This window comes from Gouania willdenowi, chromosome 10 (genome assembly GCF_900634775.1).
Source record: "Gouania willdenowi chromosome 10, fGouWil2.1, whole genome shotgun sequence".
Classification (NCBI taxonomy): domain Eukaryota; kingdom Metazoa; phylum Chordata; class Actinopteri; order Blenniiformes; family Gobiesocidae; genus Gouania; species Gouania willdenowi.
The window spans coordinates 36,032,313-36,104,401 of NC_041053.1; the positions used below are offsets into that span (position 1 = coordinate 36,032,313).

The 72,089-nt window shown below is 36.2% G+C and overlaps 2 protein-coding genes across 4 annotated transcripts; one reads left to right on the forward strand and one right to left on the reverse strand.

Annotated features, from left to right (window-relative positions):
• The first annotated feature begins 10,691 nt into the window (after window positions 1-10,691).
• aga (aspartylglucosaminidase) lies at window positions 10,692-38,102 on the forward strand. 2 transcript variants are annotated; one of them, XM_028460410.1, is made up of 9 exons: window positions 10,692-10,959; window positions 17,573-17,726; window positions 21,720-21,832; window positions 23,625-23,737; window positions 28,802-28,910; window positions 30,837-30,912; window positions 31,033-31,140; window positions 34,318-34,451; window positions 36,969-38,102. In XM_028460410.1, the coding sequence occupies exons 1-9, from the start codon at window positions 10,827-10,829 to the stop codon at window positions 36,989-36,991; spliced, it is 963 nt and encodes a 320-aa protein (XP_028316211.1). In that variant the 5' UTR covers window positions 10,692-10,826; the 3' UTR covers window positions 36,992-38,102. The 2 variants fall into 2 exon arrangements, with proteins under 2 accessions (XP_028316211.1, XP_028316210.1); XM_028460409.1 differs by lacking the exon at window positions 36,969-38,102 and adding an exon at window positions 36,526-36,732.
• Window positions 38,103-38,574: 472 nt separating this feature from the next.
• On the reverse strand, window positions 38,575-54,622 carry neil3 (nei-like DNA glycosylase 3). Of its 2 annotated transcripts, none has more exons than XM_028460025.1 (10): window positions 54,432-54,622; window positions 54,228-54,337; window positions 52,505-52,639; window positions 49,750-49,963; window positions 49,349-49,423; window positions 47,445-47,611; window positions 43,969-44,132; window positions 41,074-41,479; window positions 38,951-39,131; window positions 38,575-38,820 (listed from the first exon to the last, which is right to left on the reverse strand). In XM_028460025.1, exons 1-10 carry the CDS (start codon window positions 54,525-54,527, stop codon window positions 38,638-38,640), a joined length of 1,731 nt encoding a protein of 576 aa, XP_028315826.1. In that variant the 5' UTR covers window positions 54,528-54,622; the 3' UTR covers window positions 38,575-38,637. The 2 variants fall into 2 exon arrangements, with proteins under 2 accessions (XP_028315826.1, XP_028315827.1); XM_028460026.1 differs by having other exon boundaries at window positions 52,505-53,811; window positions 54,432-54,455.
• Window positions 54,623-72,089: the final 17,467 nt, after the last annotated feature.

A 72,089-nucleotide genomic window follows, 5' to 3' on the forward strand; every position in this document is an offset into this window, starting at 1 on the left:
TTGTGGTGAAGGAGAAGCCAAGGCTGAAGGTGAACTCTCAATTTACCAGTCCATGTTCCAACCCTAGCCTATTGTATGTCAGGAGCTCTGAGGAATAAACACAACAGAACAAGATCCCGACGCGCCACAGTTCCTCTGCATAGCGGCTGGACTCAGATTTAGGGAAATGTGAAGGTGCAGATGTGTAGGACAGATCCGAGTATAGACACGGTGACAGAAATACACAGTAGCTGGTTCATGCATCTGATATAGTTACCATAGTGATTTACCGCAGTATGGAGGACCAAACCTGCCATAATTAAAATACATTAATAAAAGAATATATCTATATATATAATTTTTATATTATTATTATTATTATTATTATTATTATTATTATTATTATTGTTATTATTATTATTATTATTATTATTATTATTATTATTATTATTATTATTTGCATTTATTTATTCAATGGTGTATTTTTTGTTATATTTGTATTTATATTTGAACTTTTGTGTTTTTCCCCCACTTATATTTATTTGTTTGTGTTTAATTTTCCATTTTGTTTATTTATTATTATTATTATTATTATTATTATTATTATTATTATTATTATTATTATCGACTTTTTTTTATATATTCCACTTTTTAATCATTTAAAATGTTTCCATGTGTACACATTGTTATTTATTTTTAATATCAAGACAAAACAATGCAATTCTGCAACAACAAACCATTAAAAAAAACATACCACCTATTTTAAAACGTAGAATAATGCATTATAATACAATACAACACCTACAGGTGTATTGAAAACAAATGTGTTGAGGGAACAATAACAAAAATGGTGCAAAATCCAAAATGAATGCAAAGCAGTGCAATCAAAAGTTAAAATAAGATATAAAAGTTTTAGTATAAGGACATTTCTACTTTCCTGTTTGGTTTTACTAGTCAGAAACAGAAATCTTAAAACCAAAGAACACAATGTGCAAACAACACAATAGAATTCTATAGAATAGAACAAGAATTAAAATAAAATATGAGCAGATTAGCAGGTATAGTTACAGATTTTTAATATACGTATTTAATTAAGAGAAAACATGTACAGTGATTGTAAAGGGTGTGTTTCACATTTATTGTACCTTTTTAAATTATTATTTAAAAAAAAAAAAAAAATTGGGGTTGGAATTTGGCAACTCTCCAGCAGATGGCGCCCTAGGCGGCCGCCTGGGTTGCCTGTCGGGAAGGCCGGCCCTGCAGCAGTCTGCTCTGAATGCCAAAGACCTCTTACTTTATTGGACTCCCTTGTTTTTCTGGTGCTTCTCTATTCACTAAATCCAATCTTCTCACCACAGATTGCAGAGCACACAGGTGCAAGTTATTATAAAAGGGGCGGGGTTAACAGTGCTTGATTGTGATGCAACATGGTCCCAAAACATCACATGATCTTGTTCTCAGCTGCCAATAGCAAAAATCAATTGCAATAGTTGGGTTTTAACCCATAGAGGGCAGTCACTGACATTTTACAACTAAATATGACAAATTGAAACTAATAAATTTTGAGAGTTGGACCAGGATCAATCAACAGCACTACTTTATACCCAAATACATTTGTATTCAGCATAAAAAAGTGGTTTTAAGGTTTAGTTACTCTTTAAGTTTGTGAAATTACCAGTAGGCTATTGTCTACTGTGTGAAAGATTGGAGTCGAGGTGGTCATTAAACTCCACAGAAACTGTATGTAAAATAGAAAAGCCATCAGCGGTGTAATTGAGTTTCCTTGGCATTGTTTGAGAGGAATATGTTTTGGACAAACCCCAGTATGTTAATGAGGTTGGAAAAACTAAACTCTTCAGGTGTAAGCACTTCATAAAGTGATGTCGGGATGTTGGCAAAGATTCTGCTTTCTCTGCAGATAACTGTGTTCAGAAGAATAGGTTTTTCTTTTTTTTCCTTTGCCAGACTTTCTTCTGTCTGGAATCTGGCACTGTGGCTTTCTTCATTGGCATTTTACCCCATTGGCTTCTTTAAAGATGGAAACCCAAAGCTGTTGGACGTGCACTGCCATATGAACTCATAGCACTGATGGAGGAGTTACAGGGACAGGTCAGCTGAGAACATCTGTGCAAAATGTTATAAAGGAGGAGAAAACCAAGTGCATAGCAGAAAATCAACCAACATTTTATTGTTTTAACTTAATGTTCATAATAACTCAGAAATGAGGAAAAGGACAACAAAAAGCTAATGTAATCTAAATTTGATCTAAATTCAAAACGAAAACCACACCTGATAAACATGTCAGTGGAGTAAAAAAAAAAGACTAAACCAGTGTTTATGTTCAATTATTTATGAGCTTATATCCAGAGTTCTTGTTGAAAAAGGCTAAATGTGGAAGTTAGCGCTTAGCTTTTTTCCCATGACCAGTAAGCTGCAAAACCTAGAATGAGGTTGATAATGAATCCTGGAGTATTGAATTGATACATATGTAATATTATTACACTAATATATACAAAAGAGGTGCTGCTGTGCAGGGCCGTCCTTCCCGCCAGGCAACCCAGGTGGCTGCCTAGGCTGCCATCTGATGGAGGGGTGCCAAATTGCACCCCCCCTCCCCCCAATAATAATAATAATAATAATGATAACAATGTTTAAAAAGGTATTATAAACATGAAACACACCCTTTACAATCACTGTACATGTTTTTTTATCTTGATTAAATATTAATATTAAAAATCTGTAACAAAACCTGCTGATCTTCTTCCCATTTATGCATATTCAGTTTTGTTACAGACGAGTAAATCCAAACGGGAAAGTAGACATTTATTTTAACTTTTTATTGCATCGCTTTTGGATTTTGCACCGTTGTTGTTGTTGTTTTTCCCTCAGGACATTTGCACTATACCTGTGGGTGTTATATTGTATTGTAGTGTATTATTCTAATTTTCAAAATAGGTAGTTCTTTTTTTTTCAATGGTTTGTTGTGTCACGGAATTTCATTGTTTTGTCTTGATATTTTAAACAAATAATAATGTGTACACACTGTGTATAGTCTTTTTTTCATAGTCCACTCTTGCCTAGGGCACCAAATGACCTAAAGCCAGCCCTGTTGCTATGTCACATATGTTATACTTGATATTTGTGTTGGCTGTTGCCTATAGGTTTGTGTGCATGTGCATGTGCATCATACATGTATGCAGTTTTCCTGATTTATATACATTTTTCCTCACATAAGATGCTTAGCATTAGAAAACACTGGTTATGCATGAACCAATTTTAGACAATAGATTACATTTCCTGATTTAATTAGAATCGATGATGTAGGTGAAATGAATGATCCTCTCCTCCTCTCTCATCTAATTTTTCCTCCATCCGATACCTGCCAATACACACACTATGGCCTCCCATTGTTTAAGGGAAACCAATGAATAAAATATAAGTGAAAATTGTATTTTTCGTATGAATAATGTAAAAGAGGGCATATTGTCGGTGTCCACGTCTCAAGGTTACACTATGTTCTGGGTTTCTCTGCCTGGCCAGGCTTTGTTCTCGCTTGGTGCAGAATGAGAGAATCCAGATCTATCAAGCTGTCTGTTGTGAGCGATACTTTTCTTTCCTCCTCTGCCGGAGCTTTGCTATTCCAAGAACTTGAAAGAAAATCCCAGCATGAGATATGTAGTGTCAAGACGGCGCCATATGGTGTGACTTGGAAGAGGATGCCAAAACTTTTCACCACAGCCGGTTTCCTTTCTTGTCACAATCGAGTGTTTCCAACCAGGAGGTAAATCGAAGAAGATAACAGATGAAACATTAGGATGAATTTATCTGCTTAAATGAATAAAGGTGACACTTTACTGATGACTTCATGCCAAAAGTGCTCTCCAAAGGGAATTTTACTTTGATGAGTGACTTGTAATCAAAACCCAGAATGTAATATCCAAGGGCTTACATTCATCATTTTTTCCTTCTTTTGATGGGCCAATAATCTCTCCACTGGGCAGGAAGTGTGAACGAACGGGGTGACAGTCATGTGATTTATTCCACTCAACGAAATCCAACAGGGGGACGAGAACACCGCACACATGTGTCCTTAATTTATCTACAAATAAAAAATGTTGCTCAGTGCAACACTCAGCACTGTCAAAGAAGTCGATGTGATGATAAGACACAAGACGATGCAAATCAATATCAAGTATCATTGAAGAAGAATGACATAAATGGGCTTTTGCACTTAAAACAATTATAAATGTGATTCTAACATTTCATATACTGTATTCTAAATATGGGCAACTAGCGGCTTGGGGCCACATGAGGCCTTGAGCCTAATTTTATGCTGCCCTCAAAGTAAACACAAAAAATACAAATACAAAACACATAAAACAACAGCAAAAATACTTGAAAAACACAAAATACACAAAAGGACGGAGAAACACACCAAATTGACTCCAAAACATTAAACAACAACAAGCACGTTACAAAATGAGAGAAAAATATACAAAAATAGAAACAAAAACACACCTTATTTTATTATCGTGTTAATGCTCTGAATGGTCCTTACTGTATTTCAAATGCTGACATGAATGTTGATAATGTTGAATCACAAGTATTTCATGTTTTTCACTTAATAATAAACGCCTGCTGCATTAAACTCATTATTGGGTGAAATAATAAAATTCCTGTTGATATTTTTTACAAAAATACATTTCCATTTTTACAATTAATTAAATACTAAACTGCAAATTAAAGAGGATTGAAGTGGTAAACTGAATTTACTGTGCAAAACATCACAAAATATTATCAAATGTTTAAATTAAACAACTTATAATTAAATATTCATTAAAGAAAAAAAAAAAAAAAAAAAAAAAAAAAGAATATTATTATTTAAAGGAGCATAGGACAGGATCTAGAAATCAGACTCCATAGTGACACCACGGTGATTGGTGTAACTGCAGTCATCAGCAAAGCCATTGTTGGATTGCGCGTCAACTGTTTGTTTATCACCGGAGCACAGCTGATATTGTGGATAGTTGATGGAAACCTGATGGGACCCGATGGCACCGAACGGGTCGAGTATTTAGAACTGGTGTTCGGGTTCGGTCACATTGTGTCATTTAGAGGGAGTGGTGGCCTATAGAGGGAGTGGTGGCCTAGTGGTTAAGGACGCTGGGCTTGTAATCGGAGGGTTGCCGGTTCAAGCCTCACCTGGGCCGTCACTGTGGGATGTTGAGCAAGTCCCTTAACCCCGAACTGCTCCCCAAGTGCCTCAAAAAAATGGCTGCCCACTGCTCCTCAGGGATGGGTTAAATGCAGAGGATGAATTCCATTAATGTTCTAACATTACATGGCCAATTAAAGGCGAAAGCCCTGATTTAATCTTAATCTTTAATCTTGCTTGCAGCGTTCTTCCTTTCCTGCTGCAGCAGCCACGCACTGATCCGTGGTAGAGTTAGAATGGAGCAGAGGACAATTTTAAAGGAATACACCGTTGAAACATTCCTTTTACTGCACAATAACATGGATTATCTTTATCTTTGATACATGGATTATGTAGATAGATCCGATGGGTCTCTTGCGTGTCTCTTGTTTGTGTTTCACTTTCGCTTGTTACCCGTGCGCTGATCTGACGTTGACATAAACAGTTGTTTGTTAAAAAAATTGGTGCTTACCACTAAAACAAACATACATATGTAATTTTATTGAGAAAAAAAATTAGGTTCTCACTGTTGAGCCAGACTCGGACAAGAAAATGCAGCCCGATCCGCCCACTATAATCGTGATACGACTATTTATTGACTTGCCGTTCATTGACTTTTAACTGCAAGACGTGCACATGCTTCTGCGTACATCTGTGGAACCAAACAGTAGTTTAGTCCACTATGCTTGTCTTCTTCTCCTTCTTTTTTTTTCCGGGTTATTGGGACGCCTCTCCAAGCCGTTGTCACCACCAGCATCATTTGACATCACCGTCAGCAGAACTGTGCTGCTGCTCGTACCCGTAAAAAAAGTACACAATGTATCACACAATCTTTTCAAGGCAATGGCTAGAAATATGTGTGGACTCGTTCTCTTTGGTTTCGAGCGCTTCAACACCCATTGGCATTAAAAAAAACCTTAAAATTGATGTTTATTTTTTCTCAAATCCAGCCCGATGCCCCTTTAACAACATATTATATCAACGGTAAAATACAAGTTTGAAGGAAATCTTGGCAACATTTGTGTGTGTGAGCATTTTATTGCTTTGGTTGAGGTCTACATAGCGCTTCATCAAACAGGCACGATGGGAAAATGTCTCAACCGCTGTCCTGATTTATATCTAAATAATATTCTGGGATGTCAACACAGCAGTACATGTGTAAAAAAGACAGCCTTGAAGCTCTTCCAGTTCTCCCTTGGCTGTGTTATTCCCTTCGTCTTTCACTCTAAACTCTCTACTTTATAGCAGCAATGATGTGCTCAGCTTCAAGGTACGTCTCCAAACTGCTGCCGCCATGTTTCACTAATGACATTATAGTCAAGTGATGAGCGTTGCCTGCAGTTCACCAGACAGTGTTTGGACTTCTGCCAGAAACCAAATTCTTTTTTTAACCAAAGACTCTTTCCGCTCATGCTGTCAGTTCTTTAAACACAGTTTGGCATATATCAAGCCCCCGTGTGCCATATGGCCATTGAGTGAATACCATGTTGCCAATCAACTGTTAAAAACCTACTTGATGGAGTGGGGCTCGGATCAGCAACCTTCTGGAAAAATCCTTGTGCCTTAATCATTCAAAAATCTTTTCATCGCTCAACGAAGAATGCAAAACATGTGTGAAAGTAGGGATGGGACCATGAAACACAGCTTTTTGGTAGTGTCATTGTCCTCAAATACATTTTAGCTGGAAGTTGATTACTATTTATTTATTTATTTATTTATTTATTTATTTATTTATTTATTTATTTATTTTAATAATTAAGGAACTTTACAGAATCAGAATCTGTTGTAGAAGCAAAAGTTAAACTTTTTTGAAAATTGTAATCTGAAAGTTTGATAAACATACCACTTGTCTTTGATATTGGTGCATGAATTACAGTTAATTACCATTTACTTGTTCTCGCAAGTTTAAAAAATACAAGTTTTTTAAGATACGGCTTTATTCTCATAAAATCCGACACTATTCTCAAAATATCACGACTTTAATCTAACACAATTACAACTTTACTCTCATAAAATTCCAACTTTATTCTTGAAATATTACAACTTTAATCCTGTAGTGCTCAGATTTATTTTTATTTCAATGTGGCCCTAATAAGCTGTCATAATGTCAGTAAAATGCTAAAAAAATACATCAAGCAGCTGGTTCAGAACCCAGAGCCCACTCTGATTTTTTGTCTTTGAGAAGTAATCCCTTTTATGCAGTTAGGTGATATTTCCAGTTATTAAAGAAACCTGGCTGCAACAACAGACATGATTTTTTTACTTGATCATGGGAACAGTAAAAAAAAAAAAAAAAGCACGTGCAGGTTTGTAGGCATGCCAGAGGTCAGGAGTTCTTTATGTCTTTCATGCACCACATGTAAAATCTACCTGCTATTTTCACTTGAAATGACACAAGAAACATCTACACAGAGCCGTCACAGCCATGATGTTTGCAATAATTACGTCCATCCAAGTACCAAAGTCAAGAATGGAAAAAAGTTGTAAAACTTGATGCATCAAAGCACATGAAAAACATTTTAAAAAGCAGATTGTTATGTAAAAAATGCCAAGAAAGATGGAATTCTCTCCTATTGCATACAGCAGAGGTAGGCAACTTTTATCACAGGAGGAGCCACAAAAACGTGTTTGTTTGATGGAAGGGCCACATTTGTACATTCATGTCCGCATTTAGAATAAATACCGATCATAGCATTAATACAGGAAACAACAAAGTGTTTTAGGGTAACTTTGTGTGTTTTTTCTGTCATTCTGTGTGTGTGTGTTTGTTGTTTTGTTTGTCATGTGTCATTCTTTGCATTTCTATTGTTTTTTTGAGTGGTGTTGTGTATTTTTATTGTTGTTATGTGTTAATTGGAGTCATTTTGGGCCATTTTTTTTTTACAAATCTAGATTGGATTAATCTCCGTTAGCTGGCTTGAACTAACCACACATTCCCTGTCAGACAGGAGCTGTCTTATGAACGTTGATCGTATGATCACAACACACTGCTACATATACACACGAAGCTGCTGACACTGTTAATGTGTAAAAGTGCAAAATTATTTATTATATTAATCATTTGGATGATAAACGGACAGCGCTCTGCAGTTAAACTTTATTACAGCACACACGTGTTTCTATTCAAATAGACCTCTATCACACACACTGGGATGAGAGCACATTGTGCATGTTGCTGCTGATAATGTCAGCCCCAGCGTATGAATAAATGAATGAATGAATTAATTAATTAATGACTTCAGCCGTCCTCACGAAGGCTTCATCAGCTGACTGTAAATCAGTTTATTAGATATAAATCTATATCTTTCCTAAAGTATGTCATTGGTAAATGAAATGATTGCATTTATCATTAATAATCTTCTTTTTAAACCTAGCTGTCGGATTTGGACCAACCATGATCATCTAACAATGGGCAGGTTGTTTTCTAAGAGATCTGATTGGTCAGGAGGTGGGGCCAGAGCTTATCCTGGTCGTGACCACGCTAGCTGTTCAGCATTAATTGCCATATGATTAAGCTCCAGCGAGCTTTGTAGTCCAGCACACACTGATTAAAATTAGTGCAATTAGAGTTAATCTAGATTTGTGGCATACCCCCTTTGTGTATTACTGTTCTTGTTTTGTCCATTGTTGAAGTCGTTTTGTTTTTTACTGTGTTTTTCTGTAATATTGTTTTTTTTTTGGTATACTTTAGTGCAGTGATTCTCAACTGGTGGGTCGGGACCCAAAAGTGGGTCGCGTACCAGTACTGGGTTGGTCGCAGACAACTGGTCAAAAATAAATAAACACTTAATGTCTCTCATGTTGGACTTGTCTTTTATTTTGAAAGAAACTTTTTTTGACAGACATGCTGTGAAATGCATGTTGCACACGAAAATATATAGATTTATGTTTTAAAAAAGATTGTATGTGTGTTTTCAACAGCTATTTTGAAAAACTAAACTTGGTCTGAAGAATTGTAAAAAAAAAAAAATGACGAATTAATGACGGTGGCAAAATGTGGGTCCCAGGGTGAAACCAGTTGAGAATCCCTGCTTTAGTGTATTATTGTTTTTGTTTTGTGTATTTTCTGTCATTTTGTTTGTTTACTTTGTTGGCAACACAAAATTACACAGAGGGCCTTATGTGGTCCCCGGGCCGCCAGTTGCCCAAATCTGGCATACAGTATGGATGGTTGACAATCTGTACACAGATTTGGTCCCGAGAGGTTGCCTGTAAGTCAATTATGCTTAAAACTACTAATTATATGAAAACACTAACAGCACCTGTGACCTAAAAACAAATGACTTATTCATTATTTGAGTTCATGAATAAACTAACATTATTAAGGCAAGGCAAGGCAAAATTATTTATTAAGGAGTCAGGCTTGCCAACAAACAAAGCCTCTTCTAGGCAGGCGACAAAAAGTCCTTTGGGAGTGTACTTTCTCCTCATCTCGTGTTTCAATTGTCTGTCGTGACAATATTTTTTTGAGTTTGTTAAATATAATTTACAGTTTTGTTTTGTATTGTAGTTCTCGCAGTGGTGACATTAACCATTGTCACCATTTACTACTTATGAAAAAGTGTTTTTCTTTTTCTCTAAGGTTGAGCACAATGACTCCTGCAGATCATAGAAATAACACTTGTACAGTTACAAAACTGTATATTATTAACCCTAAAACACAACCAGTGGGTGATTTTCACCCAAGCAAACATACGTATTTACATTATTTTCATGAAGTTGTGTTTGCTTCAGCAAATGCAGTATTTTTCTGTAATATTGGTTCATATTGAGTTAGTTCGCCCGTGGTATTTTTTTTTTTATTATTTTTTTTATTTTTATTTTCATTTTGTTAGCATGACATAGTTGAAAATAAAAGAACACCACTGTAATTTGTCATGTATTGTCATATTTTGATATATTTTCATTATAATAGCTTTTTATTGGGTATAATATATTGGGTAAAAATCATAGTGATGGTGTTAATAATTTTGCTCTAGAATTTTAAAATTGGTATTTTAATTTTGACCCTAGAACTTCTTGGGTTAAAAAGAAAAATACCAATGTTTCCTAAAATAAAGTAATATATATATATATATATATATATATATATATATATATATATATATATATATATATATATATATATATATATATATATATATATATATTGAAATCTGAGCTAACTTGTTTCTTTTTCTTTCACTCTGTCTTTAAAGAAGCTAAAACCATGTATCAAATGTCTGAAAAATGTTTAAAATAATAAATGATCACTGCTTTGAAAGAGAAAAAAAACAAAATACAAAATATTGAAATAATTCTTCGTTTAGATATTAAATCAGATGTTGACCCTTCATGCCTATTTTCCTTGGTAAATGTAATTTGCCCCTTTGATATTAATGTGTATATTCCACCACTGTTGCACATTTATAAACTTCTCAGATGTGAATCTATTAAAGATTTAATCACGGGTCTGAACAGTTGCGCTGCGCTGTTCCTTTAATTTTTTTGACTCCGCCCACTCCTCGCTCATGTGACACAACAAGGAAGTCACATGTCGGGAATGATTTGAGCCAGAGAATCTTCAAGACCTATGTTTTTGTTTGTTTATTTTTTTAAACGGATTTATTGAAGATATAGAGTGAATGGAAATAATGAGAGAACAGTAGTTTGAATGTCTCGGTTTGAGAAGGACAGAATGTTTACGTTGCTGTTGGTTTATTTGTTAACTTTAGTGTTTCCACTCGGACATGCGTCGTTGCCTCTTGTTATTAATACTTGGCCTTTTAAGAACGCAACATTCACAGGTAGGAATAATAATAACAATATTTTATATTTTAAAAATAAATAAATATAGTGTTAATATTCAACACTGTATTTCTTCTTCTTCTTCTTCTTCTTCTTCTTCTTCTTCTTTTTCTTTTTCTTCTTCTTCTTCTATAAATGTGCGATAGTTTATCAATACTCCGACTTGTGCCCTTAAAAAATAAATGTTGACACCATAGTTAGATCTCTAATTTTATTTTTTTCATTATTTTCTTCAGTATTTCTGGAATAACTGAAGTCTTTAAATTTGTTTGTGTTTTTCTGCTTCAGTAAATGTTGTGGATTGATACATCAGTTATTTTTAAATAACATGAGAGTGTAAATCTACAATTACTAATAACATTTTTAACTGTGATGATAATGCCTGATACAGCTTTGATAATAACAGTTTAATTGCATGAATGGCCTGAGGTTTCACATGGTTTTACGCCTTATTCCTGGGCCTGCTACTGCCTTATTATAGAGGGCCCAGTTCTTTTTCTTCTTCTTCTTTTTATATATACAATGTATATCTATCTATAGATATTCCCAATAATCATTATCTTACATGTGATGTTCTTAGTATTGACCAGTCTAATTTTCCTGTAATATTGTATTGATGCTTTGCAGAAAATTGCTTCAGAAAAAGGTTTAATCTCTCAAAACTTTTTGTGTCTGCAGCACCACCTGTAGGCCACAGTGTGTATAAACAGGCAGCTGTGGTGAGCTGTATTTAATGGCTGTTGGGGAAAAAGACTAAAATAACCTTAAAACAAAGTTTATAATCATTATTTTATATTTCTAGTTTATAATTGATAATGTACAATATAGGGAACATTTTAATTCTTTTTTCTAATCAATAAAGTAATTTCTGAGCTACATTTTGATGTACAGCGTTTTTCAAAATACATTTCAACAGGCAAATGACCACTTTGGGTTTGATGATGAAAACCTAGAGCAAAGACGCATCACGTGCAAAAACTGTTTGGTTTTGTGCAAAAGTGAACGTACTTGATTTTTGTGTTTGAAGGATTTTATTTATGTTTAAAGAATATATTTTACATTGTTTTGTGGAAATTATAGATAACTTGACAAATAATTGTTTCAATAAAATAATCGTGATTATAATTTTTTGTATAATCAAGAAGCCGTAGTGCAACATATCAAGGATAGATAGTTTGTCCTCAGACTGAAGTGCAGAGTATGAGCAATTTTTTTTTTTTTTTTTTTTTTTTTTTTTGCAAAGAAAGAGATGCATAAAGTTCAAATTTAAACATTTTAACCAGGAATACAATCCTAAGGAGAGTGATGATAATGGCCTTGTGTAACTGTTGTAATGGCTTGAAAACATGTTTCATTTAATTGGTTTTCAGATATTTGTTTTGAGCCATTTCATTAGAAAGTTTCATTTTCTGTTTGGCTGTGAAGATCATACATTTATCTGTTGCTAGTTCTATTCCTTTTTTGTTGAAATGAAAGTAAAATGTCTCGTTAGTACGTCTGTGCCTCCTGTGAGGTGAAAAATGATGGAAAACCAAGCAACAATCATTGGTGCTAAACACTGGACCAAAACAAGTTCTGTGCACCTCTGATTATCATTATTATCAGTGGCAGAAGAATGAATTTGATGAATGGCTAGCGCCCCAAATGTCACATGTGCTAATAATCTTGATTAAAACTAAACTTTGAAGCAGATTCTGGTGTGTGGACATACTTCTCTGTCTTGCCAGAAGAATGAATTTGACCAATTTTGTTTTCTCCTTCGAGTTCTTTTGTTACTCCTTTGTTGGAAAATGATTGTGAATAACTTGCCTAATTAGTTTAATTATATTAGATTACTTAAATGAAGCTTTCAGGCTGTCTGTAGTGTGAAATAGACACTTTCTATTATGTTCTTCTCTTATGTTACAGAGCTGGGGTCATTGCAATTATGAAGTACTTCTGTTTTGAAGCATTTTCTTTGTCACAACCAAAGAGAAACCATTATTTTGAATTTGACTTTATTTTTAGTGATACACCAAAATTTCGGCCATTGTAAATTTTATGTATAATAAAGCAGAGAAGCGCTTTCAGCATGTGTGACAAGTGTTTGTGTGTGCGCACAAGTGCTTGTGAGTGTGTGTGCACGAATGTAGCATTTGTGTGTGCGCACAAGTGTGTGTACACGAATGTAGCATTTGTGTGTGCGCACAAGTGTTTGTGTGTGTGCGCCATGAGTGTTTGTGTGTACGTGCGCAAGACTGTTTGTGTGTACTTATGCGCGAGTGTTTGTGTGTGTGTGTGTGTGTGTGTGTGTGTGTGCTTGTGTGTGGGCGCACGAGTGTTTGTGTGTGACTTGTGTGAGCAAGTGTTTGTGTGTGCGGCACAAGTGTTTGTGTACTCGCACAAGTGTTTGTGTGTACTTGTGCTCGAGTGTTTGTGTGTGTGCGGCGCAAGTGTTTGTGTGTGACTTGCGTGTGCAAGTGTTTGCGTGTGGGGCACAAGTGTTTGTGTACAGGCACGAGTGTTTGTGTGTACGCGTGCACGAGTGTTTGTGTGTGTGCGGCACCAGTGTTTGTGTGTGTGCGCACGTGTGTTTGTGTGTGACATGCGTGTGCGCGCGTGTGTGTTGGTGTGTGCGCATGCCAGTGTGCCAGTGTTGGTTTTCGCACTTTCGGTTTTGGCGAAGAATTTTCATTTCGGTGCATCTCTAGTTTTCTCCTCTTTACTCTTTTGTTGGAAAAGTTTTTGTGGATAACTTCAGCTCCCTAAATAGTTTAATTGTGTTAGATTACTTAAAGCTGCTATCCGGAGTTTCTGAGAGGACTTCGCGATGTCCCGCCCCCAACAGCTCCAGTTCCTCCCCCTGCCTCTGCCAATCTACCAGAAGCCACACCTCTACTTTTCTGCACGCACATCGCGGAACCTAGCAAGGTCGCATCAGGTCACATTAATATAGGTCTATGGGTCAGATAAAAGCCAAAATCATATTTACCTGTTTGCTGTTGTGACGCGCGGCCTTGTTTCTGTGCACGGTTCCACATTCACTTTGATTGACAGTCTCTAAAACAGGAAGTCAATGCATATAGCCTGGGCATACTCAGCGATCGTTTCCATTTGTATAGGGGTCTATAGGACGAAGGAAGGACTTATATACATTAAGGTATATGAATGACCACCGACAGTAGACCATAGTAAAAGACTAGACAGGGATTTTTTTATGAATTTCAAAAGAATGATACATAATTTAACATAAACATAGATTTTTCAGAAACTCTGGATATCAGCTTTAAATGAAGCTATCAGGTAGTCTTCAGTGTGAAATGCACACCCTCTGTTATGTTCCAGAACTGGGTCATTACAAATATGGAGAACTATAGTTCTATTTTAGAATTCATTAGGAAGCATTTTCCTTGTCGCAAACAAAATAGAAAGCATTTATTTTGGGTCTCACTTTATTTTCGCCCACATTCTGTTCTTAATTGATCACATTGACTGGATGCGTGTGATGCAGGCTTTGTCTTAGTTTACACGCGTGTTTGTTCAAGATAGCAGAAACTTTTTGACCAATGACAAACATTGGACTCTAGGTGTATTGCAGAGCAGTTTTTTACACCACACAGCACTTTTTTGGGGGGCAGCCAGTATACTTAACTTAACTGGAGCTTATCTGTACAAATATGTAAGACCATCAGAGTCTCCGAAGGGATGTGAAATGTGCAGAAAACCTCCTGGCTTCCATAACCGCCTCTTGCCAAGTCTGGCCTCCCCATCTGGATGTTACTTTGGGAGAAGGTACAAACCGAATCAGAAAATGTTCCTGCATTGCCTCTGACTTATCTGTGTAGAAGTGGATTTCCACCTGGTGCACAGCCCACCGTGGGAAAAAAAAAAAAAAGTCATTTAGAGCATATTAGGCAACAGCTCAGACCTGCAGGTTGTTACAGTTAACATAAAAATTTCACTGTGATAAATGTGTGCCCTTTAATTCATCTGATGGCTTTCACCTTGTTTCCCCCACGAGGTGACGGAAAAATGAAATATATACTCAGCTCTCGGTTCTGTTGGGACATATTTAAAGGTTGCAGCATGTGACTATTGATCTGCTAATGCAGATTTCCCCCCCATCTCTCCCCCCCATCCTCCCCCCTTTGGGGGCTCAGCTGATGACAATAGCAGAAAATCTCATCTTCCACTTTGTGGTAAAAAAAACCTGTGTAATGATCAGTTGGCCAAAAAGTGAAAAAGTGATTATGGTTGAAGCAGGAACTTAGCCAGCAGGAAGTGATGTGAAGAGGAATTTGGAGTCCTATTCTAGTTGGAGACTGTGGTGGCAAGCTGGTGGCGGTATTAGCAGTTGGTACTTTGATCCCCCGGGGGTACTTGGGGATCAGTGACCAAATGGTTCGTCAGTGCGTGTTTAATGGAAAGCCATTGTATTGGTCATTGGGCTCGGAGGAAACTCATCAGCATGGGGTTTGTGAGCTTAGCTGAATAATAACTAACGGATCCACAATATTCATCTCAGAGAAAGCACTAAGCATTAAATCAGCTTTTTTTTTTTTCCAATAAAGGGATTAATGTAAATAAAGATGGTAGCCTATAAATGATCAGAGATGTATGCAGAAACCACTCACAGGATGAGCTGAAATAAATGATAAATAACTGGATAAATAAAATAATTGCCCTAAAAGTTAAATAAATTAGGTTTTAGGAGCTCACATAAAGTTGTGGTTGATGTTTATTATAGATATTTTCTGGACACTGCCATTGCATAAGGTCCCATGAGCCACTAGGGAGCCACAAAGCTGGGTTTTCAAACTCATTCAAGGAGAATGAGTTTGGATGTGTTCGAAAGGGCATACTCTGTACTACTGTATACACTACAAACTCAATATATACCGTCTACTAATATACTATTAGGATGATGACCGATGATGAGTATTCCCACTGAAATATACTTCCAAGTTTATCGAGATGAATTTCAAACTTACGAAGACAAAATCCTGAAGCACATTAAGGCTAAATATCTCCGTTGATTCTCCACCTTTGAAAGTTCTGAAAACATTTTAAGTGAGTGAGTGACCAAGTAGAACAAAACTCAGGGAAGCACACTTCATTCTGACATTTCTGAGATTTTCGGGGACCCTCAATTGTGCTACTGACAAAACTTTAACACAAGAGCCCTATTTACAAAAGCGTTAAAAAACTAATGGAACACAAGAAGAGATGCCTTTGTCTTCTAAAGGGGATGGTTAACTTTTCAAGCTGGTGTCATCGGTCTGAGATCGGTTATGAGCATGCGCACTACCGGAGAATGGATTTATGCTACTTCCGCTTAGCTTTTTTCTACTTCTGCCGTGCTGAGATAAAAAATTTAATTTCAAAGCTAATGTTTTCTAATTTATTCTATGCAGTTTTTAAGATTACATGTATTGAGTTTGTATTAAAAATGTGTATTATAATTTATTCTATGCAGTTTTTATTATTATTACTTGTAATCTGTTTGGATAAAAATAAAGCACATGTTGGAAAAAAACATGATTATAATAAAACTCCATACGAAAATAAATAATTTGTTTTCCAAAAAAACATGATTATAATATACATTGCAGTAAAAATAGTTAACCTAATGTAACGTTATTTTTTTAAATCAATATAACCCAGTACGGGTACATCTCAGTATGCAGTAGTCACATACTGAGATTTTAAGAGGAACTCAGTACGATGTGAACTCAGACTGCGACAGCGGTCCCAGGACGATTTTACATTCCACTCGCAATGCATCATGGGGTGGTTGAGCATGATTAGTGTGCCCACCGTGCATACTTCAAAAATGGCCTGATATAGTATACATCCGGGTATTCCTTGCGTACTCTCCATACTATCTACTTGTTTTGACCTCACTTAGTATGAGTAGTACGTTAGTTTCTGGTTTCGAACACAGCCTCTGATCTGTTCTTATTCCAAATATGCTTAGAAATAAGAAATGTACGATAAAATATCATATAAAATGCAATCATAAGCTAGTGTTTTTAGTGTAACTATGTTAAAATCGTCACATTCCAGTTAATGGTGTCCCAATCAGATCTTAATATTGGATAACGGTCCGATATCAGCAAAAAATGATCATCATATTGCATCTGAAATCTCTGATGTAATATATATTGTTTTTATAAAGGTTATTTATCAGGGTCTTCTATTTTATTATTTATTTTTTTGGTTCAATTGTTGAATATTCTTATATTTAAAGTTAAAATGTATGCAAGCCATTGGTTAAAAATAAATGGGTGAGTTTTTCTAATACCTACTACTGCTGTTTACTATTGTTCTCCGTTTGAATAATATCATTTTATTAAGCCTTTTATAACACTCAACTCTACTAATTAAGAAATAAAAGTATGTAAGATGTGTGCTGATATTGATATAGTTTCGAATTGAATTCGGCAATATGGTCATCATATCGGAAGTGTATCGCAACACTCCTAATTCAAAAGCCACGCAGTGTGTAATGTCTGTCAGTCTTTTTCCAATTTGTAGATTATTTAATTATGAATTAAGAAGTAGTCGTAGTTAACTAACTACCAACAAAGCTAGAAACGTGAACCCAATGTAATTGTTTCTCTGTGCTCTCAGCGTGGAGTGTCCTGCAGTCTGGTGGCTCGGTGTTAAATGCGGTGGAGAAGGGCTGTGCCTGCTGTGAAACGGAGCAGTGTGATGGCACCGTTGGGTACGGTGGAAGTCCAGATGAGACTGGAGAGACTACTCTGGATGCTATGATCATGAACGGGTAAAGTATGAACTGACAAAGTGTCAGAAGAATGCAAATAAGTAGATTTTTACTTAAGTACAAGTACATTTAAAAGCTAAATTACATGGCTTTTGGGGTTCACTGCTTGTTTTTGGAACTTTTCACAGCATTGGGGGATCTCGTTGCATGCGAGCGAGCTTCACTGCCACAAAAATTTTTGAAACGTATTGTTACGGCAGAATTTACGGTTGACCTCATTTAGTGACATGATTCATTGCTCTGGTTGAATGATGGAATCCAGGAGAAGCATTGATGATTTTATATAAAAAAAGTTTATTCTAAACTAAGAAAAAAGGTACAAGATGGAACAAAATGAAACAAAATTAGCGTCCGTCCAGGCGGACGTCCGAAGGAAGTGCTGCGCCCCGCTCCCCGCTCCAACAGTTTCAAAGCTTAAGCTTTTTATACAGATAAGAAAAGGTCCCAACAGTGAGAGACAAAAGGGAGGGAGTCAGATGCCCATAGTGGCAATGTTGGAGGATGATGAAGATGTTATGAGAAGGTTTGGCTCCAGTCTTTATCTTCTTGATAAGTGTGTGCGTCAGTGTATGTCTGCATGTGAGCAGAGATTCTGGCCTTGGCAGAGACTGTGCTGCACTGAGAATAATACGATCTGTACTGTTTAATCATGATTCAGCTGTTCAAAAGTGTAAAGATTAATGGAGTCGTCATGTATTAAAACATGACAAATTGTACACATGAACATACATTTGAGGATATGATGATGAATATAAAAATGACCATAACAGTATAATTCTATGAGGGCCAAATTTAGTGAAGTAACGTTAAATTGTGTTTTTTTGTTGTTGTTGTTGTTATTTTTTTTTTTTTTTTTACTTTTGTTCCAGCTTTACTGTAAAGCTAAAAGTTATTTGTTGAATTGGTGAAGGTGATGATGAATGTAGTTAGAGAGTTACTCATGCTTGGTATAGATCCTCCACTATTAAATACTCACACACGCTGTAGAGACAAGAAATAACATTTTATTCAAAAGACTGAAAAGACACACTTTTCTAATTTAAATGAGGTATTATGTGGGACCTGCAGTATTATTGGAACGAACACACACACGCTGAGGAGACACACACACACACGCAGATGACGCACACAGTGGAGCTTTAATCGGGCCGAAAAAGAAGACCTGGCCCGACAGAACACAGCCCGAACCCGTCTGACCAGAATGAAGCCGATGCCTCTTTAAACCCGAACACGTTTCAACCAGACGGCGTTCACATCCGTGTGCGCATGTAGAATGATCCGTTGTGAGTTATAAACTTGACGAGCAGCTTCATGTGACACCACACGCTACTTCTGGTTGAAGAACGGTGCAGCAGAATCAGAGGCAGCTAAGTGGCTACAGGGGTCCTCGTTGTCCTCACATAAAGAAAAAGTGTGTTTAAACAACCCGTGCACACCTGGAAGTCCCTTTTTTGTCCAAGTGTGCAACAATTATTACAACGGTACCGATTAAAAAAGGAAAAAACTACAGATAATCCCCCCTACATTGCTGAAAACTGAGCGTAGGGGGCGCCATCACTCCGTAGGGAAGCAAAATTACGACGTCGGGGGCCCTTACGCTCAACATTGCTAGTGAAAACCCTTATTGGCACAATGGAAAAACACTACATCTCAGTCCCTGAGGAGCGATTTAATGAAGCATGAACTACTGAAGAATGGAACAAAGTCTTGAAGCCTTTTAAAATGACGCATTGACAACATTTAATTGACAACGTTGATCTTGCAAATTAAGACGATACAGCTATCGACTTGTGTCAATTTTCCTGCATTTTGTGCCAGCGCCGTCTTCATATCTTGGCAGAATTAACTGTTGACCTTTTCCGCGAGCTCTTCTTCTTCCACACACAAATTAAGAGACTCATTAGTATCTGAAAGCTTGCCATTTATCGAGTCCTAGATTTCAAATACTTTCACACACTTAAGGTTTTTCCATTGGAGATAAATGTCAGCTGAAGACAAAAGCTATGCTCCAAACAGGTGCATCCCCTCAATCATCATGCAGGAAAATTGCATCTTTTTGGTCTCAAACTCATGAATACATTGTGGGAGGATGATCTCTCAATCCATTAAAGCAGCAGTCGCTATCTAACACAGGTATAATGTAACTTACCCGCTGGCAAATAAAATGGAATAAATGTTCCTGATTTTAAAAATGTAACACATTTATAAATGTAAGCTCATGGAAGTGTTGGAATATTAGCATTAGCCATTCATTTAAAAATGAATGTAATTATGATTGTTATATTGATCTTATTCTACTTCCTGCAACAGTTAAAAAGCAACATGTTGACAATGAATTGACTTTAAAGTGTCAGCAAACGTATAATGAGTTTTTTTTAACCTTTTATAGGTTTGAAAGTAATTTTTTTACAAATTTTGTTTTGTTGTTATTGGTAGTATAAAATACATAAACTGTGTAACTTTAAGTGATAGCTTAATGAGCAGATAACAGTCTTTTTAGCTTCTAATTGAATAACTTTTAATTAAACTTTTTAGATGTTAAAGTAATGCCGCACATTTTATATCGACTTTATTCTATTTCTAGCTTCTATAGACTATGAGCAGTGTTTGTTACTTAGTGATTTCATGCTATATTTAGCAAGATTTTAGACACTATCAGGGACTTTTTCTTTCAGAAAAAGACTAAAAACAACACACAACTTTTCCCGGTGTTATTGGAAACTGCTGCACATGCAAGCAACAATGGCTCTGCAGTGACTCTGCAGGTTTTAAGCCCCCGGCCCCTTTTCTAATGCTAACCAGTGGGCGTGCACTGTAGCTGTTCCCACTCAACGTTCTTGAAGCCAAAATACAGCGCTTAGGGGCGCTGCCATTTTGCAAGTTTGACGTCATTTGGAGCCAGAGTCTGCACAGACTTATAGTAGGGGCCCAAGAAGATGGTTTGTACCCAGGGCCCAAAATGTGGTGCTACGCCCCTGCATCCTAGGGATGTAAGGATATATCCTCTATCAGCTTAAATCGATGCAAATAACAGAGGATTCAAATCGATTCAGCAATAGGGGGCGCTGTAACTGTTTTATTGGCGCTTGTTTTGGCTGAACCAAGAGCAGCAGCAGGAAAATTAATCCAAAAAAAAAAGAAGACCAGACCCGGCCTGAGCCCGACAAAACACTGGCCGGACCTGTCCGACTCGAAAGAAGCCGATATCTCTTTAAGGCTGAACCTGTTTCAACCCGACACTATTAACATCCGTGCACGCATGTAGAGGCCAGTCAGCATCCATTTGTGCGTCTTTCTCACGCTAATCAAAACACATCCCCTGATTTACTGAACAACGTCCGAAAAAGGCCCGAGCACGTGGGATAATGATCGGAATTAAGCCAGAGCCGTTGGCACAGAGCGATGCACACACACCGACACATGCACACACACACCTTAAGAGAAATATTTAAATTCCAAGCCAGGAACATAAGCAAACTTTTCTTTCATTTTATTTTATTTTATTATTATTTTTGTTTAACTTTGCATGGTGATAAACAAAGAAATGTGCAGTTTATTTTGGTTCATGAGTTCAAACAGTTCAAACTGTTTGTAAAAAGGTTATAAGAAGAAAATATACGAGTTAAAAAGTTTAGTTGCATCATTACATCCCTATCTTTGATCTGAGGTTGTTGTATTTTTTTTTTTTTTTCAAAATCGGGATTTGAATCAAATCTTTGGTTGAGTGTATCCTTACACCCCTACCGTTAAGACACAAAAGATAAAAAAAAAAATGACCCTATCCTTGTCACATTTTTTGTAAATGATCAAATCATGTGTCAAAGACTCTGAGGTCATGAATTGCATTACATGTGTTAACCTCTGACCAAGAACTGGATAAGGTTTACAGATGTGACATTGGATTGAGGCTGGGGTCTGGTGTGTTGATTACCTGCAGATACTATTTGTATGTAGTAAACCCTGCTGGGATGTAATTGTATTTTCCGTGAGCAGCGACACAATGGAGGTCGGCGCTGTCGCAGACCTGAGAAGAATCAAGAATGCCATCGGAGTGGCACGAGCTGTGATGGAGCATACCGAGCACACGCTGCTGGTTGGGGAGTCGGGTATGTGTGTGCGTACGTGTATGTGTGTCAGGGTTGGGGGTCAATTAGAATTGTAATTGTGTAATTGATCATTAATTACAATTATGACATCATTATACTTGTAATTGTAATGGAAAAATCTGTTTTGGTTGTAATACTAATACTGTTGTAATTGTAATTGACATTGAAATTTGTTTAAAATGATCATTTACAACCTAATTAATTGCAAAGCGAGGGAACCATGTTACAGTTCTATGGCTGACAGATGTAGTAAACAATTATTAAAAATATGTTTCATATCAACTTTTCATACATCTGTAGTTGTGCCGAGGATTTTTTTACCATTTTTAAAATAATTAATATCGAGGGGTGGGTACTGATCAGGGTTACCATGGCACCTTACAAAGTCTTAAAAGGCATTTAATTCATGAATCTAAAAATAAGACCTTAATTGTCATTAAAATGTATTAAATCAATGTTTCAAAAATCTTACATTTAGAAGTATGATTTTTAGGATTGCAATTAGTCTCACATTTCAAAATAAATGCTACCCATTATTTTTTTTAAATGTATACACATGGGAAAATGTAAATTTATCGAAAATTGCCTGTCCAACATGGTTTTTATTTTTTGTATTTTTGTTTTACGGATTTCCGGCTTATTTTGTAGTCATCTTGTGTTTTTGGAGTGATTTAGATTTTTTTTTGTTTGGTTTTTTTTTTCTTGTGTATTTTTCTGTCATTTTGTGTGTTTGCTTTAGGGGCTGCCAGTTGCACGTCTGCACTAGACACAAAAACAATAAATAATCCAAATCCTATGTAATTGATGTGGCGTTTTTACTCTGAAGTTGGTCTTAAATTTGATTTCAAATGGCAATAAAAAGTCTTAAAAAGTCTTGAATTTAATTTGACTAAAGCTGTAGGACGCCCACACAAAAAATGTCAGTACCAATATTTGCATGGATAAAGAAGTAATTGAAATGTAGTAATTGAGAATGTAATTGTAATTGACTTCCAGGGAGAAAAATTACAATTGTGATTTTTATTGCATTTGGAAAAAATGGCAGTCACACAATCGTAACTGAGTTGTAATTGAACATGGATATTCGAAGGCGTAATTGTAATTGAAACAGGTAATTGACCCCAACCCTGGTGTTTGTGCTCACATAAGAATAGAATAATGTTGTCGGATGCAAACAGATCCTGCACTCACTTGGCATTTTGAGGCAAATATTCGAGATGTTTAAGCGTTACGTGGAGTTTTAAAGGCATTTTGTTTGCACACTAATCATCTCACTGAGACAGTTCTCACCGCGGGACCAGCTTTTTCGACAAAATACGAGCTGCGTTTTCTTTCAGAGCAGCAGTTAGCGGATCAAAGCAAAAACATAATGCCCTGAACACAAAACGAGTAATTTTTTATAGCACTCTGGTGTCTGGAAACAAATATATATAAGTGGTGGCTTAGATTTGTTTCCCATTAGAGCAGCCAAAGCAGAGGAAGCTCATGCTTGTGAGGTTGAGTCGGAAAACATCTTTCTTCCAGTGTGACATTGTTTAAACTTAACATTCGTTTCATGTCAGGAAATCCCATAAAAACTCAATTGAGGTAATTAAATCGTCTTTCTTCACATAAGAGGAATGACCCTCCAGCTCACAAAAACCACAAAGTCTACTTTTCCCACAAAGCAGGGCTACAACTTAAGCTAAAGGGCCAACTTCTTTGTCGGTGACCCTTTGTTTTTCTTCCAGCCTGAGGTCAGAGCGATGCCTTGTGTCCAACCTGACCTGAAAGTAATGTTTCTCTCCTTCAGCGTCTGTGTTTGCTGAGAACATGGGCTTCATCGCAGAAGACCTGACTACCAACAAATCACTGAATATTTTCTCCCAGTGGCTGAAGGGCAACTGCCAACCCAATTATCGAAAGGTACGTGTGCTGCACCCTGGACTGCGTGTTCTTCTGACCTGGGTTAGCTACAGGCATTCTGAAAGATTGAGAAAGAACCAAGAAAATTGACAAGCAAGCCGAAGTAAAAAGAAGCGAGCTTCTGAGGTGAGAGTGAGTCCTTTAAGTTGCTGTTGCTCTCTGCCTTAGAAATTACATGAAATCTTCATTAATACATGTTGATCTTCTAAAAAATAACAGATGTTAGGTCGCCTTTAGGATAAAAATCAGCGCGTGGGGTGTGCAAATGTGTGGAAATGGAGCAATAGCTCAGGAGCAGTAATGCTGCATTCAAGGCAGCTCGGAATTCTGTATTGTCTGACCTCCTACTTGAAAAAGTGCATTGGAACGCCACTAATCACACAAACATGAATGTCTTCATTGTAAATATTATCTTGGTCAGCCACGTTTTGGAGATATTCCAACGTGCTTCATTTGAAACACTTTGACGGCCAAGATCGGAATTTGGGACATGCTGATATCCTGAAGTTTGAATGCAGCATTCGTCGTGCTGTTATTTTGCTCTCATGTTAAACGGTTGAAGTAAATGCAAAAATGCCATTTTTAAACATCAGTTTGTCACTCATGGAGCCAATAAATCATTGTTAAAAACATATCGTCTTATTATGGGGCGACCATGGATCAGTGATAGAGTGGGTTGTCCAATAACTGAAGTCGTTGTTGTGGTGTTGCGTCCTTGGGCAAGGCACTTTACCCACATTGCCTTGTATGAATGGGTATGAATTGTGCATTAATGTTGGTGGTGGTCAGAGGGGCCGTAGGCGTGAAATGGCAGCCACGCTTCTGTCAGTCTGCCCCAGGGCAGCTGTGGCTACATTGTAGCTTACCATCACCGGTATGACTGATGTAAGTGACTGGTGTGAATGAATAATTGTTTCTGTACGCCCTTTGAGTCTTCTCAAAAAAAGCGCTATTATTAACTGAATTAGCCATTTGGAACTTGCCTTTAAACGATAACAGCTGCTGTCTTTTACACAAGTGTAAACCCAAACCTGATTTCTGGCATGATGCAACATTAGTTATATTGGTCACCACTTGATCCAATACACCCAATGCTTGACCATACCGCCATGCGTGGCCATACCAGCCTGTCATTGCCCGATCTCATCAGATCTCAGAAGCTAAGCGGGTCTGGGCCTGGTTAGTCGTTGGATGGAGACCACTGAGAATTCCAGGTGCCACAGTGGGGGACAGTCGCTCCAGTGGTATCTGTCATTGTGTCCTTTGGCAAGACACGTCACCCACATTGCCTAGTATGATTGTGGTGTGTTCATGAGTGTTGGTCCGATGGCGCACGATGGCAGCCTCACTTCTGTCAGTCTGCCCCAGGGCAGCTGTGGCTACAATAGTATCTTACCACCACTAAGTGTGTAGTGAAAGAATAATGCCATGTAAAACCCTTTGAGTCACCAAAATAAATCCAATGCATTAACTGCTCTTTGCACTGGATTTATTTATTTTTTACAACAAAGTTCTGGACCTGAGACCTCGAAAAGTACATTCACACCGAAAGTGTTTTCAGCAACTAGATTACATTCAAAATCAATGTAAACACAACGTCAAGCAACTTAATTCCAGCGACTCAATCACACGATCTGAGTTACAGTTCGTGGCTTAAAGTTGAAAATGTTGAACTTTTTCAGCGACTTCGAGTGATGTTAGTGTCACGACATCCAAATTTCTCTCTACGTCATGAGGTGTAGATGAAGAGACTGAACGTTGCAAAAAGTGCAGCTTTCTTAAAGCGACTCATCGCGGGCGATTTAAACAACAATAGTCGCTGAAGTTGCGTTTGGTATGAACAATCTGGGCTGTCACTGCGCAAAACAACTTTGTTCTTGTTCCAACAACCATATTTACCGGCATATGGGACGCTATTACTTTCATTTAAAGTTGAGAATGCAGCCAATACGGCGGAGCTTTCTATGTGTGGATTTCTCAGTCAGTCACGTACGTGTGTCCAGTGAATGCGGGTGTCAGGAGGCAGAGAACAGTCACCCCTACAGCGGATGAATGAACTGTAACAGCCACTGAACATCACGGCGATCGTTCAGTTAAACATTATGTTAAAAATAACAGACGGAGCGGTATATTAGTCTGGTTCCTGTAAAAACTGACCAAAAAAAGTGTAAAAGTGACCATGAAAAGCTGTAAATAGATATACAGACGTGGAGAAGTGAGGAGGAGACTTCATGTAGATATGTAAACTCCTCAGTTGAAATTAATCAGAATACATGGAAATATAGGAGTACAGCAGCCGTTCTGATTGGCCGAGTCGTTTGAAGGGCACCCTCATCAGCCAACACAATGCGACCTATGTGACGGTGTGGCCTTCACGTGGATTTTTCTTGGAAAATTGCTAAATTCTTGTAATGCGGCCAATACAGTGGTGTGTTCAATAGCCCGGAAAATACGTTTTCTGATCTGGTGAAATATGTAGAAAGCATTACAAATTTACACTATTACAAAATCATGTAAATTAGGACAAATTGGTGCTAAAACCTTGGAGCTTTCTCGCATATCCAAAATCATCCTGGCATCAAGTAGGCGTAAATGTGGATCATGTTTTCCCCAATGGTTCAGAGAACCTTGAGTAGAAGGAGAACAAGGCATTAAAATGTGTTGGTGCAGAGACACTGAGAACTTAAATATTTCAAGGGAAAACACTGCATGCAACTAACTTTGTAGTGACGTGTGCAATGTTTGCATACAAGATTGTGGTTTAAATAAAAAAATAAAACTGAACTTCTTTGAAGCTCGTGTTATGAGGGTGAGACCTAAAAATGTGCATGTCCACCAACCAACCAATTCCAGTGGTGCTAACAGTGTGCTTATCTCCTTTAGTTGTTGAAATGGCCTGGATTCAAAACCATTCTGAAAGAAGTTCATACATGAAGTGATGGCATTCCAAGGGTCATGAATAGAAATACAAAAAGCGTTGCTGCATGAATAATGCAGAGACACTTTTAGGAAAGAGGAAAGCAGATTTCAATTCAGATATGAGAACACCGGCGGAAAACTAGTTTTCATCCCTACATGCTGTATTTAAACCATTCTAGAGAAGCCAAACAGGTAATAATATTAAAAGTATCAGAAGTTTGTCAGTGGCTCACAAAACTGTCAGATTTTAAGCAGTTTGTCAACTCAAAATGCAGGAAGATTTTATTTTTTTATTTTTTTTTCTTCCTCAAACAGATGTGCATTTATGCGAGACATCAAAGCAACACTCAAAGTTTTTACATCTTCACACCAGTCGAGCTCACAGAGTCAGTCACTTGAAAGAGCAGAAAAGACAATTTAAAGGAGAGAAAAGGGGAAAATGTTGAACTCCTCTACGTGATGTGCTCTGTTTTGACACACGTCATCGAGGAAATGAACGTAGCACCAAGGGTTGACTCACTTTTCAGCTCAACTTTCACTTTCAGACGAGGAAACGCACCCTACTGTCTGCTATCTGTCATTAGGAGGTTGGAGACAAAAGTTTTTTTTTTTTTTTATCAATATTATTATACCAGTAAATTAAAAAAAAAAAGTGTCACATGTCGTTCTATAGCAGGGCTTCTCAAACTTTTTTTGGGTGTTCCCCACTTTTCAAATTTATTGAACTAACAGCAAAACAAGTAACATCATATTTCATAATGAATCAGAAACTAAATTAAACTAATCACCTGCATAACAAAAGAAATTTAAAAAGGCAGTCGTCAAAAATACAGGAAATAATTAAACACTGTTTACAAACTGTGACAAAAGTTCAGTGCACGTATGAAATGAACTAACAGGGAACACGTAACATCATGTTTCATAAATACAAGTCACATATTTCATAAATAAAGATAATAAATAATGATAAATAATAAAGTAATATTATACAAGTAACATTTTTCATAATAAATATAATAAATAAATCATGTTAAATAATAAAGCAATATAATACAAGTCACACATTTCATAACTAAAGATAATATTAAATAAATGATAATAATAAAGTAATGTAATACAAGTAACATATTTCATAACTAAAGATAATATTTAATAAATAATAATAATAAAGTAATGTAATACAAGTAACATATTTCATAACTAAAGATAATATTTATTAAATAATAATAGTAAAGTAATGTAATACAAGTAACATATTTCATAACTAAAGATAATATTTAATAAATAATAATAATAAAGTAATGTAATACAAGTAACATATTTCCTAAATAAAGATAATAACAAATAAATAATAACAATAATAATAATAATAATAATAATAATAATAATAATAATAAAGTAATGTTATACAAGTCACATATTTCATAAAGATAATAATAAATAAATAATAAAAAATAATAAAGTAATATAATACAAGTCACATATTTTATGAATAAAGATAATAATAAATAAATAATTAATAATGAAAAATAATAAGTATAAATAAAGTAATGTAATACAAGTAACATATTTCATAAATAAAGATAATAATAAAAATAATAGATATTATTAAAGTATTATAATACAAGTAACATTTCATAAATTGAAACTCAAAAACTAAATTAAACTACGGTAATCACCTGCTTAAAAACCAAATGTAAAAGTGTAATAGTGAAAAATACAGGAAATAACAAAACATTGTTTCCAATTGATTAAGAAAACCAAAAAGGAAATACATTTTTTAAGCTAGATATTGAAAGTTTGTTTATTTTTACACTCAACTTCACATTTTGATGTAAATAATTATTTTTGCACTTTAGTCCCATGTTACTTTTAGTTCCCGGTCACATATTTAATGTAGTCTAATTCATTTCTGCTTCATTTTTATGCTTGTCATTATTACTTTTTTTGTGTGTTTTGTGTTATTGATCTTTATTGTCAATGACAAAAGACATTTAGCATGACATTAAAAAGTTTGTGGTGCCCCACCTGTGTTATATCCATTCCTCACCAGGGGGTGCGCCCCACACATTGAGAAGCACTGTTTTATAGTAATGAATAATGGCTGGATAATGACACTGATGTAGATTTATCCTTTGTGCACAGTGTGTCAGTCCGGACCCTTCCGAGTATTGTGGCCCGTACAGGCCCCACGTACCTCTGCTGCGGACCACGCTGGAACGCCAGACCAATATTCACTCCCATGATACAATAGGTTGGTTTTTTTTCCAGAAGCAGGACATCTATCTAGTGATTGAGGAGCATTCCCAGCATTTTGTGAAATGTTTTGGCAGCCAAAGCTAACCTATTGTTATCCTGCATGTTGTTCTTTCTTTCTTTCTTTCTTCTTCTGAGGAAATCATGCTTTCCATATGTGAAAAACCACTAAATCTCCAGTCCCAAATGTCCAGATTGTCTCAGCTGCAAAAACAGGTTCTAAAGGTGGCTCTAAAGTAAACCTTCGTAAATTTAAACCCACTGTAAATTATGATGTCCATCCACAAACTGTAAAACTTATTAAATCTATCATTAAATCTTAACCAAACTTGCTACAGCGCATCTTCACATTGTCCTACAACAAACGTTCCACACAAATTTTTGATTTATCATAAAAGGTAACGTTATAAGAAAAAATTATTAGGCGATATATCGCGATATTTCACCGTGCGATTATTGTATCGATCTAAAATATGTTGAAATTGATTTTTTTAATCATGTTTTTTAATGAAAAAATAATAATTTCATTGCGCTAACATATGCATAGCATGTAAACGTCCAGTCACTAGGTGTCAGTGAACCACATCAGATCTTGTTAAACTACCTCACTCCTCAATGCATTTCAGCTTGGAAGTTATAAGACATACTGGGCACTTTTCTAGATTTATGTGATTACTTTTACAATCAGAAAATCAGAAAAGTTTAACTTTTTTTGTAAAATGTAATTTGACAGTTTAATAAATACACCCCCTGTTTTTGATATTGATACTTGAATTACAGTTAGTTACCATTTACCTGTTCTGGCAAGTTATTTCATACCATTTTGTACTTGTAAAGGTGAAATTTGTAATTATTGATATTGCAGTATTTATCAAATCATGGCAATGCACACCCCTAATTAAATTGTTTTACTGTAAAATGAGTACAAATTCTTGTGAAATACATATAACATTTTTATAAAATGAAAAAAAAATCTAGATGTTGGTGTCGTGGTAGATGATTTTTATTTTATTTTTCTTTTACAGCAATTTTTTTCATTTTGTTTGTCACTTATGGAGCCAATAAATCATTGTTAATGACCAACAACTCCTTGCTGTCCAGGTGCAATATGTGTATTTTTGGATTTTAGTCTTATTAAGTGCATTTTTAGCCATTTGAAACCTGCCTTTAGACGCAAACAGTTGCTATCTTGCTAACAGGTTATAGGATTAGCCAATTAGCTCAGTGACATAAAGGATGTTTTGTGGCATTGAAGATTGTTAGTTCAAGCCTCAGCTCATGCAACATTTACATCTAAAATTGCCTGGCCCCGACTTTTGCTGTGCAGCAGCTATAATTATTGTTTATGTATGGAGTTTTCACTTTTTCTTCTTCTTATATTCTTATTCTTTAACCGCCTATTTACTTGGATTTGCGAGGCCCTCCCTGGGGGTGCAATTTCTTGAAATTTGGCAGGACGATATAGTTTGGTGAAAGATTTAACGTGTAGTTTTTTGATGCAATTTCAGGACTCGTTAGTGCCACCTAGAGTTTGTAACTTCTCAGTGGTTTGAACTGGCTTGATGGCATTTGGTAGGTATATGCAGTGGACTGTGACTAGCAGAAATGAAATTTAGACCTATAACCTAAATTCAACTGGAAGTCTGCAATTTTGAATTTAGCAGGCCACATTTAGCACTTTTTCTCAATTTTTTGCAAAACCACTCCATCTTTAAAAGCAAACTCCTCCTTCTTGACAAGTTGGAAAAAACTTTGTTCCTAAAAATGGTGGGTTTTTTTCCCACTTGTTTTCATATTAGCGGATGTGTGTGAGACTTGTGTGTTGATCATTTCGTCCCACAGCCAATAGAAAAGCATTGGCTGGGTAGCCTGAGTGGAGAGCTTGAATTGTTTTGTTTCTTTGTTTGTTTTTTTTGTGCAACAGGGATGATTGTTATTGATCAGAATGGTCACATGGCCGCCGGCACTTCAACCAACGGACTGACGCACAAGGTTCCAGGGTAAGCTTATTGATTTCACCATCAGCCATTAGGAACTTGTTCATTTTCAGGTGCTCTAAGAAGGTTTTTGCCTCTGGCAGCTAATCATTCATAGATGGGTGGGTTTTTTCTGTCTTCCAGTCGTGTCGGAGACTCTCCTATTATCGGTGCAGGAGCCTATGTAGACAGCTCAGCGGGTGGAGCGGCTGCAACCGGAGACGGAGACGTCATGATGCGTTTTCTGCCCAGGTGATTGGATCAAGAAGCTCTTTGAATATATTAATATATTACTCAACCTTGTACACATGCTTTAGATTAATTAGAAAATAGCAGACTTGTAAAAAGAACTGATATATCCTACTCAAGTAGAAGTAAGTCATACATAAAAAACTTAAGTCCAAGTAAAAAGTAGCTCAATTAAATAGTACTCAAAGTAAAAGTTACTAGTTTTACTTTTACTAGTTATTAATAACTTTTTAATAATAACAGGTGACTTCATTATTCATGTAGACAATAACATGGACAATACTGCCAAAGAACTGTATGCTTTGATGGACACTTTTAGTCTTATACAACTGGTCCGACACACGCTCAAGGTCACACTGTGGATCTGGTTATCTCTAAAAGTGTTGATATCTCTGCTGTTGATGTAAGAGACTTAGCTCTATCTGATATTTTCTGTGTCTTTTTTGACCTAGAGACTGTAACATCTGTTCCCCCTACTTCTGTGTGTTTACAGAAAAGGTACATAAATGACAACATGTGCACAGTTTGTAGAAGCCATAGCAATGACACCAACATTGAGTGGTGAGACAGCTGATAATCTTTTGGATGAGTTTAATACAAAAGTCTGTAATGTCATAGATGTGGTGGCTCCAATCAAAACTAAGAGAAAACCAAACACACAGAAAACACCTTGAAGCAGGACTGAGATAATGCAGAATTTGAAATCTGATTATAGAAGAGCTGAGCGTAAATGGAGATCAACAAAACTCCAAATTCATCTAGAACTGTACAAAATAAGTCTACGTAAATTCAGAGATGGCTTGTTCTAAGCAAGACAGCAGTACTTTTCTGAAATTATTGCTAAAAATGTCAACAACTCTCGCACATTGTTTTCTGTAATTGAAAAGCTCACAACCCCTGAATTACTGTCAGCTGGAAAATGCAATGAATTTGCTGTATATTTCAATGAAAAAATACAATCAATAAGGTCAAACATCAGAACAAACCAGCAAAATAACAAAAAGCTTGAACAGCTTCAACCACTGAGGGATGAGTCAACTACAAAGAGGTACGCGCTACGGTAACCCACACAGACGGGACGCGAAAAAGTCCGAAAAAACTGTGGTGGGAAAAATAAATTAAATATTTAACTGAAATTTGCAAAGTAAAAATTGTTTTCATCTTCAAATTTGATTACATTTATTTATTTTTTTGCCCAAACCTAATTATAGCTTTATTTTAATAAGTGGTAATTATTCTCAAATGATACTGTATATGGTGACATATAACAGCCTTTAAAGTACTTCCTCATTGCGCGCACACAAAGCTCAGTCTGCAGGTGAAGCAAACGGCTACGTGTCATGGTCAGTGATATAAACTCGCACAACGCAAAAAAATCCGTAATGAAATTTGTTGCCAACGCTTTTAAATGTTGATTTTTATCGATTCGTTGTTGCAACCTTAATTTTCGCCATACGCAGTATAGTCCACGTTTAGAATAACAAAACTGTTTTCTGACCTGTTCTGCAGTGTAAAAACATTAAACACTTCTAGATGATCAGCGTTGGTGATGTGTGTAGACTTAAGCGAGCGACTTCTAAAGTGAGCCTCTAGCTGCGAGAACATAAATAGTGCAATAAAGAGAGGAGTGACTGTGTTGCCCTAAAACTGTCATTTGTACGTTGCACAAAAAAACCCCCCAAAAAACAAGCCAGATTTGACTTAAGTGGTTGTTTGTTTCTTGGTTGTGAGCGTGATGCAGTCTTGGAGGGTTTTTTAAAGTGTTATTTATCCAGGATAGTTTTAAAACGACACTCAGCTTAACATTCAGTCGCACATGTCACACCTGAGGGCTGCCATTTTCAATTACAGCTTTGTGATGTGCAAACCAAACTATTCAGGACTGTTTTTTTCTTTCCATGAACAACTCGCTCCCAGTGGATTCAAGTGTTTATACGTGACACTCTTAATAATACTGCAGCTTTGCAGGATTTCAGCTTGTAAATGTTGATTGCGGATTTTTACTGTCAGTCAGCCACAGTTTAAGAGCCACCTGACATCCGTGTTTATGGATTGTTGGGGAAAATATGTTTTAGAATTGGATCTGAAACAGCGTCGTCACTCCCCGCACGCTTTCTTTTTTTATGGAGGTTAATTATAGATGTATTTTATATAGAGTCTTTCAGAGTTTGCAAACATTGTGACATTAAAACAAGTTCATAGAAAGGTTACGATGTAGATGAAGTGACTTCATTGTGATGTAAACCGGTAAAAGGCTCTGCCTTACCTGATGAAAGGAGTTCTATAAAGCAGTGGCTCTCAACCTTGGGGTCGGGACCCCATTTTGGGTCGTGAGACAATAAGAGGGGGTCACCAAATGCATTCAAGAAACTACGAATATTTTCTATTCTATTTTTTACCCTTTTTCTGCAACTACGCCAAACTTGCAAATTTCAATGCCTTTTCTGCACATTTTTTCCACTTTCAAGACATTTTCAGCACTTTTAAACCCTTTGCACCACTTTTCCCACCCAATGTCACATATGTTGACCCATTATTGTCACTTTTAACCTCTTTTCACCACATTTCATACTTATTTTTGCAAATCAACCACATTCACAATTTGTTATGTCAATTATTTACCAGTTTAAACTGATTGTTTCTACTGTTTATATTACATTTTGGGGGTCGTGGGCTGACAATGTTGAAAACCACTGCTATAAAGCAAGAAGTGCAAAAATACAATTTATTACAGTTAGCTTGGTGTTTTTTTTTTAGAGCCGAAATGATTAATCGGGTACATTTGAACTATCTTTGTTTAACTGATATCGGTCAATATCGCGGCTGATTAATCTAGCTCTAATATGTCACTAATGAACTTTTTTTGCTGCGTGCAAATCCTGTGGTGCTAGCAGTGCATTAGTTCATTGTTTAGTTACGTTTCGCTTTTTTATATTACTAATCCTATATATGGTTATTATATGAATGTGCGTTCATGTATAGTATATGACACTATTGTTCAGGCTCTAGTTTGTTGTAGTCTTCAGAAAAGTGTTGAAAAATCATTATATTCATAGAGAGGTCTTTTTTTTGTGTGATTGTTATTGATTCTTTATCACATCAACAGGGTGATTTCAGCTGCTGCCATTGACAGCACTTATTAGTTCGCTCTGCGTGTGTTGCCTGTATGTGTGCCAACAGCTACTTGGCCGTGGAGCTGATGAGGGCCGGGGCCGATCCCACGGCAGCCTGCGTGTCGGCCATTTCCAGAATCAAGAGGCATCACTCCGAGTTCTTTGGAGCCATCATCTGTGCAAACACCACAGGCCACTATGGTGAGCGTTTTGGCTTCACAAACACACATTTGGATGCTCGGCTGCCAAACGGCTTAACGAACCGTCATAAAATCAAATGCAATCGAATAAAGCTGTAAATATTTCATATTTTCGTGCAATTAAGACAAATGCAAGATTTGAACACGTTATTCATGTTGTAGGGCAAACCAGAGCAGTGTATCACACTGCTACACAGGACTCTAAACCAGGGGCGTCAAACTTCCTTTTAGTTCAGGGGCCAAATACAGAGCAGTTTGATCTCAAGTGGGCCACAGATTTTATTCATGAAAACAAGTCATTTCAACGTTATTGTGCCCCAGTTTGTACTTTTACGTAGAAATAAAATACAAAGAACAAAGAGTTTTTATAGCAATTTTGTGTGTTTTTCTGTCATTTTGTGTATGTTTGTTGTTTTCTTGCTCATTGTGAGGCATTTTGTGCATTTCTGTTGTCCTTTTGTGTATTTTTCCTGTCAAATATATGTTTTTTGGAGTCCTATTGTATATTTGTGTGTGTTATTTTGCTTTTTTTGGAGTATTTTTTGTGTATTTCTCTTGTCGTTTTGCTTGTTCGTTAGTGTTGTGGGTTTTTTTCATGTTTTTTTTTTTATCTTTTTGTGTACTTTTTTTGTCATTTTCTGTAATTTTGTATATTTTTTGGACTAATTGTGTGTATTACTGTTGTCGTTTTGTCAGTGTTTTTATTTTTTTCTTTTACTGTATTTTCCTGCAATGTTGTAATTCTTTGTGTTTTTTTTTTATATATATTCTTGCTCTTGTTTTGTGTATTTTTCTGTAATTTTGTACATTTACTTTGGGGGCCGCATAAAATTATACTGAGGGCCACATGTGGCCCCCGGGCCACCAGTTGCCTATATCTGATCTACAGTAAACAAGCAAAACGTGACAGATGTCAGTCCCAACAGGATCTTCACTTTAAATTTACTGGATTTCGTGACACATTTCTATTGAATTCAGGGAAATATTATGTAATAATTAGAGTAAAATTGAAGTATTTTGTAAGAATTTTCAGTTTTTTCAACAGTTCAACATGTGATATAAGCACCAGGAAAACTATGAGCCCGAGCTGTGAATTTCTACAATATTTAACCCTAATGCTACGTCACTAGCTTGGTTAAACTAAAGTCAGTAAAGCTCAGTATTAATAATACACTGGTGTTTCCACATCACTTTTACTGGGGTGGCCATTAAATTCCACTGGTTTTATGGAAATCACCTTATGCAGTAGTAAATATCTGTCACTGTTTGCATTGCAATGTGGTCTCAGAACCTTTTTAATGTTATCATACCAACAAATACGTAAATACATAAATAAAATAAAATTGGGTGCAGGAGAAAATATAAATATAAATGAACCAACTTGTAGAAATTTGTAGAACCTCGATGTATAGAAATAAAGTGATGATGATAATAATAATAGGTATAAAATGGATACAAAATGTGAGTATTTACAGTAGCAGTACCAGTATATTCAGAAAATAGAAAGTTAATGGACTTTAAACACTAAACTGCTTCGTTACAACTCCATAATTGTTTTTTTTTTTTTTCTCAACCTGGTCTACTCGCGAAAAAAATAGGGCAGGATGTGACCCCTGGACTAAAGTTAGTTTGACACCCCTGCTGTAACATTTGTAGCCAGGAAACATGGACAGAACCAAGATTATTGTCATTAAAATCAAACATTAGAATCCATCCACTACTTTTTTCTCTGTATTTTCAACATCCAGGGCAACGATCTTCCACACACACATATATATATATATATGTATACTGTATATATTTAAAAACTAAATGTAGATGTAAAGGCCATAAAAAGGGGAATATTTAATTAATTCTGATTAGGGAGTGACAGTCGTCCTCTCATTCTCAGAAAAAACATTGATTCATCTTTAAATAGCACGCTCATCATTTTATCTTTTAATCCTACATCCACAATGTTTTAATCCCTTCAGCTCAGATTAGGTTTTACAGTGAAATAAAACATTACACACTTACTTTCTCTTACATGTGTGAATAAATGTGTGTGAAATGATGTCTTCTCGTCCTCTCCTCAGGTGCAGCTTGTAACAAAGTGCCTGGTTTCTCCCAGTTTCACTTCATGGTTTCAAACCCAGAGACAAACCCACCAGCTTTGAAATCTGTAGATTGCTTTTAAATAATACACTTAATAATAACACTTTATAAATGTGTTAATGGGTTAATCTCAAGTCATTTAACTCGGCTGTAAAATGGGATTTGATTAAAGAAATGTTGATACTCGACTTGTTTGGAAGCCTTTATTTATTACGGTACCAGCTTATACATTAATAGTAATAATTTAATATTTATCTTAAAAAAAATACATTGAAATGACAAATAAATGAAAAGTTTGCAGAGTATGTTGTTGTTGTTGTTGTTGTATCCACAGATCAAACAATAGCAAAATTATGTTAATGTTTCATTTATTCAGACAATTTTGACTTTGATCACCTGACATGTTTCGATTGCCAACTTTAAGTCTTCCTCAGAGGCATCTGCTGATCGCTTTGATGAGTTTTTTTCTGGGCGGAGTTGTTGCCACACCTGGGACTCTCTTCTCCAGAGACCATTGAGCGACATGGAGGCGTGGCCAGCCTGAAAGAACACTCTCTCAAGTTGGCCAACACATACTCATTTGGCCATAATTGACTACTCTACTTAAGCTCCTCCCACTATATGAATGCATACTTGAGACGGGCACTGTACTAGTATAGAAAATGACAACTAACATGGCTGTTATTAGATCCGCCTTTTTTATTTCCCCACCAACTTTGAAACAAGTCATACAATCTGTTGTGCTTTTCTCACCTCGAGTCCTGTTCAGTGTACGGGAACCACTAAATCTGGTTTAAGTAGGCTTCAAGTTGCCCAGAATACAGCTGTTATCCTTGTGTGGAGGTGTCCCTACAGGACCAGTATCACTGATATATGCACTACACTTTATCATGGCCCCTTATTGAAACTAAAGTACATTATAATTTACAAATATTTACAAAAGAAGATTATTTGAACTGGCCAACTGAGATCATTTCAAGAAAAGATCAAATACTCCCATTATATCCACTGGTACAATACTCAACTTATGCCCTATTCACACAGGATTAGTTTCACCTAGGGACCACATGCGATTTGTAATAATTGCGAAGAATGTCTGTGATGTTAATCCGATGCAAATCGGCCATGTCAGTAATTTGTAAAGTAAAAATTTCCCCGCAAATTACCTACTATATTTTGCTGAAGTCCTGTGAATAGACCACTCTGTGATTTGGACAGAAATGGGCGGGATCTGATGCATGATTAGGCATTGTTTTGTTTCCAGGACGCATGTTTATTTACTTTTATCAAATAATTTTAAGGTTTTTTCTCACATCCAGTGCCTACTTTTCTTCTTAGTCCTCGCCATGTTGAAAACAATGTGAGCAAATGTTACGCAATATCATATTTTGGAAATGTCCGTTTGGGGGGTCATTTATTTATTACATGGGGTCCCCAAATAATACTTGTCTCGTGCGAATGGGGCGTCAGTCACCACCAGTCGTCCTAATACCAACTACTTACATATGTCTGTCTTTTTCAGAGCTTTAAACTTAAGGGACAAATTGCCTATGGACCTGAAGGGCATGTCAACTTTACGCATATTTAGAAAATCTTTAAAATCATATTTTTTTAACCAATCTTAGTGTATGTATAATGTATTTTTTATGTATTTGTTGGTGTGTCTTGGTGTACCTTTTTATGTATATTTTTAACTCTCTGTAGTTTTTCTGTTTAAATATATATGTATATATATATATATATATATATATGTGTAATAGAATCTTTTTTTATGGACCACCACGATGGATCTAATGAACAACTAAACACATAATAAATCATTGAGATTTTATCACAATATGTAATATGTTAATATTATATTATTATATATTACCAATTATGTTAGAAAGGTTTGCTAATCGTGGAAAGAAAAAAGTTTTCTGAATAATAAATAAAACCTTGACATATTTCAAATAAGGAGACAAAATAAACTTGCTGGAATTGTGTCTGTTCAGCATATTTTGAGCATGGCTAATGATGTGAGCAGACCACAGAGTTAAATTCCTTTATTTAAATATATGCACATGATTTCTATGAAATGTGTGAGTGAAACATCAGCAGCCAGGGAGAAATGAAGCTGCTGCAGCGTTGTCGGCCCACTGGAAAAAGTCACACTGTTTAGCCTTTTGATAACTGCAGGTGTAGAAAGTGCGGCCGTTGTTTGGTCCCAGTTTGAGAACCGTCCTCATTAAGCAGCGTTTCCCATGGTGACAAAAAGGAAAGTGCGAGTCTGCCCACTGCAACAGAACAACAAAGCGCAGTTATTAACGCTTCCTGTGACCATTACAAATGATGGGTCGGGATGAGTTTACAACAGTTCCAGTAAAACTTTTCTGATTGTGCAGAAAGTGAATGAACTGCTTTAACCTCAAAGAAGTTGCACTTGGTCTCTGTGGGACGTGAGCAGGTGTAAAAGTGTCGTCCTTTGTTCTCTCCGTCCTTACGGACGACTCTGAGGACCCCCGGATGACTGTGGGTCGCACAGCGAGGAGCAGAGGGACCGGAGGAGGCGGAGCCTGGGATGATCTTTGCTTCTGTTTCACAGCCACTGACGAAGGACAAGAGAATCATTAAAGCTCATGCTTTACGTAAGGCTAACATTACGCTGTCATTAGCATGAATACTGTGTCATTAAGTGTCGATGTGCTTCAATCGACTGATTTGACTGGTTGCTTTAGGGTTACAATCAAATATAATTGTAATTGCTCAATTGGAAATTAATTACAATAATGACGTAATTAGGGAGCCGTGCCCACGGGACCTGGTGATGATGCTAGGAACCCTAATTACGTCATTATTGCTGTTGTAATTATAATTTAATTGTAATTGAGTTCAGGTAATTTAATTACAATTTAATTAAACACAAACCTGAGGAACCACGTTACAGTTTTATGTCCTACGCATACGTACTTAACAATTATTTTACCATTAAAAAAATAAACATAAATCTAGGGGTATACAGACGGAAAAACGCCCACAACAGAAATATTAGTGCTAATATTTTCATAGATTAGGAATTTTAACAAAGTAACCATGAGATGAAAAACTAATTAGATGATGAATAATATATTATAGTGTATTTTAACAGCTGTCAGAGTAGAGAACCTGAACATTGGCAGCCAATCCACTGACAGTCAGCTAGTTTAGTGTATACAGTATATGTATATATTCTGTTTTTGTTTTTTATTGCTTTTATAGATTTTGTATATTTGTATCTGTATATATTCTACTGTTATTGTGCAATTTCTTGTCTTGCAACATGTTTTCCCCTCTTTCTATCTGTACTGTGTACGGGACCATGTGTATATATACAGTATATACACTAGGGGTGTGTATTGCCTGGCATCTGGCGATACGATTCATATCCCGATATTAAAATATAAGGCGATTATTTTTATATATGACTTAAGAAACAACTAATCTGTAAATGTGTACACCTTCATGAGAACATTATGTATGAAATATATTTTATTGGCATATTTTACACTCAAAATATTGGCTTTAACATGTCATGTGCCAACGACTTCAAATAAAAAAACAACATACAATCTGCCTGTGGCTTTTAAACCAACTTTGACTTTAGTGCAACTTAACTGAGGTATATGTCTAGAACAACAAATAAATGCAGAAACTTAGTACTTTCTTTTTAGATTTTATTGAAAAAACACAAGATGGTCAACGTGTCCAGGTTTCAGTGAAACTTCTTTGTGTAGTTACAATGTCTCCTGTAGTGGAAAAGACTTTCCTGGTTAAATAAAGGAAAAAGAAAACATTTAAATAAATAAAAAATAATCGATATGGATGTGACGTAATATCGCAATATATCGCCAAATCAATTTTTTTCAACACCCCTAACATACATATATTCCTATTTATCTGATTCTGAAACTATCTTAATCTTAAATTAACACGTGTCAAAACTGACCCGCTACGTTACGTTTTATGATTTTTTTGTTTTTATATATTAAAGGCTCAGTAATTGTGATTAATTGCAATTGAACATTAGTAATTGAGAGTGTAAATGCAATTGACTTTCAGGGGATAAAAATAATAAATGTAATTTTAATTGGAAAAAATGTCGGTCACTGTAATCATAATTGAACATGGATAATTGATTAATTGTCACTGAAAAATGTAATTGACCCCAACCCTGGTCATCGTAATCATAATTGAATTGTAATTGAGCCCAACCCTGCTGGTGGACTCTCATCCCCCTAAGTGATGTTATTTTTCCCAGCCACTGGTGCACACCTGTCCCAGAGGGTTCTATTAGTAGAGTATGTTGTATGTAAGAAAAACGCAGCAAACACAACCTGACTGTGAAGGCCTGGCATCCCGCTGTGGCGTTTACTCAGTCACAATATTTGAGAATGTTGCATTAATAAAACCTCACAGCCAGGTGCTTTTATTATTATTTATTTTCATTCAGCTTATCCCCTCAAAGTTGCAGAAAAGTTCTGTTATTATAAGTTTGCAGGAAATCCACTCACCGTGAGTCGGGGGCTCCTTCTCCAGCGTCGTTACTGTGAGGGAGGCTGTGATCAATTCTCATTTTCTTGGCTGGGCGACTGTTGGAGGCCTTGTTGGAGAGCTCCACACTTTGCTTGTGCCAGCCACCAGAGGCGTAATTGGAGCTCGCCGTCGTCCCTTGGCCGGCGTGTTCGTATGAGCCTCGCTCTGCCACCGAGGGATTCCGATGAATGACGGCCGAGGACGTCGAGCAGTTTGGAGGCTTTCGCTTCTTGCTTAAGTCGGAAAAAACAAGCGTTGAAGTCCCGAACGCAGACCTCCAGTTGACTTTCAGCTCCTCCTGTGGTTTCCTGAAGGCCGTGCAGGGATATTTAATCAAGCTGAAGGTGGAGGGTTCGGCCTCGGCACTAATGCCGTCTTCACAGACTGGGAAAGGAGCCAAAGTAGAAAAAAAAAAAAGTTCATTGTACTTTATTCTCATGCACTGGCTGCTCTCGCAAAATGCTACGCTAGTTGCTGTCACTTTTTAAAGTTGGTTAGCCTGGCTATAAAACGCAGTCGTCAGCGGGTCTCCTGCTGATGTGTGTGTTTAAATGAAATGTCAACCCATTTGTGATACAGACACACATTTTTGGAAAAGTCAAGAGTGACCCTGGCTGTAGAAATCAAGGTTTTAGAAAAAGTATGAGGTGTGAGGATGCCAGGGTTGTTAAAAGATAAAACTGTGATGTAGAGCAGGTGACTAAACCTCTGGAATCTTAGCAAGCAAGAAAAATAGATCTATACGTCAAAAGAACTCTAAATAGTCAATGATGAGAACAAGGAAGTGTTTCCCTAATAATCCAGCCATTTTTAGAGCCACAGATTTTCCGTGATAACAGAAAACAAAAGAGGAAAAAACAGAATTCACACACTAAAATCTTTATTTAAAATCGGACCCAACACAACAGAAACGTCTCACATGCATGTTTTCTGGACAATAACAGACATTTACAATAAATAATGATAAATCAGTGATTGACTGAATGTGATGTATTGTTTTTTTGGAACTGTGACATATTTCTAGAAGTTTAAAATTCAACTTATGTGTTTGGATAAAGAAAAAAATTGTCACTGTAGAATCGCAATACTTGCATTTTAAATCAAATCTGCACCCAAGAATCGGGACAAAAGGGTATCGTCCTAGCCCTACACACTACTATTATTCTATAGTAGCAAATATATTAGCAATATTTGGTAATCCTGAAAAAAGTTTCAGGATGGAAAGAAAGTTGTCTGAATAAATGAAACCTTACATATTATTTCAAGTAATATTGTTTTGCTAAACTCCTTTAAAGACTCTCAGGATGTGTTAAAAAGATGTTTATAAAAACCACCATCAGGATAGTTTAAACCTGCATTGGTTCCATAGAGATAAATGTAGCTTTAATCTCTTTAATCAACATGTTCATTATTAAAACTAATGTATTCCTGATAAAATGTTCCTCTCCAAGAACACTCCCATACCAGTGGTTAATTGGTTACATAGGGCTGGGCGATATGAACCAAAACTCATATTTCAATATTTTTTCTCAAAATACTTTAAGATATAAATGTCGATCATTTTATTTCAAATAAAGTCTGACCAGAAAGACAATTCTAGGTTAAATTTGCTGATGCAAAATGTTGATTAATAAACAGTTGATTAGGTTGATTAATTCAGGACATCTTGATCTGGGACGTCAAGCTTCTTTTGGTCGTAAATGTTCAATGTTAAATATTCAAAGGTGGCCATATTGGATTTTCCAATATGGCGATGCCAGTCAAGGTTACTGTCAAAAAGGCATCATATTTAGAATCTCTGAGGTCCAAAACTTTAGAAATGTGTTTTTCATTTTTATTATTTGACTTTTGATTGGCTAATAACAGAAAAACATGTTTTTGGGTTGCTGCCAATTTTGAATTTGCATAATTCTTCCCCTTCCCCACATATATATATATATATATTAGAGATGTCCCGATCTGATATCGGATATCGGTCCGATATTAGCCTGAAAATGAATATTGGATTCAAATTTCCAGATTTTCCGATTCTTTTTTTTTTCAGTTCATTTTTTATTTATTTTATTCAACTATAGAATACTGTAGATATTATGTTCTAGATTAAAACATATGGAACCAATTGGTTAATAATAAAGGGGTCAGTTTTTCTCATACCTACTGTTGCTGACTATTGTTCTCTGTTTGAGTAACAATACTTGATCAAACCTTTTCTAACATTCCACACTACAAAATAAGTAATTATTATTTTTTTATTAAAGAAAAAAGAAAAAAAGAAAAAAGTAAAAAAAAAGAAAAAACAAGTATGTATGTTTCATGCTGATATTGGATCAATATCGGTATTGGCCGATACGCAAGGCTGCAATATCGGTATCATATCGGAAATGGAAAAGTCGTATCGGGACATCGCTAACACACATATATATATATATAGGCCATACTGTAATTTTCCATATCTTGAATCTTGATATATCACCCAGCCCTACAATCACATCAATAAGAAAGTGAGTTATTGATGTGCCCAGCACTTTAAAAAAAAATACATACAGGCAACTTATTGTAACTTTTTAAACTCCACTACTAAGCCGTCGTGTTTGTTCAGAAAGTGTGAGAATAAAATGACCAGCTGAGTCAGACAAACTTGCTCAATTAAAGTGTATGTGCTGCAGTGCACCGACACAGGAAGTTAGGCTGCAGGTGCATTGATGTTTTGTTCAGGTTCAGAATAAAAGCGGTGTGTACGGTAAACCTCCTCCTACCATCGTTTAGTCCAGGAGCAAAGATGCAGCTTTTCTTTCTTACATGATGTCTTGTTAACAGAGACGTTTGCTGGCCTCATTACAGGCGAGGACGGTGAGAAGGAACATTTGGCTCACCCTCAGCTTTTGGAGTCAGACACGCATCGCAGGCTTTGGCTGGTGGTGGGTTGATGAGCGTGCAGAGCTGACAGGCCCAGTCTTCCTCTTCCTTCCTGGCTGTATTATTATGGCTCCTCTCATTGGAGATCCAAGCCATCAGGCTGTTCCTGACAGGCAGCACTCTGGGAAAAGAGATGAAGTAATAGAGCTGGGCAATATATCGTGGTTCAAGATATATCGAGTTTTCTATTTTGGCGAAATAGAAAATGACAATACCACCTATATCGAGATATACTGTATCTATATTTAATATTAGTATTTATTATTATTCATAGAGCACAGTCACTGTACTTTACAGTTTGTTTGTTTCATATTCCTGATACATACATTTATATATATATTATTTTGTATTAAAATACATGAAAAGCTCAGTTAAATGGATCACTGAGCGTATCCTTCCCCGAAAAAAGCCACACTACAGAACTCACACACACGTGCTGTCCCTTAGAGGAGAAAAAGCCAAAAGTGGCACATATCGTGCAGCTGTTTGTTAATAAATGTGCCTGTGTGGCATTTTTTTAATCAGCAAATTTAACCCAGAATTGTCTTTCTGGTAAGACCTTATTAAGTTTAAAATCTAGTGATTAATATCGTATATCGCCATTTTGAGAAAAAATATTGAGATATGAGTTTTGGTCCATATTGCCCAGCCCTAGGAATTAAAAACACTAAATTAAACAAACAACATATTAGGTTAGAATCTCAAGTGTAACAAAATGTTAAGTTTGTTCAATGTAATAAAAAAAAATAGAATAAAAAAATTGGACCAGCTTTGGAGCCTTTTTGTAACAAAATTCAAGAAATAATGTTTCATTAAACTTAACAACAATTTTATGCACAACTCTAACATCACATTGCACTCTTTAAAATAGTCTACTCTCCCCTACACCTTTAATTTTCCTACCCTGACTCCCTCTTCCCTGTTCCCTTCCCCCTCACTTAGGTGTAACACTGTCCTCTCTTTTTATATTCTCCCTTTAATAGAGTGTTTCTTACCATTCCTTAGGGAGGGCTGGTGATGGTCACAATTATGCAATAAAATACATTTTATTTATGTAATTGCAATAATAATAAAACATGCATTGCTGTCGCGAGAAGATTGCACGACATATAGTGTTGAGAAAAAACAAAAACAACACTTTTAGGAGCTGTTAGAGGTTGTTCAAATAATACTATACAATTAACAAATACTACAAAGATAGTAGGGGTGTGCATCACCATCAATCAATACGATATGCATGTCACAATACGATACATCCTAATACTAAACAATATGATTTGATTTTTAACAAACAATATACGAATAGTTTGGAGTGCAAAAGAAAAGCTTTAAACAAGAATAATAATAAATACTATAAAATGCACCTAAAACTGAAACTATTTGAAAACAATTGCATCGTATAGAGAAAAGTTAAGAATATTAGGATTCAACTACAGGTTTTAGGCCAGAAATAGCAGTTTTTCAACATTTTCTGTCTTGAGGGTCTGCTGGATTAATTAATGAATACAAACTAATTAGGTACTTATGTCAATCAACTCATAGGGGCGTGTCAACACGTGCAACACGAGCGCCCTCCCCACCTAAAAAAAACCCCTAAAACTCCAGTTTTCTCGACTCCTGCGCACTTCCACGTTAAGTCAAGGGAGTTTTATCAAATCAACTTATTGCTGAGAGTCACACAGGGTGCGTGCGCCGACACTCACGGGGAAACAAGCGTGCCCAGCTGGCGTGACCTACGTGTGTGTGTCCGAAACTGGTCCGACCGTCTGGTTCTGTCAGGCTTGGGTCTGGTATAATATTCATCCTATGTGAGGGAAACAAGGAAGGAAAAGTATAGACTGACATCTGAATGACGGATCCATGTTTTTCATCCCAGCCCACAGCTGAAGTAGAGAGGGGGCGGGGCTTATGGTTAACACACCAGGCTGCGCCCAGAGTATGTCAACATGTTGCTTTTTCTGAATAAAAACCAGTATAAAAAAGCAGCGCTGCAGGTCGGTCGCTCAACATCTCTCACACTCATCAGTCTAGTTTACTGAGTCACCTGAAGCTGCAGAACCACTGAAGTGTTGCTTGTTTGTTATTAAAGTTGATAACAGGAGTTTCTGAGAAATCAATGTTTATGTATGATTCTTTTGAAATGCAAAAAAATACCTAACTAGTCTTTTACTATGGTCTACTGCCGGTGGTCATTCATATACATTAATGTATATAAGTCCCTCCTACGTCATAGTGCCTAGCCAATAGGCTTCGACTTCCTGGAGCGAGGACTATCAATCAAAGTGAATGCCCATGCTGCGTAAGCTGTGCACGGAAACAAGGCTGCACATCTCAAACAACCGTACAATTAGACACTTTCAAATAAGTATCACTCGGAGCAGCAGAGCGTCATAGAGGAGCACTTTGAAACTCCAAAGTTACCCATTTTACGACTGCCAACGTATGAAGTTTCTACTAAAAAACAAAATAAAAGTCCGGGTACAAAGCTTGTGGATAAACAGCAGGATTTACCTCAGAGCTGCTTTAAAAAGGATTCCGAATGAACCAGGATTTGGAGACATTTCTCATGGACAGGTGATAAACATGTTTTAATCAAAAGTTATGGCACTCTTAACAATAAATGTGTAGTTTTTGTCGTTATGTGACTTTGTAATGTTTTGCAATGCGCGTGGACAAACGTTGAGGCGGAGCTTCTGGTAGATTGGCAGAGGCAGGGGAGGAAATAGAGTTGTTGGGGGCGGGACATTGAGACGTCAAAAACTCCGAATAGCAGCTTTAAGGCAGCTTAACGGAGCCTAATTCATGGGTTCACCCCCTGATGGTTTGCTGACTACTGGAGCAGAGAAAGTGCCTGGTGTGATATGCAGCAAAATCGCATTTTAAATATAAAAATTGCAGACGGTTAGCTTAATTTAATCGTGGCGGCCAAAATCGTGATCACGATTAAAATTTGATTAATTGTGCAGCCTGGCAATGCACACCCCTACACACATTATTATTATTATTATTGCTGTGATTGTTGACATTAGCGCTCCGACAAGAAGCTGTAAAGTGTTTAACGAGAAGGCAAATGCTGTGGTTTTCATCAAACTTCTCCCAGATTGCTCCATCAGCTGCGTGACGCATCGTAAAGGCTTTAGACTCCAACCCCTCACAAAGCTCTGCTCAAACACAAGCCAGGAGGTGTTGAGCTCATGGCCTGTCTGGCAAACACCACCTGATACCAACATTAATCCCTCCATAACACTTCCCACTCCCTGCCAAGTCCATCTGCCAGCAAACATGGCCTCCTCCAAATTTGAATATATCATTTAAAAGCTCTTGGATCTAAAGCAAAAACATGGTTTCAATGATGAGACCATCCATTTATTAAAAGCTAACAAAACTTTTAAATCACAAAATCAGCTTCCAAAAAGTCCACAGGCGTTCCTACCTAATGTCGACCCTTCTGGGATCGCTTCTCTGACAGCTCTCGCAGAAGTAAGTCATCCTGCCGTTGTCTCCAAGACGACAGACGGTGATGACATGAGAGCACTGGCCACACTGGGGACGCTTGTAGACTTTGTAATGTTTGTGGAGCGGTGAGCCAGATTTACGACACTAATGGACATGAAAAAAAGCAACAGGGAAATGACAAACGATGAGGGTAAATAGAACAAAAAAACATTTTTCTCTCCTTAGCTTTAATGAATGGAAAGGAGTATTTACAGTGTTTCCCCTATAGTTGATTTGGCAACGGACACCCCCGCCCAGCCAACAGGATCCCACCCAGAAATTCAATTTGTAGATTTAAAAATATATATAATTCTATTCAATCTTTATTTTATTTAAAGGTCCAGTATTATGCTATTTTTCACCCATCTCCAATTGTTCTAAAAACCCCAACGACAGTATTTGAGGTTTATTTTCTCAAACTCGCTTGTTTTCCTTAGTTTTAGCCTCTGAAAAGTCAGTTTCAGACCACTCCTAGACCACTACTTCATGCAAATGCATGTGTAGATGTAAGCACACGCTGCTTCAAGAGCAGAAGAGTAAACCATTAACAGTCCCTTCTAGGGGTGGGACGATACACTCAGCTCACGAGACGAGACACGATATTGGGTTCACGAGAACGAGAGGAGACGGGATTTTAAGAAAAGTACAATGACAAGATATATGACTGGTTTTTTTAACCGAGTTGCACATGCATTTTGAAATGTTTTATTATACATGCATGATGTAAGCATGAGCTTTTTTATAAACATCTTCTTCCACAAATAAAAAAAAAACTAAAATTTATAAAAGTATAAATAAAAGTAAAAAGTAAATAAAATATTTCTTCCTTTTTTTCCAGGTGCAAACAATATTATGTGCAAAACCAAATCACAGTTCTACTTTGTCAATACAGAGTGCAAATAGTGCAAACAGAGCCTGAAAAAAGTATGTCATTATTAACAACATGCTGCAACTTTTAACTGTTCATATACTTCTACTTCCACAAATTGAAGCTAGAACTAAAATTTGGCAGGCTATTCCATTTAAGACGATGGTCCATTGTTTTGTCCAACCGCTGCATCTCATTGGATCACAAAGACGTCATTTCATCCCATAAAGGTGATACGAGGCGATATAACAGCTGATAAAAATTAAACTGATTGTGAGCGCTCGCGCTGCGCTTCGAATTATCTTTAAACTGAACATAAAGATATTAACCTGTTTTACCTGTGAGGCAGTTTGAGAGGGAGGAGCTCACATTCTTATGTAGGGTAGGAGGAGCCAGGATTGTCAGAAGAAGGAGTTTGAGAAAACTCGCCCGTTTGGAATAACAAGGGAGGGAGGAAAAAGAACTTTTTCAACTTTCACACAGAGATCCTCTGATCTTCACTGTACTTGATCCATGTTATAAAGATCATTACTTGGATGGGATTAAAGCAGCGTGCACAAGGAATGATGGACGCCACAGAGCAGGAGAGTAAAGCTCACAGAGTTCTTTATCAAGAACTTAAATACACTTTGTGTTCTAATGAACATATTGGATTTGACTCTCTTTAAGCAGCTCAGTCAGATATAGGCCTGTACAATATTATTTGTATGAATTATGTATGAATGGGGACAGGCTAAACATTTTTTTATTTTATTTTATATTGTGCATTGTTGGAATGTCAGCGCAAAATATATATTTACCTGTACATATATATTTTCATTGATTTATTATTTGAAGCATTAATATTAATTTATACAATTACAATGCTTTAAATTTAGTGAGGTTAGTACAAATTCATAGCCATAAATGCATCAGTACTAATCATTTGCATAATAATTTATTTAAAGGAATGGTTCTTACGACGTAAATCTCACCTTGTAAAATAAAAGAGTGAAATCCCGAGTCATCTTCACTAAGTGGTGGATCTGCTCGTGGGTCAGCTGCCCAACCTGAAACCACAACCCACATGAGCTCCCATAGTTCCCAGTAAGTCATGAACTGATTATTTAAAAAGAAATGTAGAAGGCTCAGTCTGCAAAACCCTAAAAATATATATATATAAAAGTTAAGCAAAATGATGGATGATATATCATTACATTATAACTAAGACAGAAACACTCACTTCTGTGTTACATTGCTTATTTTTCTGGATTTCTTTCCCCAAAAGCAACAACACAAAAAAAGGAAAAGCTTCACTTTTTAGGTGAGACTTATCGCCACATTCATTTTCTGTTTTATTCCTCAGCTGAACACAATCCATCATCTTTTCTCCTACCTTCACGGCTGGATAGAGGCCCGAGTCAAACAGGGCTTCGTTTTTAATGATGTTGCCAACTCCTGGCATGATGGTTTGGTCCAGGAGAACGTCGCACAGCATCCTGCTCCTCTGGCTCCGCAACGCCTCTTCAGAGCGACTGAAGCTGAACTTGGAGGAACAAACGTCCAAAGCCTCTGTGGCTCTCAGCCTCTGCTCACACTCCTCCGTCACCCTGCCCACGGCAAGTTTAGTAGCGATAAACCATCTTTAGTAAATATGTAAAACACTTTCCCTGCAAGTGTGCCTTGAGGTTGTCGAGTGCTATCATAATGGTACACAGAGCAAAAATGTTACTTTGACAAATTCCTGCTTCAGTTTGTTAGTTATTCCATTTTACAACAAATGGGAAAGTTCACAGAGTGGAAAGAAATATGCTTCTGCTTCCAAACTTAATATTGGAAGGTTTCATTGATTCAGAAAACGTTTTTTAGGAAATCTACTTTGATCACCTGACATGTTTCGACTGCCAACTGTCAGTCTTCCTCAGAGGCATCTACTGACTGCTTTGATGTATCCTTACGAGTAGAGGTCGACCGATATATCGGGCCGATATGTGGACTTTTTTTCAAGAAGGAAGGGTTAGAAACACTTTATTATAGGGAGGATATAAAAAGAGAAGGCAGTGTTATGCCTAAGTGAGGGGGAAGGGAACAGGGAGGAGAGACACAAGGTAGGAAATGAAAAGGGTGGGGGAAGAGTTGATTTTTTTTAAGTGAGAGTGAGATGTGAAGTTGTAGTTGTGTATGTGAAGCTTAGGTAAAATGATAATGGCTGTGAACAGAGGGAAGGAGTGAGTGGTTATACCTAAAACAGGTATTTAGTTTAAACCGACTATTTGCACATTGTTGTTGTGCTTTACGGCTACTTACCCGTCCTGTATTTTTTGTTTTACTTGGTTGTGTATGAGTATATTTAAAGTTCAGTAAATGTTGAGAAATCTATTTGGTGTATTTAATTTAACCTCTAATATATACATTTATATCATATGAATGTTTCAATTGTCTTTCACAATCAATGTGCTTTAAAAAAAAAAGTATATCAGCTTCCAAAATAGGATTCAGATACCGGCCATCGGCTGAATTCTTTTTTTTTTTTTTTTTTAAATCGGTATCTGCAGCCTTTGAAAAGCCCATATCAGTCGACCTCTACTTACGAGTTATTTTCAAAGGAATGCATCAAAGCATCTACTGAGCGGACCCTATAGTTAAAGACACTCTTTTTCTCTACTGCGTATGATTGAGAGGGAGATTTCTGGTCATGTTGGTGTTGACGTAATGTGTTTGTTGATGATTTTAAATGTTTTCACTGCACATTTTAATGTTCTTATTGATTTTTAAGCTGTTTAATGTTTTGATCATTCAAAGAGAACTCTCAGGCTGCTTTGATGCTTTCTTGAGAAAATAACTTGTAAGGATACATCATATAGCGATCAGTAGATGCCTCTGAGGGCGCACGGTGACTTAGTGGTTAGCATGTCCGCCTCACAGCAAGAAGGTCCTGGGTTCAAGCCCTGGGGTGGACTTGGGTCCTTTCTGTGTGGAGTTTGCATGTTCTCCCCGTGCTGCGTGGGTTTCCTCCGGCTTCCTCCCACAATCCAAAAACATGACTGTAAGGTTGATTGGAGTCTCTAAATTGCCCATAGGAGTGAATGAGAGAGTGAATGGTTGTCTGTGTCTGTGTTGCCCTGTGATGGACTGGCGCCCTGTCCAGGGTGTACCCCCCACAGCGCCCTATGAGAGCCGGAAATTGGCACCGGCAGACCCCCGCGACCCTGTTAAAACGGGAATAAGCGGGTATGAAAATGGATGGATGGATGGATAGATGCCTCTGAGAAAGACTGACAGTTGGCCATCAAAACATGTCAGGTGTTCAAAGTAAACATTCTAGGTTTTTCTTTTCTAGATAAGGTTATGATGAGACATGAAAATGAAACCATTCTGGATTTTTTTCTAGATAAGGGAAAGGCTATAGTAAAACAATAAAAAACAACATTTTTTTCCTTCTTTCTTTTCCAGCTAAGGCATAAAAACAGAACATTCTGGCTTTTTTTCTAGGTTTACTTGGGCCTACTCGAGAACAAAAAATCCAGAATGTTCTTTTAATGTTTTACTATAGCCTTACCCTTATCTAGAAAAGAAAAAATCCAGGATGTTACATTTGTGTGCCTTACTATAGCTTTATCTAGAAAAGAAAAATCCAGAATGTTACATTTGTATGCCTTATTATAGCTTTATCTAGAAAAGAAAATCCAGAATGTTACATCTGTATGCCTTACCATAGCTTTATCTAGAAAAGAAAAATCCAGAATGTTACATTTTAGGCTATAGTACAACATACAAATGGAACAATTCTGAATTTTTTTTCCCCTCTCTGTGAACTTTTCAATTTGTTATGTAATCGCATAACCAACAAACTGAAAATGCCTCTGAGGAAGACTGACAGTTGGCAGTCAAGTAAATAAGTCAGTACATTTCCTGAAAACCTTAACATATTATTTCAAAAAAGAAGACAATGAATTTGCTGGAATTATTTGGTACCAAACATTGCACTAGGACCAGGAAGGTAAAACAATCAATACAAATTTCAAAGTCCAAAAGCTCAAAAACAGAGTCAGAAGTCTTGAGATACATGACTAGGACTCCGTAAATAAGACCACAGCATTGGAACCTCTGTCACCTTCCTCTATCTGAGCAGTTAAAGTGACTTGTTTAACCTCATTTCCACGGCACTATCGAAGAAGCACACGATGTCGTTGGTGAGGTGAATTTCCAGCACCGCTGCAGAGCTGCTTCTTTCCTTCCTCTCAGCAGGGTTTATACGCATCGATCCATTCATCCCAAAGTGGATTCTAAGAGTGGAGTAAAGAAAAGAAAGAAGCAAGACGATGACATATGTACTTCATTCTTTTTACAGAACTACTAGCGTATCCCAAACGGCCTGCAGTTCAAATCTCCAAGAAATATGTTTTTTTTTATTGACAGGGTTCTCTTGATTTATTTATTTTTCAGTATTTCTTATGTTTAGGGTTAAAATGTATGTAACCCATGTGTTGATCAAGTCTTTTCTAACCATTCACGTTACAAAATAAGCAATAAAAGTATATATGATTAATATTGGTGCTGATATATGGAATGGGATCGATATTGGCCAATATGCAAAGGCTGAATATGAGAAATAGTTTTATTGGGACACGCCTACTAATAGCTACTATAATACAGTAAACTGGCATTTATTAAACTACATTCCAATGGGCTGACAATGCATTATTAATTATATTATTATGCCAAATAAAGTATATTGTACAACATGTGTTTTTTGTTTGTTTTGTTTCCTCCCCCCACTTATTTACATTTCTGTCAATCAAGTAAAAAAGTAATAGTAATTTCATTTTAGGACTAGGCAATATATCGAGATTGAAGATATATAAAGTTTTCACAGTATCGATGTGAATCATGATACCTATGAATCAATTTTTAACTGCCTTACGATTAATCGTTACATCCCTATCGACAAGTATTAATAAAGTGCTTAAAGTCTTGAGTTCTCTGCATAGAAATTAATGGTATATCCTGTCCTTTCACACTAACTAGCTTTAACTCAAAATGTGTCAGTGATTGGATCAATGAGCTATGATGATGACTATTTTATTTATTATTATAATAATAATAATAATAATAATACATAATAAAACCACAAGTGGTTACCTAATGGTTAAGGAAGTAGGCTTGTAGTCGAAAGGTCACCGGTTCTAATCCCTTTGGGATGTTGAGCAAGTCCCTTAACCCTAAACTGCTCCCTGGGTACTACACCATAGCTATTAAGACGTACGTGTAAATTATTATTAAATATATTATTGTTATTATCATAGTTGCAGAAGCTGCTTTAGTTCTCATGTAATCCTGGTTTAGGCATTAAAATAGTCCCCATTAAAAACAAAAACAAAAAGTTGACAGCGATCTCTAAGTTATCATAACCACAAACAATCATCCACAATGTTTTGTTCCTCTGACGCAGCAGCACCTTCAAAAATACAAAAGGAGTTTGGTTATACACTACATTATATTTTCGTGGAAATATTTGCGATGAATAACCTGCATATAAACTATATCATGACTATAGATATGACTTTTATTCTGATATAAGCGATGTAGCAAAACAATGAAAGTGACAGTGATCTGAACAGGAGCACTGTCCTCGTGACTCTTTGAGGTAATGCAGACAACAAATGTAGATACTTTCACATGATTCAAGTTACTTAACGTGAGTTATTTGCTTCATAAAGTCATGTCCTCGGTCTCACCTCACAGAATAGGACATTGTAATGCATTACATCTTGTAAACACGGTACTAAATGTGATAATCTGACAGCTAACAGTGTGTCATAGCAACATGAGCTAAAAGCAGCAGTAGCTAACTGTTAGCTGCTAACAGTTTACCTCAATGCTGTTGGTCCAAAGTACATAAAAAGCTCTTTTCCCAGGGTTTCCACCCCAGTGTACGGACATCCATAAAGAGAGCGAAAGGCGTGGGGCTCGGTCTTCTTTCTCTGTAAAGACGTGTCCGACATTTGTAGTAAATAGTTAGTAACTACTAGTTACAAGCGATGGATTTAACCCTGGTGAATAAACAGCATCATTTACCGTCAAACTGCCTCTCATTTCCTTCACTTTCTGCCCTTTTTGGACTCTTGAGCGGATTTTCTCACCGTTTAAAGTGCAGCCCGGGCCTTCAACCATGTTCACAACGACAAAGAGGAGACGAAAATACCCGGAAAAACAGTAAAATACTCGGTGCTGGTGTGAGTTTTTATCCGCTGGACGTCTATGGTTCCCGCCACCAGCGTGTTTGATTTTTTTAACGCATGCGCACATTATTATTATTATTATTATTATTATTATTATTATTATTATTATTATTATTATTATTATTATTATTATTATTATTAATAATAATAAATTGATAATAATAAAATATAATAAAACGTTTAGACACATTTGGGTTCGATTAAATGTGTTTGTGTGATTGATGGATTTCACACATGCACACATTACCCGACTCATTATTATTATTATTATTATTATTATTATTATTATTATTATTATTATTATTATTATTATTATTATTATACATTGATAATAATAAAATATAATAATACTTATGACAAATGTGGCTGACATTATATGTGTTTGTTTGATTGATTTCACGCATGCACACATTACATGCACTTACTCAATAATTTATTATAAGAATAATAATAGTAATAATAATAATTATTATTATTATTATTATTATTATTATTATTATTAATAAATTGCTAATAATAAAATATAATAAAACGTTTAGACACATTTGGGTTCTATTAAACGTGTTTGTGTGATTGATGGATTTCACATATGCACACATTACCCGACTCATTAATTATTATTATTATTATTATTATTATTATTATTATTATTATTATTATTATTATTATTATTATTATTATACATTGATAATAATAAAATATAATAATACTTATGACAAATGTGGCTGACATTACATGTGTTTGTTTGATTGATTTCATGCATGCACACATTACATGCACTTACTCAATAATTTATTATAAGAATAATTATAGTAATAATAATAATAATAATTATTATTATTATTATTATTATTATACACTAAACATTTATAACTAACATTGCAAATAATACTAATATTATAACGCTATTAGACATTTATATTCAATTTGTTTGTTGAGTGACTGATTTTACATTTGTGCACATTAACATACTCGTATTATTATTATTATTATTATTATTATTACTATTATTATTATTATTATTATATTTTCTTTAATGTATAATAATAATATGGAAAGAAACATTTTTCAGCAGCAAATCTGCTATACAACCTTTGAGTGAACTGTTTTAACATTGTCATAACTTCGTGTTTAAAGTAGTAGTAATAAATCTATCTACCAACTATAGATCATTTACATTTAAAGTGACATTTTACCAACAATTATGTGACAGTCTTGCAAAAGTGAATTACAATCATGAATGTAATTGTAGATAAATACCACTAGATGGCGGAAGAGTTTCGTTTTTGGTTCTCCAAGCAACAGAAAAACTAAGTGTACTGTATGTGTTGTCTGGAAATACTTGTTAGTTTTTAACATAGAAATAAGCAGAAATACACAGAATTAAAACAGAAATGCACAAAACAGAAATAATCAGTAATATGCATGAATAAGCATTTTTAAACATGGTTGTACATTACCTAGATCAGTGGTTCTCAGCCTTTTCAGCCCATGACCCCCAAAATAAAGGTGCCAGGGACCGGAGACCCTCACTTTACCTGAAGGTGGTTGAACACAAACATGAACATTCACCATTAGTGGAAAATGTGGTTATTTTTTAAAAAACACAGAAATTGGTTTAAAGTTGCAAATAGTAGCCAAAAATGGACAAAGTGGTAAAAAGGGTTGAAATAGTGGAACAATTAGTTTAAACTGGCAAATAATGGGCATGACAAATCGTGAATGTGATTATGTTGGCAAAAAAAAAAAAAAAAAAAAAAAACAGGTATGAAATAGGGTGAAAAGAGATTAAAATAATGGGTCAACATATGCGACATTAGGTGGAAAAAGTTGTGGAAAGGGTTTATAAGTGACCGAAAATGTCCTAAAAATGGAAAAGATTTGCAGAAAAGGCATTGAAATGTGATGGTGAAGTGACAAAAATGGGAGTAATGTAGCAAAGGAGCAAAAATATGGCAAGAAAAAGTGATGAAAATAGGTTCAAATGTGGCAAGTTTGGTGTTTTTGCAAAAACAAAACAAAACTAGAACTGCAAGCAGTTATGAAAGGGGGCCAAGCCTTCCCGAGCGACTCGGCCCCCAGGTTTCACGTAGATTCAAGGAATCTGTGGATATGAAGGTTTTACATTTGCAACAAACGGTGTGGGAGTTATTGGCCAAAACGCGTTGACCTTTGTTATAGCGCCACCTGCTGGCATATATATATATGTGTGAATTTTTGCTTCCAAGGTCCCCTGGGGGGTTTGGACCCACACCCCAAAGGGCACCGCCCTCCCTTGCACGGTTTAGCCTGCAGCACCACTTTTACCGGGAAACATAATAAAAACAATAAAAACCCTTGCGATTACATTAGGGTTCCTAGCACCGCTGGTCCTGGAACATACGCGGTTCCCTGGCCCCGCGGGCTTGGCCCCCTAAAAAAAGGTTTAAAAAAAAAAAAAGCAAAAATGGGCTCAAATTGTCTTGAAGGCATCTAGCGACCCCCTCACAGTGTCTCACGACCCCAAATAGTCCTAACCGGGAGGTTGGGAACCGAGACAACTAATTTTTTCATATTTGTTCTTGACACATAATATACACCTGAAAATGTACTCAATTGGTCATTTCTGAAACCTTGATACATTAAAACCTTTGAGTTTTAAGATACAGTAGCTTTATAATTTAAAACATTAGCTAAGGAGCTAAAGTTTGAACAGCTTTTCTGTGATACTTCATCATGCTAGCTGTTGTTTTCAGTGCATCAGCCAGATTTGAGCTTGTTATCCTTCCCCCTGAAGCTCTGTTTATTTACAGCCTCCACCTGTGTAAAGTTATTCAAAAGGAAAAAAATCATTTGCATTATTGTCTAAATATTTTCTGCATGGCATGTTTGCATAACTGCATCATTTTGTTTGCTCTGCAGCTTTTCCATCCAGTAACCCCTGTGTGTGCTCCGATAAAAATAGATGTAGGCTCTCCAGCCAAGTGCATCCAAAAAGACCACTGTCAGCATAAAGGAGGGAAGATGGGCGTGTCCTATACGCTGTCTCCGCTGGACACAATTAGGACATTAAGGAGAGTAGATGAGTGAATCAGGCTATAAATGACTGGTGAATTTGTCCTGTTAAATTAATCAAATGTCTCCACATACTCTGACGGTGCATGCTTTAGTACAGGGGTTCTTAACCTTGGGGTCAGGACCCCATTTGGGGTTAACTACACCAAACTTGCCATATTTTAATATTTTAACCTATTTTCATCACTTTTTCTTGCAATATTTTTGCTCCTTTTAATGCATTTTTGCTCCATTACTCTCATTTCTGACACTTCTTCATCAAATTTCAATACCTTTTCTCCACTTTCAAGACATTTTTGGCACTTATAAACCCTTTCTACCACTTTTCCACCTAATGTCACAAACGTTGACCCATTATTGTCACTTTTATCCTCTTTTCACCATATTTCAGATTAATTATTTTAATTTAACCACATTCATGATTTATCATGCTATTATTTGCCAGTTTAAACTAATTGTTCCAATATTTACAATATTAACCTCTTTTTTTTTTTTTTTTTTACTACTTTTTCTCTTCATTTTTGGCCACTCTAATTGGCAGCCAATTTCTGTGGTTTTTAAAATCCCATTTCACCACCTTTTTTACCATTTTTTTTAATCAATTATAACCCATTTTATTTCTGATTAAAACATAGATTTACATCTTTATGATATTTATGGTCCAAATGATAGTACACTTCCTGTGGATATTATTCAGATAAATAGATACATGTGGTTATCACAGACTCATAGAACAATGGACCATCATTTTGCTGACTTTATGGATGGTCCTCAAAAATCTCTCCCCTTTATTCCATATGACTGTTCTTTAATGTTCATGTCTGTGTTCAACCACCTAGTGGGGGTCCCCGGTCTCTGGAACCTTTATTTTGAAGGTCACGGGCTGAAAAGGTTGAGAACCCCTGATATAGATGACCAGCATAAAGCTTTAAAAAAAATCATTTTGTTGCTAATTTGTGTAAGAAATGTCTTTGGAATCATTTATATCATCATTTAGCCTCAAACACATTTAATATCCCTTTAAATGTGGGCCTAATTTGCCTAATTTCATTACATATTGTTGTCGATTCAGGTTTACTCTTGGTATTTCCTGTCCCAATTTAATTTGTAACTGTAGGGCAGTGGTTTTCAAATGTTTTCTGTTGCACCCCTTGGAGGAAAGAATGAAAAAAGTTTTATTCCAATAACATTTCAGCGAATTGGACCAATAATGTCACCTTTATTGGAAAAAAAATAACTTATTCTTTGACATTCGTAAAAATAACATGAAATGTGCTATCACATGTTTTAAAACTGTAATAATCATAAATATTAAAGACAAAAAAAAAAAAAAAAACCCAGGGCCCTTCTCACGTCAAACTTTTGATATTATTGAAGATAACATGACGTGCTTGCTCTTCATTTTACAAAATTAATTAGAGCATAATAGAACTCCTCATGAATCAAGCCTAATTTTGATAATAGCTTCATTCTAATTGCTCTAATGAGTCTCATTGTTAAATAAAATGGGGAGGGTTTGTTGTGCAGCTGCCTTTCTGATGTTTGCCTTTGTTCCTGTGGCCCTGAGGACAGAGATCTAACTCGCTGAGGCAGACGTAGGCAAGTGGCGGCTCGGGGGCCACATGTGGCCTTTGGTCTAATTTTGTGCGGCCCCCAAAACAAATCCCAAAATATTGTATTTCAAGAAGTTGGAAGGAATATAAAGCCCAACATAATACACAAAATACTTCCCAAAACACACAACTCGACAGCAAAATGCACAATGGGGGGCGACCGTGGCTCAGGTGGTAGTGGGTCGTCTTCTGATCGAGAGGTTGGGGGTTCGATCCCAGTACCTGACTATGTGTCGAAGTGTCCTTGGGCAAGACACTGAACCCTAAGTTGCTCCCAGTGGTCGACTAGCACCTTGCATGGCAGTCCTGTCCCACTGGTGTGTGAATGTGAGAGGGATTGGGTGAATGAGCTGATATGTAAAGCGCTTTGAGACTGCTTCAGTGTGGTGATAAAGCGCTATATAAAATCAAGTCCATTTAGTCCATTTACAATGTACACAAAAACACACAAAAAATACACAAAATGACTCCCAAAACAGACACAACAACCACTTAAACAAACAAAATGACTACGAAAACACACACACAATAAACAACAACACATTACAGAATAGCTCCAAAGACACACAAACGGTTAACAGAATGACAGGAAAACACAGAAAACAACAACAAAAACACAAAGTGATCAAAAAAACGCACAAATCGACAACATAAATGCAGAAAATGACAGAAAAATACACAAAATTACAACAAGAAAACAAAAAATAACAAAAAACAACATACACAATGACTCCAAAAACATAAAAATGACTTAAAACTGACAAAACCCTTTTTCTCCCTTTATTAATGCTCAGATTGCTCATTATTCTAAATGCAGACATACATGTTCATAATTGTGGCCCTCGGAACAAATACAATCATATTTTTGTGGCCCCGGCTGTGATAGTGTTGCCCATCGCTGCACTAAGGTATGAATAAATATACAATGTACGTGTTTATGCATTCATAGGCTTCATGTGTGCCTGTGTGTTGGAGCCACTGAGGATATTAAGGCACAGACGGTTATTAAAGTGCTATCGTCTGTATGTGAGATGAATCCTTGATGAGATGAGTAAACATTTCATTCATTAACTGAAGCTCATCCACCTCTGAGACATCAATCACAAATACACAAACTTGTGTTGTGTATTAGTTTGTCGTCATTTACAAAATTGCTTATTTTTCTAAACCTTTTTTTTTTATTAGTGAACTCATTCTTTTAAATGGGATTCTGTTTGTTTCCCTCATCAGCATCCGAGCACTGGTGGGAGAAAAATACTGCGTGTGACGCTTAAGTGACAGTTGTTTCTTTGGTGTAGAGAAGCTTAACAGTACACGGGGGTGCGTTGCTATGCAACTGGGATTTCAAAAGTACTTGCAAAGCACCAGGGTCGCATCCCAGTGTCTGTCGGCTTTGGCACAACCCACGGCTGCTAATAACGCTTTTTCTGAGTATGTCGTTGCAAACACCCACGTTTGAACAGACAGAATGTAATTAAGAGTTTCATTTGCCAGTGGTGATGTTGTTGATAATTCAGAAGAAAACCCACCCATCCATCTATCCACCTATTCATCCATTCATTCAACCTTTTTATGCAGTTCATCCTCGTTTTTGTGTTTTCTTTAGATACTCAAGCATCTTCCCACAGTTCAAACATAAAGTTTCTATATTTGTCGTCAGAATAAATGACTTGCAGATGTGTGTCTCTGAGTTAACCTCACAAAAAACTGTGTAACCCCTTTCAATTCTGCAAAGGATAAGCATGTTCTGAACAAGATTAAGATGCACTATTATACACATTACAAGGTTGCTTCTTTTTCCAAAAGTCACATCATCAAATATTTGAAAACAATGAAATATGCGTAGCAGAGCAAATCAGATTTTTGACACCCTATAATAATTACATTTAACATTTTGATTTGACATTTAGATTCAGACTTTTGACACCTCATATTATTTACATTTAACATTTTGATTTGACATTTAGATTCAGACTTTTGACACCTCATATTATTTACATTTAACATTTTGATTTGACATTTAGATTTAGATTTGACATTTAGATTCAGATTTTTAACATTTCGCATTTAGATTCTGATTAAGGTTTAGATTTAACATTTAGATTAAGATTGAACATTTAGATTTAGATTTAACATTTACATTTAAATATAACATTTAGATCTAACATTTAGATTTAGATTTAATATTTAGATTTAACATTTACATTTAAATATAACATTTAGATTTAACATTTAGATTTAGATTTAACGTTTAGATTTAACATTTACATTTAAATATAACATTTAAATTTAACATTCAGATTTAGATATAATATTTATGTTTAAATATCACATATATATTCAACATTTAGATTTAGATATAATATTTATACTTAAATATAACATTTTGATTTAGATTCAGTATTTAATATTCAACAATTAGATTTAGATTTAGCATTTAGATTTAATAGTCAACACTTAGATTTAGATTTAATATTTAACATTTAACAATTTGATTTAGATTTAACAATTCGATTTAGATTTAATATTTAACATTTAGATTTATTATTTAACGTTTAGATTTAGATTTAATATTTAACATTTAACATTCAGATTTAACATTTGGATTTACGTTCAACATTTAACATTTGAAATTTAGATTTAGATTGAACATTGAAATTATATTTTTATGAGAAAAAAAATTACAAATTTCACAAATATTGCTAAAAATCTGGTCAAAAGTAATGTAAAAAAAAAAATCACATACATTTTTTAAACGTGGTTTGTTGCTAAAAGTTGCTCCCATGCATGGAAAGACGCACATGAACAACCCGTCACATATTGTCACACATGCCCCTTGTCAAATTGTGAAACACTTGCTACATTATTTTTCTTCTTCCAAAGACACCACTGAAGAGCTGTCAATACCAAACACAAAAGCCAATCCATGGTGATGACCTTTGACATGTTCATTTTGAGCAAAAGGCTCCAAAGAAAGATAAATAAAGCAGTATATTTTCTCTTGACTCCTATAGGTGGCAGTGTTGCACTGGTAACCAATGGTTGGGGACATTGAGCAAAGCCCACTGCTGTCATCTGGCAGCAGCTGTCACAGAGAAGCAGCATCAGTTTAAATCAAGATGTCCACCACTTTGAGATAAACGCTGCTGCTGCTGTCAGGGTGGGAAACTCAATTGTTAGTTGACATCATTATTGTAGTCTGCACTGACATGAATGCACAGCGTTATGAGTCATTTGATGGAGAAATGTTTAGTGTGATGTAATAATAGGTTGCTCCATGGATGGCAGAAATACAAGGTGCCCTGAATAAACATTTGAATAGATTATTAATTTTCATATATATATATGCTGGAAACAATAAAAAGAAGGCAAATTTATTTGTATAGCACATTTCATACACAAGGCAATTCAATGTGCTTTACATAATAACATCTTAAAAATCAATAACAACATTGCAATCAACCGCAAAAATATTTAAAATCAGCAACAAATACATTTCATCAACAACGTCAATGTCACACTTTAGGGCAGGGTTTTTCAATCTTCAGGTCGGAACCCCATGTTGGGTCGCCTGGAATTAAAATGGGGCCTGAAATGTCGGGTGATAAAAAAAAGTAGGTAAAAACTGAATAAAATTCTATTTTTAAAATTGTTTGAATTATCAGCTCTGGAAGCACTTTTAAAACTTGACTGTTAGACCTTTTTATATGTCTTTTTGTGTTTATTTGTCTATCTATCTATCTATCTATCTATCTATCTATCTATCTATCTATCTATCTATCTATCTATCTATCTATCTATCTATCTATATTCATTTTTCATTTTCTCTTCTTTTTAACAGTAAGTTGAGGTTTTGTTTATTCAAACAAGGTTTTTAGGAAATGTTTATCTCCCGACATGTTTCAACTGTCAACTGCCAGTTTTCTTCAAAGGACTTCTGCTGATTGCCTTTGATGGCTCCTTTGAAGTTTCACTTGACTTCCATGTAATAGTAGTAGATAAATTTTGTCTTTTTTTTTTTTTTTAACAGTTTGTTAACTTGAGGTGTTGTTTATTCAGACAAGATTTTCCAGGACATTTTTAGTTGTTTAAAGTGAGAAAACCAAACAAAAGGCTCAGCTCAGTCCAACACTATAATAAGATTAATGTGTTTGATATATCTGAAATCAACTTACTGATGTCAGACTAAAAACTCAAAAACAGTTTTATTGTTACATACAAGCATTTGAGTAACTTTGTGTTGCCTGGCAACACTGTCGAAAAGCATTGTATAGCCTCGGAGCAAGTTTTACACTTGCTTTATTGGATTTAGTGAAATAAAAACTCACAATCATTTATCAAACGGTGACATTTTCTACAAGTAGAGAATTTAATTTGACTGTTTTTACAACATTTTGGAAAACTCCTTCAGATGTTTTGAACCAATAAATATTTATCTGTGATTGTTGTAGAAGATAGACTTAAACCATGTGCACAGACACTGTCTGCCATCCTCCTGACCCCACACAGAGGCTGGGCTATTTCTTTCAATGCGTGGGTGCATACACTATAATTACACTACACCAAAACATAAGATGGTAAAAGATGCAATGCTTGTCGAACTAAAAAATAAAAAAAGAACTTCAAAAAACAAACAGAAAATGCCTATTTTTGAAATTAAGTAAAAAGGGTAATTTGGTTCCAAAAAGGGCTCATTTTGCTTGTGTGCAGCGAAACCCGATGCATGCATGGAGACATAATCATTTGCCACAGGCTGCAGCAGTAATGGCTGAGGCTGGGAAAATAAACAACTCCTGTGGTGTCCTGACAAAGACAAATTATACATTTCTCACTTTTCACTTTTACCCTTCGTGCTTGTTGCCTGCGCATTCAGCCGGAAAGATTTTACCTAATGTCGTCTCAGGCAGAGGTAAAAGTAATGTTCTCACGTTACTGTAATTGAGTTGCTTTTATGGTGTACTTTTTAGTGTACATTCATAAATCAGTAATTTTACTTGTACTTAAGTATGGTTTCAGAAAAAGTAAAGAAATTCATTACATTTCAACACCCAACCGTGACTGACTGAATTATGACATTTTTTTGTTTTAAAATGATCAACGGACATTGTGAAACTACAAAATAAAATGAAATAACTAGACAACAATCAAATGCACCTTCTCAGTTATAGAGTTCATAAACGTAGCTATAATTAGAGCCTTGAAAAAAAAAAAAAAAAAAAAAAAATTTATTTTGGTTATCATTTGTGTTATTTTATTTTAAAAAGCATTGTACTTTTTGACAATTTATTTTCCACAAATGCATCTGTATAAAATAAAATGTTTAAGTTCCAACTGTGCAAGATTTGGTCTCTTCCTTTTTAAGTTTATACACGAGATGTTTACTGTATGTAAGGGAACCGTGCCAAAAATAAACACTGGGGGGTAAAGTAACTAGTAACTTTTACTTTGAGTACTATTTAATTGAGCTACTTTTACTTGAGTATTTTACTTGTATTTGTACTTGAGTACAATTTCAATCAAGTAGCAGTACCCCTGCTTGAGTAGCATATATCAGTACTCTTTAAACCTCTGATATCAGATTTAATATTTTAATCCTGAGAAAGCAGGAGGAGCAGGTATGAAGGGAAATATGCTATAATTGTCAAATTGGCTCTTTCTGTGTGTGTGTGTGTGTTTTTTTTTCATTATAAATTGCCTCGTAAGATCTCTGTAATTGGCTTTGTCCTACACAGGTGCTTTCACAGTGCGACTCCACCAGAACAGATGGAAGAAATTCATCTTTGTCATTTTTGAAGCATCATTTTTACCTACAAAAAAAAAAAAAAGAAAAGAAAAGACTCAAGGTTTTTTACTCTCTTCATTCTCCCCTTTTATGAAGTGTTTTAACTGGTTAGCCTTGTTTTTGGAGTCATTTACTGTATGTATATATTTTTTGTTGTTGTCATTTTGTGTATTTTTATTGTATTTTGTATTTTTTCAGGGTCGTTTTTTGTTATGTTTCAGTGTTTTTTGTTGTTCTATTGTGTGTTTGTGGAGTAACTTTGTCATCATTTTGTGTATTTTGGTAGTTGTTTTTTGTGTTTTTTGAGTAATTTTGCTGTCATTTTGTATATTCTTCTCTCATTCTGTATATTTTTCTGATTGTATGCATCTTATGAGTCATTTTGTGTGTTTTTGGAGTCATTATTTTAATGACTCTTTTTGTTGTTTGTATGTTTTTGCTGTTATTTTTTGTATTTTTGTGTTTTTGGATTATTTTTGTTGTCCTATTTGTATAGCTTTGTGTAATTTTGTATGTGTTTGTAGTAATTTTGTGTATTTTTGATGTCATTTTGTTCATTTACTTTGGGGGGCCTCTCAAACTAGATTGAGGGTCACATGTGGTTCCTGGGCCGACAGTTGTCCATGTATGGTCTCCAGTGGTTTTATTTTGAATTTCTAACTTCATAGGATATTTTCTTTTTTGCAAAACTATATTTATCCTTCTCTACAGTCATATTTATTGTCATCAACTGTTGCTTGGCAACCATTTTTATGTTGATCTTAAAAGCAAGACAGAAATCTTGATGAAATTGCTATTTATTGCAATGTAAAAACATCCCATAAACAGTGGCCTATGTAATACATTTCATTTTTTGCTGATTATGTGAAAACACCAAGGTTTTTTTTTTTTTTTTTTACTGAATATTGGGAATAGGTTTTAACTTCACTGTGAATGAAGTCTGCATTGAAGTAATTTCAGACCCAGCAGCTCTTTATTGTGGTTGCCTGGTAACAATTTATATAGTCTCTGAGCAGAGCTGCCAGCATATACATATAAACCCCACGCTTTTAAATTTTTATATATATATATATACGTATGTATGTGAGCAGACTGGGAGTTTCTGCAGATTTCCAAATGTCCTTGTAGCTCTGGACAGTTGTTTACAACTTCCTTTCATTATGCGCACAGAGCTGGAAACGTGTTAAAAACGTAATTACAACATGCACAAATAATTTAAATGGCTTTGCATCACTTGATGATAATGCATGGATGTAACTATTGTGTTGGCTGGATCATCAGCAGATTCTGCACAACGAGAGCCTGAGGAAAACGAGTAATGCAAACAAAGCATTTGTAAAAAAGTCTCACATTACATGTGAGGTAATTAATCTCATGAGATATTCTAAAAGCCCCATTGATAATAAACATTTTACCTGAATCATACATTTTTACACCTATAACCCTCCTATTAACCTCAAATATTACACAATTTTACATTTAGGGTCAATCTGACCTCAGGGATATTTGCTCTCGAAAATGATTTTCAGAAAATTGTGGACCAGGCACTTTGTTTATTTGTTAAATACATAAATAACCCCTTAATAATGAAATCTTGACCTGTTCTCTAGCGTAACTATCAGGACAAACCTTTAAATTACAATTGATTTATCTTGAAAAGTTTTCATTCAAATCTTCTAAAATTTTCTGACAACATTAACGACCACTAGAGTATGAACCCTATTAGTTGTGGTGATGATATGACATTTCCTGCAGTGCCACCATCAGGTCAAACTTTCAGTTTTAGAACTCTTTCATCCAAATATTTTTCGAATTTGTGGTGCACATTCATGACTCTCACAGAATGAACCATATCAATTGATGTTGGTGACCCTCTCTTTCCTCTCATAAACATACTTATTTACTTGTATCTCCTTTTTGTGACATATTTGGGGTTATTCTGGCAGTAAAATTGAAGGGTTTGAGGTTTTATTGCAAAGCTTGGTATGGATGGCTGACTGGTGGGCAGGTAGAGACTGAGTGGAGGAGACTGATGGAGATAATCTGCTTAGGTAGGCAGAGGGTTAGTGGAGTGCATGGTTTGCAGGTGAAGCAAACTGGAGGAGATGACGCCGGTAGAAATCTGGTCAACAGGAGAGAAAATCCATCAGAATCCACAGGAGAAAAAACACTGGGAAAAAAACTCTAACAAATATTAAGCGCAGCCGATCGTAGCTACCACTAGACTGAATAATCTGGCAATGAGTAGAGAAACCAGGGTCTTGTTGAGGAGTCACCAGGTGCTTGATTGAAGAAGTCACACACCCTACTGAAACACAGACAAAAAGACAAAGGGGAGGAGACACAAGGGAACACTTAGGGAAACAGGATCACAGCCCAATAAAATCCTCTGTCTTTGACAGATTCTTCTCTCCGTCACTTTCACTGTGAAAGAGCTGTTCCAAAACTTAATTGGCCATGTTTACATGGGAGCTTTGATTCCTTTTTAATTCAGAATAAAAGTTAAATCTGCTTTAAACTGACCTTGTAAACACCTAATTCCTAATGCAAATTTAATTCAGAATAAAAGTTAAAATCAAATTAGGTGACTGGTTTGTTCCAATTTTAATTCTGAATTAAATAATTCCTCTTTCTTGTAAACTGAATTCTGCTTCAAATTAATTCCGAGCGTTCTGTGCATGCGCGACTTGCCTCAATGATGGGCTGGTGAAGATATAATCCAAGATGGCCGGCCAGACTCGAGCTGAGATTATTTATTTAATAAGAGCCTTAAAAGACACGGATGTAATGAAAAGAGTGGATGAAGGGAAGCAAAAACATGTGGACATTCACACGGACTTATTACACACACGCATGAAGCATCAGAGTTTCACTAATGATGCGAGGTTCATTATAAAGTTAATTTTTCACTCAATGTCCTGTATAGTGGAGGTAGAACAGCTGTTACATTAACAGCTGGCTTTGATTGACCAAAGTACGGACTTCTATCTCTTTTCTCTTTTCTCTTTCTCTTTTCTTCTGTGTTTTAGCCAGAGAGAGAGAGAGAGAGTGTCTGTCTGACAAACAAGTTTTACACAGCTAAAACAGCTGTGTGTGTGTGTGTGTGTGTGTGTGTGTGTGTGTGTGTGTGTGTGTGTGTGTGTGTGTGTGTGTGTGTGTGTGTGTGTGTGTGTGTGCAGCCTGAGGGGATGCTTGCATACAGTCAGCTAAAAGATGCGGTCTCTTCCTTTGTATCAGTCAGGGATGCCTATAACCATGGCAACGCAACGCCTACAAAGCGCAGCTCGGAGCTGTCAGTCGTTGCCACGTTGACCCACTCATGGATAGGAAGGCGTTGCTTTATTTTTATGACGTACCTTTACAAAGTCAAAGTGAGATACATAGAAATATTATTCCTTAAAGGCAGACGTCCACGAGAGCAGGGGTTCTCAATCTTGGGGTTGCTAGACACTAGGAGGGGGTCGCCAGATGCTTTCAAGAAACTAATAATATTTTTTTTAACAATTTAAGCCCATTTTTGCTTATTTTTTACCCTTTTTCTGCCACTAAATCAAACTTGCCATATTTTAACCTATTTTCATCACTTTTTGTTGCCTTATTTTGGCTCCTTTTGATGCATTTTTGCTACTCCCATTTCTGCCACGTCTCCATCAAATTCCAATGCCTTTTCTGCACATTATGGGCACTTCCACCACTTTTCCCACCAAATGATACATATGTTGCCCCATTATTGTCACTTTTAACCTTATTTCGCCATATTTCATTCTTATTTTTTGCCCATATAACCACACTCACAATTTTTCATGCCATTATTTGCCAGTTTAAAGTCAGCAAAATGATGGTCCATTGTTCTGCGAATCTGTGATAATCACATTTATTTATTCATCTGAATGATATCCACTCTAATCCAGGAAGTGTATTATTAATGACACCATATAGTATATAGTCACTCCTCCCAGTGCCAGTGCCTTGAGACTCCAAATGGGGTCCCGACCCCAAGGTTGAGAACACATTAAACACAAATTTAAGCCTTTTTCTCAACATTTTCTGATGTTTTGGCTGTTTTAGATTTTGAATTTCACCTTTTGGAGTATTTTAAAGAGTCGTGCCACAATTAATTATTACTGGATGTGTGCATGTGAAAATTCATTCTTCATGTATCCCTTGGGCTACACACACCCCTGGTTGGGAACTGCTGATTAAGGCTTTTCTTTTCATTAAAATAGAGCCATAATGGTATAAAACATTTCATTGATTACTTCTTGTTCTTTTAAATATTTAAATAATCTTTTTCACCATTTAAATGACATGAAATGTGATGTTTTATTAAAGTCATTGGGTTTTCCAAGAATTGTCGTTTTAAAGGGTGCAACAAATGTTTGTTGAATATGAAGAAAATTCACCCTTTTCCCTTTCTGTTCATAACTATGAGTATATTTACAATGTGCAGGGTTAAAAAAATGTGTTCTCATGTTTCTCACGATCAGATCAAAACCGATAGTTGTTTTTTTTTTTTCTTTCTTCCCCTTCTGTACCAGCACAGATGTGGATTTGAACTGGTCAGAGCATAAGTGGTCAGGGGTGTGGCTGACAGTGTGGAGGAGTTTGTTTTAATGTGTCCTCTTTGATAATCCTCTGGGGGAATGTCCTGCATTCTACTGCAGATGTTTCACTGTGTTTGCATGCTTGGGATCGGGGTTGGGCTCTTTGATCTGAGGGCGAATGCACCACAGAGGCTTGCAGCGAGGGTGAGCTGAAGCTCTACATAAGAAGCTCACTAAAAAAAAAAAAAACCCTTCCCTAAAGATTTCCCTTTAATAGTCTGGCTGCTATGATCAGAGACTTTGGGGATACTATACGGTCTTTTTGTCCTAATCCCTCTTTCTGTTGCCAAAACCTGTAACTTATTTGGACTCTTCAGTAGAAACACTTGAAAGTGCCACAAAGACTGCTTCCGCCCACGTTTATTTCTGCTCTATTTTACCACACACAAGAATGTCTTTTTTTTTAACATAATACAGTTAAACATTACACGCATGAAAACACCCTTAATATACATCATACAATTCATCTAACACATCAATAAAACAAAGGTGGTGCCCTGTCCAGGGTGTACCCCCGCATTGAGAGCTGCAGATAGGCACCAGCAGAACCCCATGACCCTGAAAGAAGGGGCTAGAGGGTCAGAAAATGGATGGATGGATGGATGGATGGATGGATGGATGGATGGATGGATGGATGGATGGCCGCTGAATGCTATACTAAATCATACATGTCAAGTTTTGGATTTGAAAAATAGGGACATTTTCAGGCGCCCGCTACGAGCCGTCCCACCCGCCCAACCAAGCTCCAGTATCCCTTATATTTTAAGACAAGTGTACAAGAAATCTAAAATACCCACTTGTCATGCACTTACTAAATACAATTAGGTGATTAGAATCTAGTTGGCCGACCTTTATTAACATTGAAATGCTGTGAACATTCCTACTAGAACTGGGTGATATATATATCTCAATATATTTTCTAAAAATGGTGATATATGATATAAATCTAGATAATTTTATTTCAAATGAAGTCTGAGCAGAAAAACAATTCTGGGTTAAATTTGCTGATGCAAAATGCCACGCAGGCACATTTATTAACAAACAGCTGCACAATATGTGCCACTTTCTCCTGTAAGGGACAGCACGTGTGAGTGAGTTCTGTCGTGTGGCTTGTCATGGGGAAGGTCTGGGTTAGGACGCACTCATTAGTCCATTTAATTGAGCTTTACATACTGTTCTGGAAAGTAAAAGCAGAGACTAGCAACTAGTATTTTGATACAAATAATTATATATATATATTGAATCTCAATATATTGCCCAGCCCTAATTCCTAAATTATAAAACAGCCTAAATTAAAACATAAATGGGTATATGAAGCACATGTGTTTATTTAATATACTTACAGTGGATATACAAGTCAACACATTGTATATTTACTGTTAATTTCATGTTGATTGTCTTGAAGTTAAACATTAACGTCTTATTTTCATTACATATTTTAATTTCTCATGCTCACTGTGGTTCTCTGACATTCACTAATGACTTATGAGACACATTTGTTGCAGACTTTACATCCTTTAACACTTTTTGAAAGAAAGGAGTGTATATTTGTGGCACTCATTCATCGTCTCTCTTCTGAGTTGTTTCCGGGTTTGTTGCCGCTGTCTGTGTTAATCTCGCGATAACTGCCACCCAAGCCATTTCAGGTGGCAGTTCTCGCGAGGCTAGTGACGGCGTTCAGTTTAGAAAGGCATCTTTTAATTATTATTACATTAAAATACGGGATATATACGTGAAAATGCTAATACGGGACGATGGCGGAAAAGAGGGGTAAAATAAAGGAGTTTTCCTGGCCAAAACGGAATACTTGACAGGTATGTACTAAATGCTAAGATACATTCAATTTTAAAAACTATGTTTATTATATAAAGCCTCTATTATTGTATTATTTATTTTATCTTCATTGCACTTTCTTTCGGGTGTCTTTTCTGTGTGTTGCCTTCTGTTTTTTTTTTTGTTTTTTTTTTGCTGCACTTTATCTGACCTGAGCTCCAATGACAGTACATTTTTCCACTGCGAGATGATCAATAAAGATCTAATCTAATCTAATTTTTAGTATGCGTCTGCAACACTGGAGTGGCAGATTTCCGAGTGTCCTTGAATGCAACATGAGCGTGAGTCGATTGAGTTCCTCCCACTGGTCACAGGTGAAGCTCCTTCCCTTGATTAGAAACGTATTTAAAGTGCGGCTGTGCATCACTCAGTCTTTCTGAGCTTCAACGGCGGCTGTACGTGGGTCGACTCTACCTATGGGCCAACTCTGCCCGTGGTTCTACTTTGTATATTGGTCGATGCTGCCCGTCAACCCATTCTGCCTCTTATGGGTCGCCTTCGGACGTGGAGGATCGCCTTCGGACGTGGTGGGTCGCCTTCGGACGTGGTGGGTCGCCTTCGGACGTGGTGGGTCGCCTTCGGACGTGGTGGGTCGCCTTCGGACGTGG

Coding starts and splice junctions, on each gene's coding strand:
- aga (XM_028460409.1), top strand. CDS start 10,827: ATGTCTCGGTTTGAGAAGGACAGAATGTTTACGTTGCTGTTGGTTTAT. Junction 10,960..17,572: donor TAAGAACGCAACATTCACAG/GTAGGAATAATA, acceptor CTGTGCTCTCAG/CGTGGAGTGTCCTGCAGTCT. Junction 31,141..34,317: donor ATGATGCGTTTTCTGCCCAG/GTGATTGGATCA, acceptor GTGTGCCAACAG/CTACTTGGCCGTGGAGCTGA.
- neil3 (XM_028460025.1), bottom strand. CDS start 54,527: ATGGTTGAAGGCCCGGGCTGCACTTTAAACGGTGAGAAAATCCGCTCA. Junction 52,640..54,227: donor TTTGGACCAACAGCATTGAG/GTAAACTGTTAG, acceptor CTCCACTCTTAG/AATCCACTTTGGGATGAATG. Junction 49,964..52,504: donor GATAGTGCCGTGGAAATGAG/GTTAAACAAGTC, acceptor TGCCGTGGGCAG/GGTGACGGAGGAGTGTGAGC.